This window comes from Neltuma alba, unplaced genomic scaffold (assembly GCF_004799145.2).
Source record: "Neltuma alba isolate B1F8T4 unplaced genomic scaffold, ASM479914v2 tig00011573_pilon, whole genome shotgun sequence".
NCBI classification, from domain to species: Eukaryota; Viridiplantae; Streptophyta; class Magnoliopsida; order Fabales; family Fabaceae; genus Neltuma; species Neltuma alba.
In genome coordinates, this window is record NW_021636227.1 from 430,079 (window position 1) to 502,167 (window position 72,089).

The 72,089-nt window shown below is 33.2% G+C and overlaps 6 protein-coding genes across 10 annotated transcripts in view; 1 reads left to right on the plus strand and 5 right to left on the minus strand.

The window, feature by feature from the left end:
- Positions 1-4,092: 4,092 nt before the first annotated feature.
- On the minus strand, positions 4,093-13,144 carry LOC114715052 (cytochrome b561 and DOMON domain-containing protein At3g07570-like). The gene is made up of 6 exons (XM_028899857.1): positions 12,918-13,144; positions 12,235-12,649; positions 9,126-9,322; positions 8,270-8,687; positions 5,900-6,201; positions 4,093-4,379 (listed from the first exon to the last, which is right to left on the minus strand). Exons 1-6 carry the CDS (start codon positions 13,116-13,118, stop codon positions 4,131-4,133), a joined length of 1,782 nt encoding a protein of 593 aa, XP_028755690.1. The 5' UTR covers positions 13,119-13,144; the 3' UTR covers positions 4,093-4,130.
- Positions 13,145-14,386: 1,242 nt separating this feature from the next.
- LOC114715053 (ribonuclease 2) lies at positions 14,387-21,327 on the minus strand. 4 transcript variants are annotated; one of them, XR_003737514.1, is made up of 10 exons: positions 20,996-21,326; positions 20,509-20,537; positions 20,321-20,394; positions 19,301-19,402; positions 19,189-19,192; positions 18,924-19,015; positions 17,469-17,630; positions 16,881-16,980; positions 16,019-16,127; positions 14,857-14,933 (listed from the first exon to the last, which is right to left on the minus strand). XR_003737514.1 is itself a non-coding variant. In XM_028899860.1 (9 exons), the coding sequence occupies exons 1-9, from the start codon at positions 21,214-21,216 to the stop codon at positions 14,887-14,889; spliced, it is 831 nt and encodes a 276-aa protein (XP_028755693.1). In that variant the 5' UTR covers positions 21,217-21,323; the 3' UTR covers positions 14,387-14,886. The 4 variants fall into 4 exon arrangements, 3 of the variants coding, with proteins under 3 accessions (XP_028755693.1, XP_028755691.1, XP_028755694.1); XM_028899860.1 differs by lacking the exon at positions 16,019-16,127 and having other exon boundaries at positions 14,387-14,933; positions 20,996-21,323; XM_028899858.1 differs by lacking the exons at positions 14,857-14,933; positions 16,019-16,127 and adding an exon at positions 16,134-16,327 and having other exon boundaries at positions 20,996-21,327.
- A 12,029-nt stretch (positions 21,328-33,356) lies between these two features.
- On the minus strand, positions 33,357-36,532 carry LOC114715037 (metal transporter Nramp2-like). Its single transcript, XM_028899843.1, has 4 exons — positions 35,880-36,532; positions 34,997-35,133; positions 34,230-34,882; positions 33,357-33,584 (listed from the first exon to the last, which is right to left on the minus strand). Exons 1-4 carry the CDS (start codon positions 36,530-36,532, stop codon positions 33,357-33,359), a joined length of 1,671 nt encoding a protein of 556 aa, XP_028755676.1.
- A 12,718-nt stretch (positions 36,533-49,250) lies between these two features.
- On the minus strand, positions 49,251-50,636 carry LOC114715049 (serine acetyltransferase 5). Its single transcript, XM_028899855.1, has 2 exons — positions 50,108-50,636; positions 49,251-49,830 (listed from the first exon to the last, which is right to left on the minus strand). Exons 1-2 carry the CDS (start codon positions 50,498-50,500, stop codon positions 49,339-49,341), a joined length of 885 nt encoding a protein of 294 aa, XP_028755688.1. The 5' UTR covers positions 50,501-50,636; the 3' UTR covers positions 49,251-49,338.
- Positions 50,637-51,403: 767 nt separating this feature from the next.
- Positions 51,404-56,282, plus strand: LOC114715038 (uncharacterized). The gene is made up of 4 exons (XM_028899844.1): positions 51,404-51,420; positions 53,999-54,338; positions 54,428-55,144; positions 56,190-56,282. Exons 1-4 carry the CDS (start codon positions 51,404-51,406, stop codon positions 56,280-56,282), a joined length of 1,167 nt encoding a protein of 388 aa, XP_028755677.1.
- A 14,092-nt stretch (positions 56,283-70,374) lies between these two features.
- LOC114715048 (proline-, glutamic acid- and leucine-rich protein 1) overlaps positions 70,375-72,089 on the minus strand; it is a 15,959-nt gene continuing 14,244 nt past the window's right edge. For both annotated transcript variants that reach the window (XM_028899853.1, XM_028899854.1), the window contains one exon: positions 70,375-71,457. In XM_028899853.1, coding sequence (XP_028755686.1) covers positions 70,685-71,457 — 773 coding nt within the window. In that variant the 3' untranslated portion in view covers positions 70,375-70,684. The remainder of the gene's footprint in view (positions 71,458-72,089) is intronic.

The following is a 72,089-nucleotide window of genomic DNA, read 5'->3' on the forward strand; positions in this document are numbered from 1 at the left end:
GGGTTCAGAGATATCCAAAAGGTCATTAAAAGGATCTTGGTTGGCAGGTACACTTAATTTATTTGTGCATCTAAGGAAATTAATTAGGAGTTAAATTCACTTATATTTGGACAAGTTTCCGGTGGGTAAATTCTTTAAATCTGCAGCTCATATCTTTTCCCTTAATTTTTATGTCATATTTTCCTTCTGTCCTTTACTTCTTTCTGCCACAATTTTTTTATTTTATTGGTTAAAAGAACTACATATTTTAAACATGGTCTTAGTTATTTCAAGTTGTTTCCAAGTTCTATTTTTATCTATTTTGGCTACATCGTGAGAATTAGAGTCCTGGTTACTACCCATTCTCCATCAGACCTTTTGAAAGACCTATCAAAAAATAATATTGCAACACTGCTGTGTCCAGCTCACACTTGAATAATTATGACTGGTCTGATTTTAAGGACTAAATTACTATTTCAAGTCATTATGCAATTTCAAATCAAACTTATTCTGAACTAAAAAGACTATATGTTAGATTAACTTTAGTTTTTGAACATCCCAACAGCCTCACAAACGTAAAATGATAAAATTAGGCCTTCAAGCTTCAGAAGTTTGCTGATCAAAGGTATAACTATCATCACTTTCATGCTACATGAGATTATAACCATAATATATGAAGTTATGTAAGTTCTTTTCTACAGCTAGGTTTTATATACACACACTCTCTCACACACACACGCTTGGTGAAGCTTTGTAGTTTCCTTTCCGTGACCAGGTTGAGTTAACATTATTATGCAAACTATTGTTGATTTGATCCCTTGCTTCATACTTGTTTTTCAAGAAAATCTTGATTGAAGTACAAGAACTTCCTAAGACCTAAACTTCCCTTCATGAAGATTTACATTCTTGAGTATCATTTACTGTATGCATACTTGGTTAGATATTAATTATTAAATCTTCAACAAAATCGGGAAGCTAAAAAAATTAATATAAGCAAGGAGTTATCAGATAAGGAATAACTCAGGATAGATTGTGAAGTTAGATTTCAGTAAAAAATCATTCTAGAGATCGCCTTGATATATTATGCAGAGAAAAGCCAAAGCTCTAATTCATTTTATGGAATTTAGATGCCATGTAAAGGCAAACCAAAGCTAGAGGGAAAGGTTGAAACTCTTGAACTATATGAATGGTGCTGCTACAAAGGAAAAGGTTTCATATCTTTAGTTAGAAGGAAAGTTATGCTTTGTGTTCAGTTAAAGGGGCAATGTCATGTTTAAATCTGATATTGGTGATCAGAAAGTTTGGCTAAGAAGCCCTCTTCTTGCAAAATTTAAATACATAATATGTGAATTCCTTTGCCTTGCATCAAGCCTAAGGATAAACTGCACTGCTTATGACTTATAAATTGTTATGACCCAAACTAGAAACGTCTACACCCCTACTGCATTGAGGCCGATTTCAAATAGAAGTAAAAATCAAGAAGCTAAACCCATTACATTCGTAGAACAATACTACTCTGTTACACATTCAGACGCGCAAATAATAGGGATAATGATCACACATACAGATTGATACTCAGCAGAAAACAATAACAAAGACACAAACCACACACACTGATACAACTCTCTAAAACGGAAAAATCTTGCCAAACTTGTGAGAGATTGGCACTCTCCATCCTAAGGGCCAAAACCACACTTATTCTTCTCTGACTGCTCAACCAAAGGAAAGATTTATAGACCCAAAAAAGTGACCCTCACAATTCCCGACTTAACCTTCTTATATTCTTCGACCAGTCACCCTACAGCTACCCTATTTTTCTATTTCTTTCTCCAAAATTGTAAGTCAATGTTCTGGACAACAAACAGTGTCTTTACCTTCTCATGTATTTTCCTAAGCTTTCAACAGTGATCCTAACATAAATATGACTTGTTAGTTTCGATCTTATTGGTAGAAACACTTAACAAAACTGCGGCATAAAAGAAGGTTAAAGAAGCTTAACCAAGGCAGCATGTAAATGTTATAAGTGTCCACAATGGTATAGCCACCAGCATGAAATTGAAGTTACCACGTCTTGCAAGCAGAAAAGAAGGTTGGCTATGCTGGGACATAAGTTGAAGGATATAGGAAAATCAAGTTCTTTTGGTTTTTGCTTCATACGTAAGCACAAGTATTCCAAGGTGAATCAAAATATATGAAGTCATGTAGGTTCCATTCTATAACTAGGTTAACATCATCATGCAAACTATTGTTGATTTGATCCCTTGAGTATTTTCGATTCAACACAAGAACAAGAAAACAAAACTACTTTTCAATCAACCTGCATACTTGCTTTTCAAGAAAATCTTGATTAAAGTGCAAGAACTTCCTAAAACCTAAACTTGCCTTCTCGAAGATTTACATTCTTGAGTATCATATACTATATGCATACTTGGTTAGTTAGTTATTTATTATTAAATCTTCAACAAAATTGAGATGCTAAAAGAATCAATATAAGCAAGGAGTTATCAGATAAGGAATAACTCAGGATAGATTGTGAGGTTATATTTTACCAAAAGTCATTCTAGAGATTGCCTTGATATATTATGCAGAGAAAATCCACCGCTAGAATTTATTTTATAGAATATATATGCCATAGAAAGGCCAAGCAAAGAAAAAGAATCTTCTTTCTAGCCTATACCTTACTATCTGAATGAAGTTACTACAAAGGAAATGCTTGCGTATCTAAATTTATAAGGAAAGGTATGCTTTGTCCCCATCTTAAGAGGCCATGTCCTGTTTAAATCTGATATTGATGATCAAAAAGTTTGGCCAAAAAGCCATCTTCTTACCAAATTTAAGTGCACACCATTGCACGGAGCCTAAGGATAAACTGCACTCTTTATGACTAGTAAATAATATAACTAGTTAGTTTCAATCTAACTGGCAGAAACACTAAGCAAAACTGCAGCATAGTAGAAGGTTAAAGAAGCATGAGAAAGGAAATATGCAAATGTCACGTATAAGTGTCCGGAGTGGAATGGTGTGGCCACAGCATCATGTCTTGTAAGCAGAAAAGAAGATTGGCTAACACTTGAGAATGCTGGGACATAAGTTGAAGGGAATGGGAAAATCAAGTTCTTCTGGGTTTTGCTTCATCGATATCCCAAGGTGAACCAAAATATACTAAAATCTTGTCAATTACTGTTTTTGGGATGTTCTATCAGTTGAGAGTTAATAGTCAAAAGGATTCTAAGAAAGTAAACTAAAGGCAAGATTTGGTATGTTGTTTATGGAGATTGAGAGGCTAGTATAGTAATGTAGGAAAATACTTAAGCAGAAGCTTAAAAGATCAGAAACAGAGAAAGAAAAGCAAGAGTAGCTAAAAGGAATAACAATGAATGATTTGGCATTTAAATTTGAAAATATATCATTTCTCTCGATATTTCAAGGTTCATTCAATAGTTAATGATTTATCAAACGCAAAACTTGAACACTACTAGCCATTTAAGGACCTCCTCATTGATGGATAATTTATACAGATTATATGAATCTGTTTTGAGTAATGAGGTCTGTCTTATCCTTAATAAATTATAACTTTAAATCATAAGCAGAAGAGTCGGAAATTAAAAGAGGCTTAATTTGTACCCTCAGATTCTTTCTTCTGACTAGATCATCTTAGTAGGAGAGAGAAATACACATGTAACGGTTGGTACTACTTTTTTGTCTTCCTCTTGTCTAGAAAGCAAGAGAGAACCCAAATAGGCAAATAGTGAATTTATACTATTATTGAATTGGCAAGATATACATGACATAATCAACCAAAGATGCCGAGTTCATTGGATCAATTTTAGTTGTCAATCAAATCATTTGGTTGGGAAAAAAGGGGGAGAACTTTGATCTATTCCCAATGTTATGCAATTTTAAAGGAAACTTATCTTGAAGAGATTATTCAATAGGCATAGATGTATATCATACAAAGCTTCCTTAATTGTAAAAAGAAAACAAAGCCAACTGTACTAATTTCGAGAACGAATAAATTTGAATTTCCAATTTTCTTATGGTAATAAGCTAATTAACCACAATAAAAATAGAAAATTTTTCAAGGGGGTTACGATGAAAATTAATAAATAAAACAAGAATTACAATTATTACACTCAACAAATAATATTGTTTTAATCATCATCATCATCTTCATCATCACTCCACTTTCTCATCTCAAAAATGAAAGCAATAAAAAGTAAAATGGCAAGAACTATGCCATAACCTATCCTCCAAGCACTTCCTTCATGACCTAAATGGATTCCATAGAAAATGTTTGCTATTGCAATAATGATCAATATTCTGCCTGTATTGTGATGGTACAAATTCCAATACTTTCTTGCTTTTGTGTCCTTGTTTGGCCTCCCCAGAATAGCCATCATCTGCATCAAAACCATAAATCACCATAATTAATTAATTAGGGTTTCGCTTGATTCATTTAAACTAACCACGATTTGAATTATTCGATATGATTACTGAATTCTTGAAGTTTGATAACTTACTATTAGCCCTTGAAGATTTAGAATATAATGTAATTAGATAGATTAGATTTCCCAACTTTCACAATTTAGGAAATAGATTTCTAACTCAATTGATAAGGCATTTTATATCTGATTTATATATCTAAATTGAATATGAAGTCCTTTTTATCTTTGTAATATGTTTTCTCAAAATTCACCAATAAAACTTAACAGACACGTTTGATTCTGCACTCTGCTTTATTAAAATGAAAATTTGAAGATCTAAAACATCCAAATTAATTCAGGATTGTTTTTTTTTTTTTTGAAAATGACTTTTGCCAATTCTAAGTTTCTAACTGCCTGTTTTATTTGAACAATTTAGATTTGTTTCTCTAAAAAAAACTACTCTAAACAAATATGAACAATTTAGATTAACTGTCAATTATATTTTAACTCTAATGGTGATTAACTTTCTGACACAACAAAAGGAAATCCAAATTTATTAAGATTTGGATTTTTTCTGGGACTATTATGAGTTAATCCTGACTGATCAAATGAAGAAATTAACTAAATTCCCTACTTACTTTTCTTGTTCTTTTAAATCAAGTATAAATTTTGCCCCAAAGCCAACAATAAAGTTTTGATGTTGGCGGCGTAGTCTATCCCAACAATAAAGTTACTACATGCAAATTATATTTGATATCAAAAGGGGAAAAAAATACGCCTTTCTTCTTCTAATTTCATATTTAGTTTTAATTTTATTTCTTAATTTTTAAAGGTACATTTTTACTCCTATGTCTAACACAGTCAATATCAAATGATAATTTTTTCCCCTAACAATCATTATTATTTCAAAAATTAAATTGAATAGTCAATATTTCATAATATTTTATCAAATATTTAAATTTTCAATTTCAACGTTTTTTGTTAGTGGCATCAGGATTAAAAGATGAAAAAGACACTTTATAAAACTAAGGACTCAGAATGAAAATTTATGTGATGATGCTAGATTATTATTTCATAGGAATTGGACTTTTGTTCTGATACATACTACTAGGGAACATATCCCCATGACGGATCATTTAGCCAAATCCTTTCATTTGATGGAAAGCAACTTTTATATCCTAGATCAACCACCTTCTATAAGTGAGGAGGAGGTTGAGGAAGGAAATTAGGTTTTTTTTGGACCTTGTTTGTAATGCTTTGAATTCTAGTATTGATTAAAAATAAAAAAAAAGAATGAAAATTTATGTAAGATTAAATGACTAAAAATGCCTTTTTGGTTATAAAAAGAAACTCATAAACTCTAATAGGTCATACTATTCATGAGTCATAAATAATGTATATAAATAATGCAACTCATTTATCAGACTCCATGCAATGTGCAGAAAACCCTAGTAACAAGGAAAAGAACATTAACAAGGCAGGAGTAAAAAAGTTACCTGAAGGCATCCCAAGACGAGAATAGTGATCCCAAGGGCTTTGTGGATTTCAACGTTAGCATGAAGTTGATTGTTCAAGAGAAGCCCAGTAATGACCCCAATGACCCCAAGAATGAAGCCCAATGTTTGAAATGAGACATGAAAGTAAAACCAAAGTGGATCCCATTGCCTGAAGTGGCGAGCAATTATGGCTCCCATTATGATCAGTACTCCCCATCCCAATATGTTCAACAATCCATGTGTTCTTTTTAGGCTCACAATTGCGTTCCCTGATAATGATGATGATGATGATGCACTTGATCCTATTTCAGGTTCAAAAAATGACAAGAACATCATAATCTTAGGGTGAATCTTGTTTCAATCCAATCAATATCAAATTAAAACACATTTTTGCTAGTAAATCTAATACCCCGATATTATTTCATGGTGCTTCGAGCACCCTAATTTTATTTATAATGTATATAACATCTTAGATGGGGTGTTACATGTAACTGAAAAGTAACATTAAAGGGTGTTAGATGCATTGGAAAAATAACATTAAGGTACTAAATGCATCATAAATATGATTAGGGCACTGGATGTGCATGAGAAATAGTATCAATGTGCTGAATACTACTTTATCCTATTTAAAATTGGATGAGTCAGTAAATAGATTAAAATAGTGGTTTAAGAATTAATGATCCCAACATGATTGAATTAAGGGGTACCCAACTAATCAACCCACCAAAAAGTGATGGGGCTGGATTAGCAAATCAGGTGTTCTTCACTTTGAGTTGGGCTTCAAGGCAATGAAAAAATTGGATTAATTATTAAACCAGTTGAACTAGTGATTTAAGAGTTAATGATTGAATCATAATTAAACCGTAAATAACCCATAAATTATGAATAAAATAATATAATTTAATTAAAACATATAAGGATATTTATGCATAACCATAAAAGAGTAATATTTAAATAAAAAGACAATAACAATAAGAGAAGTCACACTTTTAAGAAAATACAAGTTATTACACTAAATAAATAGTAAATAACATATCACATTTTTCAGATTTCGTGTATTAAAAAAATGTTTAAACCGGAAGTCATCAAGTTGATCTGAGAGAGATCTGCATGCGTTGCACATTTCCTTACATTCCTTAAACTTCAAGATATGCGTACTATCCCCTTTTGAAAGTATAACAAAAGGTTTATAAACTTTTGACAAAACACAAAACAAAAAATCCTATAAATAATTAGATTAGACTGCGAAATTATTGAAGCCAAAACTTTTAATAAATTTCACGTGAGGAACACAGTGGGGGTACGTAGGCTTTTCTAGGTCTGGTAAAGGGTCGGTTCTGATCAAACGTTTCAACTTAATATGGAAGAAGCAACCAAATTAGCATGATTGAAGAATCTTCACTCAACAACCTTTAATCTGACTTAGGTTATTAAGTGGGCCTTCAATCTGATCATGACACCACAATAACCAACTAATTTAAAGCTTAATTAACAGTATAACATATGATTCCAACACATAATAGGATAATATACTTTCCTTTATTAACTTTAAAATAATGATTAATGAAACAATTCACCCACTTCTTGTCCAGCTATTTAATCTTTTCTCATATGACATAACAACAAATATGGCATAATGATCTTGCTTGCCTCAATTACCCGTGATGATATGCGAATGACATTAACTTCTTCTTCTTCTTTTTTAATATTAATCATGACATTATATTAAAGTCAACCTTTTAAGATATATGTCAATAGATGTAGCATTTGAAACTAATGTGAATCAATCTCGTTTGTGAGAAATAAATCTATTTAAAATAAATATTAAAAACACAATTTGTTGAAATTTTCATATTATACATAAATATATAGGTAGGCAAAAAATTATTAAGGTACTGAAGTCTGAAAATCAAATCGGTCACTAAACTAGTCAAAATAATAACTTAAGGATCAATGGTCTAATAATTGTGATTAAATTAAACCCCAAGTCAAATCATGAGTAAACTATTATAATTTGATTTAAATATACAAAATTATTCATATATAACCCTAAAAGAGTAATATTTAAATAAACAGCCTTAATTTATAAGTACATGGAGCATTCATATAATCCATATATAATCCAACAAAACAGTTATCAGATGGAGCACAAATATGAGAGATAACTATTTAGCTTTTTTTATTTTATTTTAAATTTAAGATTATGTTATTTCAGTCTCAATGAGAAGAGAACAAAATATAAAATCCAATCTAATTACCTATCTTAACTAAATTAGTCAGGAGACTAGTTCACTAGTGTAACTAACTCGAGTTGAGTTTCAATATCAAGAAAATTATTGATAGGGTCGAGTTGAGTTTGTTTGCACTTGCCTGTTGCAGTAGCGTAATTGAAGGTAGTGGAGGCCTTGTCTTGGTGCTGAGCTAGGGCAAAACTTGGAGCCGAAGGAAAGACACCGGTCGGTCCAACGGCAAAAATGAGCCGGGACAACGGCGGCTGGGCTGTCTGCAACTGAAAGGCCAAGAAGAGACGAGAGGACTGAGAAGTGATTACGGTTGAGTTGGCCACCAATTGCAAGTTTCCTCTGTCAGGGACAACTTGGGATGGTGAAGTACCACCAAGATAATACTGCTTCAAGCCTGCTGCACTAGAACCGGTGGATGGAACCCAACCAACAATGGCGCTGGACCCCACCATGCCTCCGTTGGGAGAGAACCCCATGGCTATGTAGCTGTTCTTGTCTGGTGCTGACACAATGAAGCTCCATACATATGAAGAACTCTGAGAATACTGCATAGTTTTTGAATGCATATGTTCATGGCGATGTTAATTAGAATGTTGATTAATTAAGTAAATAGCTAGTTATGATATATTTTGATTTTAAATGAACACTAGTGTCTGGGTCTTGTGCATTATTGCAATAATTAAGAAAATTAAGAAAAACTATGTAAGTTAAGAAAATTAATGTCTGGATTTTTAAATATAAAACTAGATAACTGATTTATGAATATTAAGAAAATTAGTTTAACTTAGTTATTTGTAATAAATAAGCATTATTTTTCTTAAAATATCAGGACAAATTTGCACCTAAAAAAATTTCTAGTACGTAACACTTCTAAATGAAGAACTTTCAAAGCAAATTTATACCTTAAACCACAAATATTTGAATATGGAAGGATACTAGTGACATAATTTAAAAAAGATAGATGATGAATTGTGAGAGCTTACTCTGAGGATGAAATCTTGAGCATTCCAAACGGGAAAGCAATTTAGATTGGTTGTGTCAAATGGGAAAACACCATTCAAATTCAGCTTATTGCCACAAGAGTCACCTAATTGTGTTGATGAAGAAGAAGGTGATGATGATGAAGATGAAGAAGATGAAGAACCTCCACTTGCTTGTGATTGAGAATTCCCAATGCTTCCTGAACAATATTTACAAGTAATTAATAATTATTAATCAAGTATTCATATGGTTACATCAGATTAGACCTATTAATTAATGCATTATTATTACTTGTTTTCATTTCTATCTTAATTAGTTCATCTAAATATTTAGTGTGCATAGCATATCTGATCTGCTTAATCTTTTAGAAGATAGAAGAATATAAATATATTGATGATTAGATTTTTCTTCTAATAAAAAAGCTATACATAATGTGATATGGACTCAAATAAAGAAAGGGAAGGCCATGGTGCTCTCCAATTCTATCTTCTTGGGTAGCTGTGCGGAAAAAGGGAGACATAAGGGTAGGCGGACCCCACATATACATAAATGCATTAAGTCATGGGAGGAGAATCCAGCATCAAGAATCATATACCCCGGCTGCTAAATATTTTGCTTCCAAAAAAGCGATTGTTTTAATTTATTTTATCTATATTTTTTATTTTTCCTTAAACTAATTTATTTAACTTGAAAATTAATATATAGTACCAGTATAATATTGTTTAAGAATATTTTAGAGAAATCAAGTCAACAGATTTGTTATAATCAACTAATTTATTGATATTTTTAATATATCTAAATTAGTTAATTATGTCTAATAAGAAATGACGTTGTTTCCATATTTTCTACACCATTTTACAAATTTAAAAAAAAAAAGAAAACAAATTAATGAGAGACTCCTTTAATTACCACAACCATTTAAAATCCATAATTGATGAGTCATATGTAGCCAAATGTGCTTTTTTTTTTTTGGAGCTGATGCCAAATGCGCATTTTAAAGAACAACTAAACCTACATTTTTTCTCTTTTTTTTTTTCTTTTTCTTATATTTAGATGAACATATAAGAAAATATTAAACAAAAAGACCAACTTCACAATAAATAATACTCCTCTAGTCCTAAATATAAAACTTATTTTGTAGTGCAATTTGTATTACAAAATATGTCTTATATTTAGGAGAGGAGTAATATCTACATTTAAAAGAAGAAGAAGAAGAAACAGCCTAGATCACAGCATGTATTTTTTTTAGGGTTAATACAAATTTGGTTTTTTAAGTTTACCTTTATTTTGATTTTGGTCCCTCAAGTTTCTTTTTATTTAAAGTATTGGTCTCTATAATCCAATAAAAATTTAAACTATTTAGTTCATTGAAGGACCAAAACATATGATTTGAAATTTAATGGACTAAAAACTAAAATGAGAGCAAATTTAAGGAATTAAAGATTATATTAACCTCTTTTTTTAAAAGCAATTTTGAAAAATATGTTTTCACTTCAGTAGCGAAAACTTTGGAGAGAAAATCCCTATGCCTCTTTCTGTCTTTTAAAGTTTTTCCTTTGCCATCTAAATAATGGAAAAAATTACTTTTTTCCATGTATTTTTTCTCATTGGGTTAGAAATTAAAAAAAAATCCCTATACTAAGTACTTAAAAAAAGAATAAATGATTGCACACTTAGTTATGATGTAAAAGAGGGGAAGAATTAAACTAAGTTTCTATCTCATAGATGTGGTAAAAGAATTAAATCACTTTAAAACTTATGTGATATTTTTTTTTCATTTCCTTTGTATGTGCTTTTGCAGATAAGATCCAAAAGATCTTGGTCTTAACTTTTTTTTTTCCCCTTCAAAAAACTACTAAATTGAGAGAAGGACGTCTGGTTGTCTGACCTTTAGCCTATGTATAATATCTGTACCTTGAAAGGGGGACCTAAAAACTGCTTTTCCATCTTTTTCATGGTCCTATACATTGATTCCTTTGTTCAATGGTTGTGAGAGATATGTTACGTGAAATCTAAGAAATAAACTAAGACTTATATTGTTTGATACAGATTTTTCCCATTTTATAATAACATTATATGACTAACGGCCTTGTAACCTAGCAGCATTAAATATATATTCTCACAAATTTTATTTAAAACTACTTTTGAAGATAGAAGAAAATTTAATATAACTCATGTTATAAGTGACTAATATAAAAGAATCATGTACTTTTTTTTTTTGAGAAAAGCCCCAATTTCCAAGTTTGAAAATAAAAGTTATATCATCTAATAAAAGATTTTAAAAAAATTGTGCAATGTAATGTTTTCCCTGTTTTTTTTTCCCCCGTTTTTCATGATAAAACACCTTACCGACTCTTAACCTCCAAATTTTTGTAGGTGAATGAATAAAATATGAATGCCACAATTCAGCCACAACCACAACCATAATAATGATCTACAATGATGTGTCCTTTGACCCTTAATCACTAAAATTTTGTCGTCACATTAATAAAATATAATTATGCAAAGTAAGAAACCAAGTATAGATGAATTTTGTATTCCTTCATTTCATCACCAATAATCATTTTCTTTTAATTTATTCCTTCTTAATGCTAAAAATCATTGTTATATTGGACTTTCATACATTAATAGCATGGAGTTGATGGATGAGATGCATCATTCATTGTAAACTTTCATTTCTCATATTAATATTCATATTGATTCATAAAAATAATTTCATTTTTTTAATTACTAAATGTCAACTAGAAAAAAAAAAAACCTCCTCAAACGTAGAAGATTTCTTACTTGATGCAAATTGTTTTTTTAAAAGAATAATCAAATACATAATATAATAAATGCTATTTTATTGTTCATATGTAAATAATTCAAATTTTGAAATGAAGGTGAAAATTTTTAATTAAACATGGAAAATTTAAATATTCATTTTCAATAATAAAATATTTAAGAAAAAGAATATTATATTATATTTAAAAAATTTCCATATAGACATATGTATGAATGAATTTTAAAAAGTAACTTGGATTCTAGTTCATAATCATATATTGTGATGTTATCATTAATAATATAAATTTTGAACAAATAAATGCGTCATTTTCGGCAACATATACCAACCTGAAGTGTAGTTGATTCTGATAGACACCTTATCAAGGTGCTTCACAAGTCGATAGCTTGGAGCTGAAGGAAACAAGCCGGTGGGTCCGGTGGCGAATAAGAGAAATGACGACGGCGAAGCGGTGGTGGTGGTTGCCAACTGAAACACCATGTAAACACGACCTGACTCCATTGTTATGAAGCTTGAATTTCCTATCACTTGCAGGTTTCCTTTGTCTGGCACCACCTGGTCTGGTGTTAAACCTCCCAGATAGTACTGCTTTATTCCGCCGCTGCTTCCCTGCGCTGCCACCCACCCCACCATCGCACTAGAACCAGCCATCCCACCGTCCGCCGAGAAACCCATTGCTATGTAGGAGTTGGTGTCTGGTGTTGAGAGGATGAAGCTCCATAAGTTTGAAGACGTCTGAACATACTGTACAGAAATGAGGTTGAGTTGAAATTAGAAGCGATAACACACACACACACTACTACTTCTTCTTTTTTTTTTTTATGGGAACATCTCTCTAAAACGAAGGTTTCAAGTTCTGGTTTCAGTCTCATGTAAAGAGAAGAAAGAGATCAACTTCTGTGTCTATATATATACTTCTTTCTTCATGGGAGACAAGTCAAATCCATATCAGTAACTCATTTAATTATATTGCAATTCAGAAGCAAATAGCTGTTAGAAGAGAAGAACTTACTCTGAGAATGAAACCTTGAGAATCCCAGACAGAAAGACAATGGAGGTTGGAAGTATCAAAAGGGATAGGGACTTGGAGGTTGAGATTGCAAGTGCACGAGTCTGTTTGTTGTGAACTTATTAGATAACAGTGGAGTGTGAAGAAGAAGAAGAAGATAAGCAATAATATTTGCAGAGATATCCTCAATTCATGTCTCTCCATTAGAGTGTGTGTGTGTGATTTTGTGTTTGGGAATTTGATAACAAGTTTCAGATTTATTTTGCATATATGGCTGGGAAGCCGAACGATCCTTATTCAAGAAGAGGGTAACAAGTGGGAAGAAAACAGGGAATGATTGCAGTTTTGTAACTAACCATGGTGTGGGGACTTTTTCGAATTATGACTTATTTAGGCCAACATTTATAATATTTCAATTTAACAAACGAACACAGTGGCTATTTTTTAAAAAAATGTGTTTGTTGTTAATTATGGAGTAGGTATCTATTATTAAATATTGTAAGTTGTCATGAATATAACTTTACTTAAACTCAAAAAATAAAATAATAATATAAAGAGAGAATGTGGTTGCAATGAAGAGGTTTTTGACAGAAGTAGAATACGCCATCAACAAAATCCATGGATTCACTTTCAATTTTTGACCTTACGTTGAACCTCGTTGAAATTGAATGATTGATAATGGGCCAGGATTTAGACCTCATCCCTTGATTTAGTGACTTAATGACATCATTTATTTTCTTAGACTTTAATGTTTGATTCATGATTAACATTGCCATAAACATCGATAAAAAGTCAATATTTTCTTTTATGGGTAAAGCTACATCCCACACCTTCCTCTTATTTTTTTGGGTGTATCTAGTACCCTAATCTCACTTTTAGTGCATCCAATACTATATAGTACTGGATGTAACTTAAAAATAATATTAAAGTGTTGCATGTAAAAAAAAAAAAATCAAAGTACTAATGTATTATAAAATAGATTAGAGTGTTTGATGCAACTTTATTTTTATATATATAATTATTGATATTCAATAGTAATGACTATCAGATTCAGGCATTGTCATAAAGGAAATTAATCATTGTTATCCCACATATTGACCTTTAGGTGATATTACCATATTACATGCCTTCCCTGATCATAAATAAACCAGCAATGAAATTATCCAACTTCTATTTGACAACTTGATTGTAAACTTAAGTACACATAATTTATGAAATTAATTAGTAATTAAACTCATTCAATCCAAAGTTGTTCAATCATTACAAAAAAGAGTATAATATATAACAGGAATATAATGCCAAGTAAAAGATAAAATAATAATGAATCCTTATGAATTATACAATACGTTACACAGTAATAAGTCGTCATATTCTATATCCGCGATGGGATACATAAATTACATGACATTGCAACTATTACAAATGCAGCAAATGAAATTCATGCAAAAATTATGTCTAAAGGCTTGAATTACAAAATATTACATTAATATATTATAGTTACCCTCAAAGATCAAAGGTTACATTTCATCTTAGAGATCAATGTTTTGTGAAAGTTACCATAAAGATCTAGGAAAATTACAAATTCAAGGAATCAATAATAATTTCTCTAAAATTTAACAGTGACTTTCCTAAATTTTCATAGTAATTTCTTAAAAGAAGATAGTAACTTTTGATCATCGAGAGCAAATAGTAATTACAACTTCAAGATTTTAACATAATTTTTGCCAAGTTTAGGTCCTTAAAATGTAATCTTATCCTAGAATAATGCCAAATCATGCATGAATCCCATTTCAATGCAGGATTGACCTGGAGCACAACACAATGCTCAAGGCCATACCTACCCTTCAATTCACAAGCCAAGTTTAGATTGTCCATAACTTTATTCTTGTCCCTCCAAATTATAACATATAGTACAGCATCTCACCAACTGATGAATGTTTAAAGTTATAGACAGAGGTGTCCTACCAGAGCCTTATAGAGCTTCATTATAAGGAAACCAACCTTGAGATCCACCCCTCTCTACAGATACACATGATAATGGTATAAATTTGCAGTGAAGAAATATTCCAATAAAATGCAAGTAGACAATGATGGGTTGGTTATATTCACAACTGGTTCAATGAAAAGGAATCTATCAATCTATCATCTCACCAAAACCTTATCCAAAACCCGTGAAGTTTCATGACTTTGATTAAGTGGAAAATTAATCATTAGTAGTTAAATGAATACAACCACAAACAGCAGCAGAGCACCACCAGAGGGCAGTAAATTAATTCTCCTATATTTGTACATTCAAGAGAGATATATCACATGAAAGAATGTGATTATGTATCAATTTCACATCATATCTTTAAACTCACTTTTTTACTTTCCCTCCTTTTTCATCTCTTCGGAATGTATTATATATATTTATTTTTGTGAATGCAGAGTATTTAAACATCCTGAACTTTAGCACAAGTCATTTTTAACAGGATGAGTCACCTTTGTAATCATTACATCAAACTAATACTTTGATTTGATCTGCTCCCACAGTCTGATTATAGGTGTTTTATGGACCAATCATACATATGTATGTGTGTGCATTTATTCACTCATCTGAACCTTACTTGGTGCTAGTGATATGCATTTCCCATGGCAAGTTCACACACAGTCACAGCGATCAGGTATAGTCACTTATTATTGGATGTTATTAATCAGTTAATGTTGGATAAATAATATGATGAATAAAAGCAATGTCATCTCCATTATGAAATACATATGCAGAGAGGTGACAAACACACACACACACACACAAGCGTCATGCACAGTGATTTCTCTATCTTCCATGGTGAGCACTTATTAACTTTATGAGTGCATGTCGTTGCCTGTTAAAATGGCGACTGGAACCATAAACGCTATCTATCTATGATGTATATATACTACAGATTAGCACAAAATGGATTATTGTTCGATAAAGTGATGACTTGACGATTCACCTGCTTCCAAATTCTAATATACCAATGAGGATATATAAAATGGAAAAAAAGAAAAGCAGGTTTCTAAAATACGGATTTTGGCAAAAAAGAAAGTATGGGTAGGGCATGAAAAATAAGCATAACCTGAACATTTCGAACATGGATCTTGGAAGAATACATATGCAGGCAAAAACAGGTTGCACTGTTACAGAAACCTATACACAGTCCATCTTTGACTCTGAAATTGCAGCAGATAGTGCTGACAGCGAGCAAAGAACAAACTAATTTTTAGAAAGACAAGATCCATCAAGAAATCTGTGAAACCCGGAAAAGTTTTTTCTTTGTTTTAAAAAACTTCTATCCACTGGAGAGGTCCATCAGTTACAGCAAGAAGAAAAACCAGCGCGAACGCGACTAATGCTATATTAATCAGCAAGGGCATATGGAAAAGAGTCTCTCCTGCAATCTCATTTGAATAAAAAGAAATTATATGAAATCACAAGCAAAAATCAGGTATGGACTACATCAAAATGCGAAGCGTGATTTATTTTTAATGCAGAAAAGACTCTCAAATTCTAGAGGGCCAATTCGGTCCAAAAAACTGATTGAGTCTGTCACAGTTAAAACAAAAACCATTTTATATGAACTGAATTGATGCATACACTAAATCAGATCTATGAACAAACACTCAATCAATTACGTTGAACAGGTTGGACACAATGACACACTAGACGTGCAATACATAAGGTTAATCTAAGTTTGATCAATGTGAACCTGACTGACAGAAACACAGATTTGTAATTATGTACAAGAAAATTATGGCAATTCAAACATACGATCCAAAATATTACAATCTAAACGTAGATTTTTCCGCTTATCAATAAGATATCAAGCATGTTTTTACATCTCGCAAACAGAGCATTGCCATTATTGATATCAAATCAATCCAGCAATACACACAGTTAAGCTCCTTGCAACTACTGATATAGAATAGATAAAGCAATAGACTTACCAGATGATACATGCACTGGCAGGCTGACGTATTTGGGACATGACGATCTTGAAGTAACCATGTCAATTTTAATGTCAGATGCAACTCCACAATCTCGTGGCTGTAACCAAATAAGCAATACTCTTTAATAATGACCAAAATGTCATTGTACTCGGACAATGAATGATCACAGGATTAAAATTAATAAACTACATCAGTCCCGACCAACCTTATGCAATATTCAAAACTAATTTTAAAACGTTAGAAGCACAAACTGAAGAATGAGGCTGCAAAGTTCACTTTTATTAAAACAAAGGAAAAGAAAAGCCTGCCTTGTTTGTGAGAAAACAGTTTTAAAAAGCTAAAAATTAATAATATAAGCCCCACTGTTTATCAGAACTTCCAGACTTTCTCACTGTTAATCTCACTGCATTTAGTCATGGATTCATTTTTGGGGAGACAACAATAACAACACTACAAGCCAAACACACTAGATACCACAGAATGAACGTATAGAATTGTCTAACTCCCAAGAACAAACAATACAAATCTTTGCTCAGAATATTCACGTCTTTATATGCTAAAATTATTACAGAGCAGAGTTACAACCTTGAAGTCTTTATAGAAGCATAGACGAATTTCCTCCACTGCACCATGTGAGCAAACTACTTGAGGAGTTGTATGGAAGGCATTCTCAATGGCAGAGACAATGCCTCCAAGGGGGTATTTTTCTCTATTAGAAGGAACATACCCAGCTTCATTTAGAACTCTCTGAGGAAAAAAAAAATGGAAGGACAATGTTCAGACTAACCCTGATGGATATGCACGCAAACTGCAAGCCTTCACATTTTTACAACCAAAGGTTTTGAAAATACAATTAAGAGTGAATCCAGAAAAACAAGCTACAAAATAAAGCATGGACTAGGTTACTTCAAAATACAAGAACAATCAACATTTTAACTAAATGGTAAAGAACTTGCAGTCTGATTATCAATGCCCTATAATATGCAGCAATCCATGTACCTCACATCAATATAATAATCAAGAACATGTACAGCATTTAATTCCTCTCCAAATCATTTCTGGAAATGAACATGCTAGTTTGCATTCTCATCACTTCTTACATCTCACTTTCATAATGAAATGTCTCTAAATGACTTTATTTAACGCTATTAAGTAAAAATCTCAAACAGTTTGTTACAAAATATATTTCTAGCAACTGGGTGGGTGTGCACAAGCACGTGACTACTGACTACCGGTCATTCTGTAATAAGAGTAAGAAGTGAGTAGATGGAGAGAGTGGGCTGAATCCAAATACTGGGAATGTATTAGCATCTTCTATAGCTAGCGGGTTATCTTTTCCTACACCCCCCTAGTCAAAGAAATTGTCCCATACCGCTAGCACATATTCTGTGATTGCTGTTCTAAATCCCATAAAAATTCTATATCTCTCTACTCTACTGATAGGTGGGACAGGAGGAATATTTCAGCAATCCTCTTCAGCCCTCTGTTGCCCATCAAAACCATATTCATGTTTACATTTAACTTCATTAAGTACCATGCTGTCGTTCTACACAGTACATCTACAGATCAAAATAGATATGATTCTCAGCAATTCACCTTCCATACCTAAATTCAACAATGACAAAATGATCCAGGGTCCACCAAAAGCAAAATGAAACCCAATAAAAGGATGCTCAAAGTACTTGCAACAGGGCAATGAAGAACATGGATCAATAGATTTCCTTTCACCTAACACACCACCATAAATAGCGCACTAGTTGAGACAAAATCAACCATCTTGCTCTCCCTGAATTATCTATAAAAGATTGAATAACGATAGCAAATAAAGGTCTTCAGCTCCATAAAACCAAACTCTCAAATCATCCAAACATGTAAGAATTTTCCTTCATATCCAACCACTCATGGCTAACAGCAACACCAAGCAAAATAAAGAAATAGTCCCTTCCAAAACAACCACCTAGCCAAAATAAGGTGAGCTTATCTTCTATTGAAACAAGTAAGAAACTCAGAGATCCAAAAACTCTTTTTCTATGAACTTACAGTCACATTGTATTTGAAATAGACATTCAGTGCTGTCAAGAAATAATTGTATTCATCTCGAATCACAGGAAATGAGCATGTGCCATGCGTCTCTGCAGGTAAAATAAAAAGACTCAGAATACTACACTGTTAATGAAAGCATCCAACATTTACATCACAGAGCGTTCTGTGACTTATTCAAATCAATCATGCAATTCAAGCATACCCTATACTGAAATGATCAGTAGTTAAATCATGTAAGAGAAAAATTTATAAAGATTCTTACCCCACTGTCAATGTGTTCCCATGTGGCAGCCCCAGAAACAAAGATGAAAAAATCATTTAGCTTCATATTAATATATAGAATAAATTAAAGGTAGGAAATTTCCAATGATCACCTCGTGAGCCCAAAATGACCCTCTTGTACCATGACATGTTGATGGTGAGCCACAACTTAATGATGGCCAATATTGCTCTAAAGCATTGGTCAATGTTGATATCTATAATGAAGATGGAGCAATAACACTTAGAAGAGAAGAAAATGAGGAAGTTGATATTTAAAAGTATATAGAACAGTTTCAGTTCCAAATGCGTAACAGTTAAAGTAACCCATGCATAATTTGAAATAAGAAAGCCAAGTGGGTGTGTGTGTTCTCCTCAGTTAATAACAATCCTGTAGAAGCAACAAATAGAACATGGTGGTAGAATTACAGGTTCATTGAATTTCATTCTGTCTGAATTTGTTTATAAAATTTATCAATATTGATTAATTGATTTATCTAAAGTGAGGAAAAAATTTGCATGAGCAAATGATTTACAAATTATAGTTACAGAAAACATGCCTGACACAGGCCACAATTAGACATAAATACCATCCAAACTAAGCGAAACAAACAAACTTTGGAAAAATCCTGTGAAACTAAGTTCACTTTTAAAAAAGTCCTGCTAAACCAAGGTTACAATTTGACATGACTAAATACTTGACCGCTGGACCCAACAACAAACCACAGGAATTTAATTTAATTATAATCAGCTTTCAAAGAGAACATGAATAGCTAGATTTAAAAAAAAAAATTCAGCTGCTCAGATTTTCTTTCAAAGAGAAAATAAGAATAGCTAGCTTTCAAGAAACCCCCACCGCTAAGGCGTATGATGCTCAGGGCGTATTGTAATGCACGTTCCGGTACTCATATTGACATCTTCCCCAGTTTCGTTGATTAACCCCTGGACCTAACTCTATTAGCTGACATCATTAAACATTCATCCACACCAAACCCCTCGTCACTTAATGAGTTTGACCAAGAATGTATAACCTCATGAGCCCCAACATCTGTGGGTAGCAAGGTAACGTTCATACACCTTGAAGACCATTAAAAAATATCAGGAAGTGCTGAAGCACAGAAATACTTCCACAGTACCTCCTTTTCGTCAAAACTAGTTCGGGAGCAACAGGATGGCCAACTTCCATCATTATAATCAGGCCAGAGTCCATCTGTCGTCATACAATTAGATAAGATGATTTAGTTAATATATTTCTTCAGGAATCATATACAAAGAAGGAAGATATAAAATAATGGCACTAATAAATTTGCAGCCTCATACTCACGAATGGTAAATTCTGTTGGAGCATTAGAGCTGAAAAGGAAGGTAACACGAAAAAGTGCAACTCTGTTAGTGTTGCTTCTTAGATTTCCTATACAAGTTACATCATAATATTGACATACTAAAATCAGCCACAAGGAAGCAACTTAAAAGAGATGCAATGGCCGTAGAGTAGTGATCACACCATCAGCAAACCGGCTAAATTAGTCTATATATACCTTCATTTGGGCCAAATAGACTTATACAACAAGATGTATGACAAACTTCACTAAACCAAAAATGGAAGCCTCCCAAAAACAAATATGCTAATAAAGAATTCCCAGTGCTTGTTTAATTCATGGTAAAACAACATCCATGGTTTCTGTATCCAAAGCTCCCCCAATAGCCCAGTTCCATTCTTGTTTAACCGGTATAACAAGTTATAATCATATAAAGAATGTTTCAAGGCGGAAAAAGTGACAAAATTGAAAAAGGTTTTAATTTTACTTTACCCTCTGCAGCAAGCATTGGAGGAGCAACAATGGCGAGTGCGGCGGCAGTAGGTGGCAGGCCATTGCAGAGCCAACGCGAAGTAATCAAACTCTCTTTGATTCGCTTCTTCGATGCTTCCATTCACCTCCTTTCTCGCACATAATGAACCCCCAATGATTGCGAGCAATAGCCATGGAAGAGCGATAATGCGGGTTTGACTTTGACCAGAGAAAGAAGCCATTGTTAGGAGCTTCAAAATCTGCAAGGTAGTTGCAATAAACAAGACAGTTAGGTACGATGCGTGTTCGTTTATGAAAGATCAAACTAGACGGATCTTTCGGTATGGGTCACATTATCGGGTAGCAAATTAATAATGGGAAAATGACATTGAGGTCCCACACAAGCAAGTATACAGCAAAAAAGTCCCTTCAAATCTAATAATTCTTTTGAAGTCCCAAAGGGACCTTAATGCAATTCAGTAAAGCGTGGAAAGACGTTTCTACCCTGGAAAGAAGCAAAAAGTAAGAGGGAAACAAACACAAACTTCATCGGCGCTTCTTCCCCATTCAAAGCTAAAAATCTCACCCACTCTACTTACATCAACCATTAGCAAAAATCGACTAAAACTTGTGGCCTTTTTGTTCCCATTTCCTTCCAATTTCTGCTTCGAAAGCTATCAGTGAAAGTGGTGCTCGTCGATGTCATCGTGACCTGTTGTTGAAGGGGTTGGTGGTCGGCGTCCAATTTTTGGTGTGATGCTAACTTTTTCTTTTTGTTAACTTGATACCTTGTTGCCTTTTGTGTTCCATTTATGCGATTTGTCCATTTGGGTGGCTATCATCTATTATAATGGGTAGCTGAAGGATGAGAAAGACAAGTTTGTGTGTGTCGGTTTTAGCTTGTGACCAAGAAAGAAAGATGAGAATGCATATTACCTGAGGAGGTAGTCTCTATTTTGGATTTAGATTGCAATACTGTTGGTAGCGATCCTGTCGTTACCTGATGAGGTTTCCTTTTTATAAAAAAAAAAAAAAGTAGACACTCGTCCTTCCTTCATCTTTCCTATGCTTTCATTTAATTATGATTAATTATAATTGCAATTCTTAAACCAATTAATTAATTAGGTGATTTCTTTTTCATGCATATATAAATAGTTGTTAATCTTTCATGTCCCCTTTTCCTTGCTAGTTGTCTTCTTCCTCCTTTGTCATAAACTATTTAGATTACTATTAAGTAAAGAGGCAGAAAGTTCAATGGGATGACCCATAAAGCAAATATAGGCAAAGAGACCGTCAATAATTTCTTTTGGTTTTTATTGATAAAGTATTGTGTTTGATATTGTATAATCGATTGTCAGAGCTATGCAGTGGAAGGAAAAAATTTGATTAAGGTAGTTATGTGAAAATTGCTTGACAAAACTCGTGAAAACCATGACTTAAGACTACTGAATCATCTAGATATGCATGCTACTCATGAAGACAATATAAGTATTAAGTGGATATGGATAATTGATACCAAAATGTTTTTTTTTCATATTTATTTTGATAATAGATAGGATAAAATCACTCCCTGCTTTTAATAGTATGTTTCTTTATAATATATACGTCTTTTGCTTAATTTAAGGTGTTCAATACTCACTTTTACCTCATGGCTTATTACAATAGCTCCAAGTTTTAGGTTTAATATATATTATTTATTGCTTTTGCTGGAGTTCAAAATAGTATAGTTACTAGATCAGTAATTGAACTAATTAAATCTAATATTGTTGTAAATGCGATCTGCAAGCTCTATATCTCTTATCTGCACATACACATATGAACTGGGCAGATGTATTGGCAAGCGGAAGAAAAGTAACGTTCTTTGCATAGGAATCAAAAGAAAAGAGAGAAAAAAGAAAATAAAGGACAAGATACCGAGGAATGAATGAGAGGGGAAAGAAGGGAAAGAAAAGAGATATGACTTAATAGAGAATAAATAAACATACCTGCAGGAGTAGTGGACATGTGATATTTATATATCAATATATCATTTGTTGTTATGGGTACTAATTTCATTGAACTTGTCTAACTATTATAAGCATCAGGTTATTTCAGTTGGTGTAACTTATTTGTTTTGTGTATTCAATATCAATTACATTGAATGAGATTGCATCAATGTTTTAAAATGAGGATAGTAAGTCATTCTGTTTTCTCATTTATTTATATTTTATTTCTTCCTGGTGGTTTAGTTCCTCTTGAAGTATGATGATTATGCTCACTTCCTGGGGCTTGACTGAGTAATTGAATGTGCATAGATATCTCTATGGTTGTTCTATGAGAGCCAATATTGATGATAGAGTAAATATTAGATCCAGTTTAGTGTCACTGAAATTTTATATATATTTCTGATAGTTTTTTGGTTTGCCAAGTTCTATTCTTTTATGATAGGAATTAGAGAAAACCTTAGACAAGACTCCACGTTTTGACTTGCCTTCTATATCATGCAGAAATAGTCATAGTTTTTCCTTTTTTTTTTTTACAGGTTAAGAAGATGGGGAAGGATGAAAGTAATAAAGTGGACAAAGGAGCTCTAATTTTTCTAGCTTTTCCTTGTTCACAAAGAATTTCTATAAGAAAAACTCAGAAAAGTACAAATCACTTGACTCAGGGAATCCATATGTGAGAAAAGCTTGATATAATTACTTGAGAAGCAAAGAGAGGAATATTGTAGAAGGGCTAAGGAATATTGGCTATTTGTGGTGGTTGGTTACCCATCCAAATAATGAATATGGGGATGAAGTGATGTTGATGCTATCGGATTACAACAAGAGCAAGAAGAGGAGATAGAGTAGTCAATTAACTTTTTGTTCTATTAGGCCATGATATGTGTTGTAAGATAATTGGTAACTAAGGGTGTTAGCAATGAGTAGTAATAGCTTAATGGTCAACAGGTCATTTTGTAACAAACTGATCAAATTATACTTATAATATTATTACCTTTGTCATCACATGTTATAATACCAAATTTCTTAGGGTTTTATTACATGTTTATTTTTATTGTTTTATATCTTTATTGATATTAACAAATTTATGTAATATTAATATTGTAGGGATTATGTTACCAAATTTAGGTGTTGTTTATTTATAATGTTCAATTAAGTAATATAATCAAATTAAAATATAGTTAGATTAAAATATAATTATTAAAAAGAAGTTGTTGATCACATTTATGTTAAATTGACAAAGGAGAATGCCATCATTAACAGGTCATAGTACTACTATTGACGAGTCACAGTGCCACTATTGACAAGGGACGGTGCCAACATTGACAAGTCGCATTGCCACCATTGACAAGAGACGGTGCCACCATTGACAAGGGACGGTGCCAACATTGACAAGTCGCATTGCCAACATTGACAAGTCACATTGCCACCATTGACAAGAGACGGTGCCACCATTGACAAGTCACAGTGCCACCATTAACAAGGGACGATGCCACCATTGACAAGTCACAGTATCACCATTGACAAGAGACGGTGCGGTTGATGACAAGTGTATTTGCATTTTGTTGATCTTTGTTTAAAAGTAGTTAACAAATCTCACATTAGTCTAGATGATATATCAATAGTAAATGATATTATATAACTTTAAATCACAAGTGATATTTTCACTATTAGTATAGTTATTGACAGTTCATTAATAATGATTATATATAACAATATAACCAAAATATAATATGTCATAGTGATTGAAAATATCATATGATATCAAAACAGGTTATGTAACTTGAATTCATATTGTTGATAACTTACATTAGTAAATTAATTGACAAGTCATACTGCAATGATTGACAACTCATTATAGGTCTAATGACAATGTAGGGTGTAGATAATTACAACTGAAATGATAGTAGAATTTAACATGTCAGTTTATAGCTAACTTTTATTTATACCTTTATATACATAAAACTACACTTATTTCACAACCCATTCCAAAAAAACATAGGGGTTACATGCAATTAACAAACTAACTATTGATGTGTATCTATTTACAAAATGAAATTTAGGTGGCGACATAGACAATCCATCAAACAAGGTAGGTGGTGGCTCTCCAATCTGATCAAGCATCTTGCACATCTTGATGGTGGCTCTCCAATCTCATCAAACAAGATAGGTGGAGACACAAACAATCCATTGACATCTCCAAATAATTGATCAATCCTGCAAGAAATAACAAGTCAGGGTGCATGGATTGACAAGTTGGTAGAAAGACAGTAACAACTGACATACCGAGAAATGATAATAACATATTTGTTAAATTAAACTTACATATCTTGCTCCTCTATTATATTATCTCTTGTTGTTTCTATATGGTCCTTATTTCCATTCTCTTCTACATACACATGACCACTTCTTTCATTGAACTTTATCAAATGTTCTACCCTATCATCATCTACCAACTCCACAAATATTTCTTTTTTATCAAACATAAGTAAAAATTTCAAAAGAAATGAGTTACTTTCTTTTCTAATAATTGATTATATAATTTCCTTCAATTCTTCATAACTTGTGCCCTTCTTTATACTTGTTGTCTTACACTATCTCCCATATATCTCATATCATCTTTTCTATCATTTATAAACTTTCCCCTATATGAACAAAGCAAAATAGATGCTTTCCTGACGTACTCGCAATTAATAATATACACTTGCATCAAGAATCACGCAACTATAAAAAAAAGGGAGTGATTTTATCCTATCTATTATCAAAATAAATATGAAAAAAACATTTTGGTATCAATTATCCAAATCCACGTAATAATTATATCGTCTTCATGAGTAGCATGCATATCTAGATGATTCAGTAGTCTTAAGTAATGGTTTTCATGAGTTTTGTCAAGCAATTTTCACATAACCACCTTAATTAAATCTTTTCCTTCCACTTCATCACTGTGACAATCAATTATATAATATCAAACACAATACTTTAGCAATAAAAACTAAGAGAAATTATTGACGGTCTCTTTGCCTATATTTGCTTTATGGGTCATCCCATTGAACTTCCTGCCTCTTTACTTAATGGTAATCTAAATAGTTTATGACAAAGGAGGAAGAAGACAACTAGCAAGAAAAAGGGGACATGAAAGATTAACAACTATTTATATATGCATGAAAAAAGAAACCACCTAGTTAATTAATTGGTTTAAGAATTGCAATCATAATTAATCGTAATAATACGAAAGCACTTTGGTGATAATAGGAATGATGAAGGAAGGACGAGTGTCTACTTTTTTTTTTTTTTTATAATAAAAGGAAACCTCATCAGGTAACTACAGGATCGCTACCAACAGTATTGCAATCAAAATCCAAAATAGAAACTACCTCCTCAGGTAATCTGCATTCTCATCTTTCTTCCTTGGTCACAAGCTGAAACCGACACACACAAACTTGTCTTTCTCATCCTTCGGCTACCCATTATAATAGATGATAGCTACCCAAATGGACAAATCGCATAAATGGAACACAAAAGGCAACAAGGTATCAAGTTAACAAAAAGAAAAAGTTAGCATCACACCAGAAATTGGACGCTGACCACCAATCCCTTCAACAACAGGTCACGATGACACCGACGAGCACCACTTTCATTGATAGCTTTCGAAGCAGAAATTGGAAGGAAATGGGGAACAAAAAGGCCACAAGTTTTAGTAGATTTTTGCTAATGGTTGATGCAAGTAGAGTGGGTGAGATTTTCAGCTCTAAATGGGCAAGAAGCGCCGATGAAGTTTGTGTTTGTTTCCCTCTTACTTTCTACTTCTTTCCAGGGTAAAAACGTCTTTCCACGCTTTACTGAATTGCATTAAGGTCCCTTTGGGACTTCAAAAGAATTATCAGATTTGAAGGGACTTTTTTGTTGTATACTTGCTTGTGTGGGACCTCAGTGTCATTTTCCCATTAATAATTGTACAGATCTCTGTTCGTCGATCTCCTAAGCATATTCTTTTACAATGGAATCACGGAATCAATATTCTTTAAACAAACTGAGAATTGGATCAATTCTTATTATAAAAAATCTCTAATCATTTCACTTAAATGAGTCAAGTAGCTGGCAAAAAAAGTTAGTTAAAGTTATTAATTTTATCCAAAAATAAACTAAAGTATTAAGACTAAAATATATATTTGATCCTTTAACTTTATATAAAGTTTCAGTTTGATCCCTTAACTTTAAAAAATATACTTTTGATCCTTTAGCTCCAAAATTATTAGTCTTAAGTGATATTTTTGCAAGCATGGTTGTTTTGAATACTAAACTTAATATGTTAGCATTTAGTAATGTTTTATCAGTATTCAAGAGTTTAACATCATCATTTTTTGTTAACAGTTTTAAGGTTAGAGAACTAAAAATTTATTTTTTAAAGTTAAAAGACTAAAATGAAACCTTGTGTAAAGTTAAAGGACTAAAATTATACTTTAACCAAATATTAATAAGAACTATTAATCTCTATAAAATAAGGACAAAAGGAAATATAAATATGTATAATAAAAGGAAAAAACGCGCAAAATCTAGACATAGATTTTCTTACTTTAGTAATTTATAAACACTTGTTAGTTAGATCAACGTTTTTCATTTTGGACAGAATTAATTAAATGAATTTATTTCTTGCTAATAATTTTGGTTTTATTACAATATTTTCATGCTAATGAATGTAGTAAGTACTCTTCTGGTTCTATTTATAAGATAGAGAAAGAAGGGTTTTTTTAGTTCTATTTATAAGTCACTTTATTAAATTTGTAATGTGAATATACTATTTCGGGGGTGTTTGGGTGATTGTCCAAACCATGGTTTGGGAAAAAATTACCCAAACACCTATCAATTTTTCAAAACCATGGTTTTATCATAAAACCATGGTTTGCTTTTCAAAACCAAGGTTTTGTAATAAGCAAAAAAATTTTGCTTTTTGATTGGTTCTCCCCCCACCCCCTACGATATTTTTTTTTTGGTTGAAAACAATTATTTAGTTTTCTAAAAACATAATCTTATATTTTATAATTACATATACATATTAACAATTACCACATCCTGTTTTTAATATAAGACCTCATTTGATTTTTATTTGGTCCTAAATATAAAACTTCAATCTATTTTATTTTTGATATTTGTCTATCGTTTTTTAAGTTATAACCAATAAACTTGATTAATAGGGATATTGTAGGAAAGGCAACACCTGTTTATTACAAATAACTAACTTAACTTATTTTTTTAATCTATTCAAATTAGTCAATTAACTTTTACATTTAGAATTGGATATAATAATTAATATATGTTTTTATACATTGTTTATTATGTTGGCAAAAAAAATTAATAAATTTATTATTTCGGTCTTTAATATAGGACCTAATTCGAGAGTTAATATTGGTCTTAGATGTAAGATTATTATTCCAGTTATTAATGTAAAACCTAATTAGAGAGTTAATATGTAGACAAGGTCTTAATACCTTCATCAATAGAATCTTCATCTCACATGGCTTGGTTTCGTGACTCCATAAGAGATCAAATTATTCACTATATACAAGAATAGTCATGCCCTTTTTATTTTCTTTTTTTTTTTTTTCAGATAATGTAATGTGTTGTTAAAAAAACTATTTAAACAAATATATTTCGTTGCAACCTCTATTATTAAGACAATTAATATGAAATTTTTTTGTGTGGTTATTTAATTTTGTGAAAAAAAATATGGGATTTCATCTTTAAAATTTTTAAGAAATAATAATTTTTTTTGGCAAAGTAAATTAAATCATTTTCCTAAAAACATATTTAATTATTTTATTAATATATATACACATTAATTTTTTTATTAATTATATTATTTATGTCTTATTTATTATGTTGCCAAAATATATATTATTAATAAATTTATTACTTCAAATAAACATATATTATGAAATATATCTTACATGTAATTATCATTTAAACTTATGTCCTTTTTAGTAATTTCTACATACCAAAAAGCACTTTTAACAATAATTATCCAAACACTCTCACTTTATCAAAATCACTTTTTCAGAAAATCCATTCTTTCAAAATTTATTCTCTCCAGAATCTATTCTCCAGAAGCTATTCTTCGAACCATAGTTTTGCCTCATCCAAACACCCTTTCGTCTTTTATTTATTATAATATAGAGAGAAGGGTTTTTTTAGTTCATTAAATTTGTAGTTATCTTTTTTTTAAAATGAATATGTTAAATAGAGATAAAATTAGAAATTTATTACATTTTAATTAATACATTTTAAAGTTTTTCTTAATATTTGTGAAATATGTCAGAAGTGTCTAATAAGTATATCTTTAAAAGAAACATTTTAATGCGCCTACGAAGGAAAAAGAGGCATTTCCTGATGCGTCATAAATTGATGATAAATTTTTACACACTCTTTCCCTAACTTTATTATTTTCTCGATTTCGCCATATATATATTTATTATTTTTCAAAAATTATAAAGTATGTAATAAAATTACTCCTTCCGTTGGCCAAAAAAAAAAATACTCCTGTTATGACGCATCCGTATTATTAACGCCAACACGATTAATATATTAATTATTGTGCATGATGCATAAGAATATAAACTGCTTTAACATTGTACAATAATTTTACGGGAAAACTAATTTGGAGGTCCTTATAGTTTTCCTCAATTTTAAATCAGGTTCTTGAGCTTTTTTTTCCTTTTTATTAGGTCCTTTAACTTTTTACTTTTAGGTCTATTGGTCCTTGCTGTTAAATAGAGCAAACACTGTTAAAAATTACCGTTACACCTTCAACGTCCTGCGATCTCATCGTTGCTTCCCAGTTCTTCTATGACATCAGATCTCTTGAAAAGCAAGAAGGCTCACTACTCTAACGATGAAACAAGTTTGTTCATCAAACCCACGTGAAAAAGAGACAACACAATGAATCAGTAGAGAAAGACGAGAGAGATGGACTTTCATGGCCTCCAAGGAGCTCGACGGTGAGAACAAAATGAGCATGAAGAGAGCCAATCCAAGAGCCCTCATGTCCCAAATCCATTTGAGAAACTAGAGTTTGAATCAAACTAATGATATTGTTGAAGATGATGATGAGTCTAGTAGTGAAAGTCATGATTAGTTTGATGTGGTCTTATCAAACTCTCCATGCTTTCTGATTCTACGAAGGAAAGTGGAGGAGAGAAGCTGAAGAGGCCCAACTTGGAAGTGGCGGGAAGGATATGGATGCCAGAGATGTGAGTTAGATGGAGCTATGAATGAATGGATTGATTGCTTGGTTTTTGATGCTCCTTTGGTTTTGAGCAGGAACCGTGAGTTCAGGCACGGCAGAGAAGAAAGATGTAACGGTGTTTGCTTCTTTAACGGCAAGGACTCATAAATTTAATGATAAAAAGTTAAAGAACCTAATAAAAAGACAAAAAACCTCAAGGACCTGATTCAAAATTAAGGGAAACTATAAGGACCTCCAAATTAATTTTCCCTAATTTTACCCATTTCTTATTTATTTAGTAGCACAATTTTATTATAAACTCTATACTTTGTGAAAAAAAATAATGAATATAGAAGACCATTGAGATTGGAATTTTATATGAGAAAAAACATTTCCACCTCTTTCGTAAAAGCTTTTTTTTTTTTAATAGAAAGTGACAAGTCCAACTAACCTAAAACTCTTCTATAAACTCTTGTGCCCAAAGCAACCTCATGTAATACTATCTCTGGTCCTTAATATAAGACCCTGTTTGACTTTTATTTTGGTTCTAAATATAAAACCTCAATCCACTTTGTCTCTCATATTTATGCATTTTTTTCCAAGGTAGTCCTTCTAATAACTATAGTTCTAACCAATATAGTTGATTAGTAAGGATATTTTAAGAAAGACAACACCTATTTATTACAAATAACTAACTTAACTTCTTTCCTTAATCTCCTCAAATTAGTCAACTGGGTCTTATAATTAGGACCGGAGGTAGTATATCTAAAATCTCAGTTGGTACCAACGGAGGTTAGATTTAGTAAAAAGAGTTAGTCCCCCACAAAGTAATAAACTAAGATTTGAATTTCTATTGGCAGATGTGGTCACATTTAATACCTAACAGTATTTCAAATAGAATCGCATTCAATAAAAAAAATATTCGCACCTAGCCCCAAAGGAAAAAAAAAACTGAATTGGTGGTTGGTTCCAAAAATTTTTTTCGCCACCTGTTGCTTTTAACTTATGTCAGCAAGTCTATCTGCACATCTATGCTCTTCTCTATACATATGCTTGATTTCTACTTCCCATTCATTCTTTAGGATCTCTCTGATTCTACTCGTGATATCGAAATTGCCGTCAATATATCTTTCACTATTAACGACTCCGTGACTTGTTTAGCATCACATTCTACAATCACTTTCCTAATAAAGCCCATATTCCAACATATCCACAAAGGAAAATTACAATCAAGTCCCATAAAAGAGAAATAATTACCAAAAAATCCAAATAACAACCTCAACAGCCTATAATGACAAGTCCTACAGTCGAAATGACAATCTCTGATGCTTATTTTTCAATTGTTTTTCTTACTTGGGACTTCATTGTAATTCTCCGTATCCGCAATCTTTCTAGCAGGCTTCATGCTTCAGCATTGATTGGATTTTGGAATCCTAGTATAATTTGGAAAACCTCCAAGCCACTCTCTAGTATCGCCTCTGAGAACTCCCCCACATCCTACCCTTACGTTCCTTTTTTGCATCCCATCCGTATTCAGCTTGCACCATCCTTGTTGGGGTTTCTGCCATGCAATTCTTCTTATTTGGACTATGCTTGTTCAAGTCTCTTCTTGACTTTGTAGTTTTCGAACTGGCTTATCACTACCACTTCATGGTAACACAAAATCAGTATCATGAACTATTTAATTCCTCAATTGCCATATTTGCCTGTAAATAGTTGAGCAATTTTCCTGGGCTAAAAAATCATAAGATTTTGGAAGTAATAATGAATAAATTGTGCCATTGTGTTGGATATTATAGGTCACTTGTATCCCAAATGTTTGTTCCTAAATATAAGTTACTTGTGCATGATTAATGATCTTTTTTCAATTTTATCCCTGTTGACTTAATAAAAAATTAATTATCAAGTAAGAGAAAACATAAAGCACATTATAAATAAGGGCAAATGTAAGAAAAAAATTATCAAATTAATGGATTTCTTGTTTTACAAGTTTAGGGCATAAGTAACTTATAATAAATAACAGCATAAACTGAAATTGTCCACATGGTGAACAACTTCATTTTTTTGATGTGACAATCATGAAACTCATTCTTGGAGTCAAGGAGTTGTGTATAAATTTGAAGTTATTCTTCTTATGGACCAGCTTGGGGTGTTGTATCTTGGGAAATAATTCTCACCATACAGCGTTTGGGTATTTACTTTACTGTTCATAAGTAAAAAGGCCGTATCAGTGAGCATCATCTTCACGCGTATCTATATATATCTTCAACAAAATTAATGGCATGACTCACTCTATACATATAATGTGACTCGCTCCTTAGATTTTAATTTGGAGTGGAAACGTTTCTTGATAAAAATAACAAGAAAGAGCAACTAAAAATTTGTAAAATAACACAAAACTTTAAGTATAAATAAACTTTTGGTTAAAGTGCACTTTTGATTCTTTAACTTCGTGTAAGATTTTACACTTTTATCTTTTTGTCCCTTAAATTTTATGATGTCTTTTGAGCCTGGTAACTCTAATATCGTTAGTCTCATTAATATAAAATGTTGACATATAAATTTTGGATGTTAAAAATAATTCTCAAGTACTAACATATTATATTAAATTTATAAAATTAACAATAATAAGTAACACAAAAAATCAATATTTGAGATTAACTGTGTTAAAGCTAAGTTAGATAACTGAAAAAAATATTTTATAAAATTAAGAGTTCAAATAGAAGCCTTATATAGGATGAAAAGTCTACTCTCATCCTAAATTGCTAAACTACATAACAGAGGGACTTTGGCTTCTAAAAAACACTTTTTACTTCAAAACCTTGGTTCGGGGATACCACCATCCAAACACATGAATATTTTACAAAATCAATTTTTGATTAAAAACCATGGTTTTAGGGTGGAAAACCATGATTTTCCAAAAGTGAAACCCTACTCATTCTTCACGGAGACAATAACTTATCCAAATGCCTTGCAACTACAATCTAACTACAATTCCTTTTCCGGGTTAAGATCAGACATTAATTTAACGATCAGATAATTCTAGCTAAAAAAAAAATGCTAACTGATTGAATATAATGACCTTGCTGCAAAATTTCCATGCCATATAAATTAATTACATGATTATATACATAGTTGGTATACAAGATTTGGTAAGTAGCTAGCTAGCTAGGTTATATTAATGGGCAGAAAGAGAGGAGAAGCCACGGGAATGAGGAGAAGTGTGGAGGAAAGAAGAAAAGGCACCACTGTGTTGGACCAAATAAGCTATAAAGGATAACCAAGCAGCCGCACAAAGGAACACCACAAAACCATACACAATTCCCTTCACTTCTGATAGGAAGAAGTCCAGCAACATGTATCCATATACCAGAATTACCAGCACTGCCACTGTCCATGCCACTTTCTGCATCATTAATAACCCACTAATTAAATTCATGGAAATAAAAGATATTAAGGATTAATTATATATATACTCTCTTCATGTATGTCACAACATATATACAATGGTAAATATTAACCAGTGGTTCTATCTCTCTTTTTCTCTCTACCACTACAACATCATCATGTATATGTGATAATGCAAGAAGAGAAATAGACACATGGAATTGGTGGATCCCACAGATGTCAGGTGGGAATCACCCATCTTTATGTGTACATCTCTTTCCTTTTGCAGCATGATATTACTCTGCAGCTAGCAAAGAATCAATTAAGGTTCTTAGGAAAGTAGATGGAATTGAAAACAAACAAGTTTGTCATCTTTTTTTAATTCCAAGAAAGATTAAGAAAGTGATAATTGTAAGATAAGTGAACAAATTGACCAAATAGTTGGATGAATATGGATTAGTTTCACCTCCACGATATGCTATTTCTCTATTCCAGCAGCAGGATACTACAAAGAGAACACACACACACACACACACACACACTATTGCCACAGCTGAGATTACTCAACGAAAATGATAAAACTATAACGACCAAGTAGTTTAAATCAAAGTGTATGTGTCTATATAAATGCAGATGCGTGCGTGTGTGTGCGCGCGCGTCTCACCTCCACGACGGGTCCAATTCTGAATGTGCCCATGACCTCCTCTTTAGACACCAAAGTAAGAAGAGGGATGAGAGCAAAAGGAATCTGAATGGACTGAACCACATTGAGCCACTCATTCAAAGTATCCAAAGACCCTTCAGAAGTATTAAACACAACAGCAACAATCATGGTAGGAACAATGGCCAGACTTCTAGTGATCAGAGCCCTTAACCATTTCTTTAAACGCAGTTTCAGAAACCCTTCTGTAATAAACTGTCCAGCATACGTACCGGTAATAGTACTGCTTTGTCCTGCAGCCAACAACCCTATTCCCCAAATATACAGTATGGGGAAGAACCCTCCGCCATATTTCTCTTGCAGATACTGGCCGGCGTTTACGAGTCCGATGGCGTCGTCTTGTTCTGTGTCGTAGAAAACCCTAGCAAAGACCGTCATGACCGAGAGGTTGATGAAGAAGGCGATGATAAGTGCAAGTGTGGATTCGATTGTGTAGTAGTTTAGAGCCTCTTGGACTTGGCCTTTGTTTTTTATGTCTATGTTTCTGGATTGAACTAGGGCTGAGTGGAGAAATACGTTGTGTGGAGTTATAACACAGCCTATAAGTTCCACAGCTTGACGAAGCGTTTTTGAGCTCACTTTTGGGACTAAAATACCTTCAAGAACAAGTACCATAATGTTACATTTATACATCAAGTGTGTACGCGTGTGTGTATATGTATGGATATTGAAGGATTCATGTGTTTACATAGATTTGGGCATGTATGTACCTATAAGAAGTTGTTTAGGACTAGGCTTTGTATCAAAGAACATCCAAGCAAACGAAAGGGCCATGGTCCCTACGAAAATTGCGAAAACACCTTCCAGCTTTCTTACTCCATAGTTCTCAAGAAACAGGAACACAAAGCTGTTCAACAAGAGACAATTTTGAATGATATAAGTAAGGTTAATTTTCTCAAGAAAAGGGAGTCTAAGTAAGTTATGTACGAAAAATCACTCGAATAGCATAGATCAGGTTCAAAAGCTTACGAAAATATTTAATTACTTACATAAACGCTTGTAGGATTATATATCAAGAAGATCCCACATTAAAAGTGAGATTAAAACTTTTTAGTTTTGTTATGAACTAAGTTATTACCAAATAAATTAATATTCCATCTAATCATAAAGGTAACAGTTAGATAACTACTTTATAGAACAAATATTAAGAAAATTAGTTAGATTGGTTATTTATAATAAATGTATGTTGATTTTCTTAAAATACTATTTTAATCTTTTGTGTTGGAAATTACCTTTGTTGATGAAAACTCATTTTACTATGCGCCACCAATAGGATTGTTTGGGAAAAGAATGATAAATTTATGAAAAAAAGTATATTGGAATAGTACATTTACAACCAGTGAAAATTTTCTAACTAACTCTTACATTTAGGGTTGAATGCAATATTTTTTTTCTTAATGGTTATGGGAATTGAAATTATATACTTAAGGAGTTTATAATATTTTTTCAATGATATTTCGTAATAATGGAATTCACATTTTCAATGGCTCTTTTTACAAGCATTATGTAGATATATAGACACAAAAATGACAAACATTTAAGGAACTTAATTATCACTTAGAAACCAAAAAAAGAAGTCATATATGTACATACCTATCCAGGGCTGTAATTACGACTCCTGCCCAAATAGGGAAAACGCCATGACTTAAAATCTTGATGGCTATGGCACTACCAATAACCTCTTGAATATCTGCAGCTATCAATGCCATTTCCGCCATCACATACAGTACCAACCTCGCCCACCTTGTGTACTCTTCCCGGCAGAGCTCCGCCAAGTGCCTCCCGCTCGCCACCCCGAGCCTCGCCGACAACAGCTGTATCAGCAGCCCCATGACGGTGGTCCACATCAAAAGCCACAACAATGAGTACCCTCCAATGGCTCCTGCCTGCAAATCACCCTCCAAATTCCCAGGGTCCAAAAACGCCACGCTCATCAGCAGCCCCGGCCCCGTGAACAGCCACAGCTTGCGCCACGAGAATGGCGGCACAGCCACGGTGGAGGTGGAGTTAGAGGAAGTCTCCAAGTCAAATATCTGCACTTTCACCTTATCTGCATACACAACTTCTTCCTCGTTGTTGTCCTCCTCCACAAAATGGGAGGGCCACGGCGGCTCCGAGAACCCATATGGCGGCGGCGATGACAACGGAATTGTCTCGCTTTGATGAAACAGTACGTTATCTTCTGCTTCTTCTTCATCTTTGCGTTTATTATCATATTTGAGTTTCTGCAAGTTATTAGAGCTCATTGTACGTTACGATACACCATGGAAAATAGTAATAATATTGCAGGTTTTGATTCTGAGTTTGATATTTTAAGATTTTTTGACTCAGAGAAGAAGATGGATAATATGGATATGTAAGGGAAAGAGAGAATCCAGGGGGTGTACGAGAATTTAGACCTCATGCTATTTTTGAGCTGGCTAGGGCATTATGTTTATACACCAAAATTAGTAGATTTTAGATGAAGCTATATAAACGAATTTGGTGGGATTTCCTTGGTTGGTGTGGGATCACTTTTGGCTTTACAGTAATTTAAGCTAATGAATTGGAACAATTAATATAACTATATAAGGCATCAACATCTGGCTTTATGGTGACCCCAATAAACATGTGATCAAAATTCAGGGTAAAAAGATACATGTGCTTAATGAAACAATTTAAGAAAAGTCACTGAGTTCAGTCTAAATGATGGAATATGCAATCCCCAAAAATGTCTCATAATAAGTGAATTGCTGACTTGTTCTCGTTTCATACATCGGAGCTTTAATTTTCATGATATGTTGTTCACTTGTTGAGCGAGTACTTTTTAATAATAATTACATTCATTTCTTGAAATCTTGTGGTAATTTTTCTTAAAATTTAAGGATAACTAATCCATTTACGATACCCCCGCCTGTCCTATTTACAAGTTTTAAATTTGAAGAGAGGTGTAATTTATTTTATAAGTTTCAACTTGGGGTTTGTCCAAACATTTAATGTATTTTTTTTAATTTTACCCTTAATTATTTATTCTCTCTCATTTATCATACTCTCTTACTACATTTTATCATATATTCTCTATCATCCTTTTTTTTTTCCATTTATTATAAGTGCATATTTGAAAACAAAACTATGTTTCTAACCTATTTATTATTTTTAACTAATTTTAACTAATTATTTATTATTTGTAAATTAGTTATTAAAACTTATAGTAAAGACTGGATAGAGTAGTTTTTAGTGTGAAGTTTCACAAATTGCAGCACCGTAAAGCCCTTCTTGCCATTTGGGAGCCAATGGCATGTGGCTGGAGGTTGAGAGTTCGATGGAGGGGTAATCTTCTCAACGTCAAAGTTTTTTTTTTGCCAGACAACGTCCAAAGACTACACATACAAGATTACCAACTTCTTTGATTGAATTAATTGGAATTTCTATACATTTTGATTTAATTTTTTATAGCCTCGGTTCAAACCAAGCCTTGGGTTTTCCCCCGTATGTGCTAAGATTTTTTTTTTGTTGAAAAAATTATGACAAAATTTAATTAATAGTATTTCACTGTAATTTTAAAATTATTCTTTCCATATAAAATTATAAATTGTAAACACAGCTTTATTAACTTGAAGTCATCAACAATGAATTTGTATTGTCTAAGTTTTAAATAATTACATTTGTATTTTTTATCTTCTTAATCTACTTTTTGTTTCGTTAAAAACTATTCTAATTTATCAAAGCCGGGATTAATAATAGAGCCTCGGAATTTTTATTGGCTTCAATAAAGTCTCGGAATATTTGGTTGAAAACAAAGAGATTTGAAAAGATATTTTTAAAGCTAAAGGATTAGAAAGAAATCCACGAAAGTTGAATAATTAAATTGAAGTTTAGCGTAAATTAAAGAGTTAAAAGTAACTTTTGAGGACTAAGGTTCTTAATAATGTATTTGTTTAAAAAAATTCAAGTGTATTGAGATCATTTTCCGATAGATATAAGTATCAATAGAATTTTATTTGTCATTCTATTGATGAAACGCTTTTATACGTGTGTCCACATATATACACATGAGATGGTATTCAACATAAATACAATGATTATATAAAAAGGCTGGTCCATCGTAGTTGGTCGATTTGAGTGAAGCCCAAAGGAGCTAAAGGAGAAGGCCCACCTAAAACCTGAAAATAACAAACCAAGCAACAGCAACAAAACAGAGGGGGGTTTGACTCGCTAAAAATTCTTCCTGGTGTGGGAAGATCACGTGGAATTATGGCAGTTTGGCGACGCGACTATATTCGACTTTCCTTGCTAGAAGAAAATAGACAGTTTCTCCATTTTGACTGTGAAATAGTGGGTCGACCTTCCTTTGTTCTTACAGCGGCTTATGCGGTCCCCCACTCTAATTTACGGCAGGTTCTATGGGCAAAACTTAACCCCATCTCCTTAACGATCTCGAAACCTTGGGTAGTTATTGGAGATTTTAACAACATCCTCTCCCCATCGGAAAGAACTGGAGGTACGGCATGTAATCTGTCAAGGATCAACTGGTTCAACGATAAAGTTCGAGAATGTGGTCTCTCTGATGTGGGGTTTCAAGGACCTTGATTCACTTGGAAGGGGCCTCGATTGCAAGGATGTAGAAGACTATTCGAAAGATTAGATAGAGCTTTAGCCAATCCCTCGTTTCTATCAGTAATGGTTGACTTCTTTGTTAACGTACTGCCTAGAGCTCAATTCTCGAACCAAAACCCACTGATGCTTCTTTTTCAACCTTCTGGTGGGAATGTTGGGATGATTAAACCTTTTAGATTTGAAGCCATGTGGCTCTCCCATGAGGAATTTAAAGAATTTTTAAAGAATTGTTGATCTGTTTCTTCTTCAGGCTTATCTAGTTCTTTCAAACACTGCAGTAATGCTCTGGTTGATTGGAATAGAAATGTCTTTGGTTTTGTTGAAAAGAAAAAAAGGTCCATTCTAGCACGCTTGAATGGAATCCAACGTTCCCCTGTTTATCCTGGCTCACATTTTCTCTGCTCTCTTGAGAAAAAGTTGCAAGCGGAGCCTGACGAAGTCCTGAAATTTGAAGAAATTAAGTGGTTTCAAAAGTCCAGAGCTATTTGGATTACATAAGGAGATCGTAATAATAAGGTGTCATCGTTAAAAGATGAGTCAGGGGAATGGGTGGAGGACGAGATAGTTTTGAAGAATATGGTACTGAAGTATTTCCATGATCTTTTCAAGGCCAACGCCAGTGAAGCCGTCTCCCTTGACACTATTGCTCACTTCCCCAGATTGAGTAGAGATAAACGGGACTGTCTCTCCAGACTCCCTATTGATGAAGAAATAAAAAATGCACTATTCTCAATGGGACCCTGTAAGGCTCCTGGTATAGATGGCTTTCCCCTGGTGTTCTATCAGTCCAACTGGAATATTGTAAGTGGCACTCTTTGTTCCTTTGTTAAGGATGTTTTTGAAAGGAAGGGAGCTTTATCTGAAGCTAACAGAATGCTCATTACTCTTGTTCCAAAACAGAACAATCCTGAATTTGTAAGTCACTTCAGACCTATCTCGTTGTGTTTTGTGCACTACAAATGTGTTACAAAAGTTATCACCGGTCGTTTAAGGATGCTAATGGATGATGTAGTGTCTCCTTTCCAATCTAGCTTTATTAAAGGAAGACATATTCAAGATAACATTATAATGGGTCGGGAAATTATGCATATAATGAAAAAAGCAAAAGGCAAAAAAGGTTTACTAGCAATGAAAACTGATTTGGAAAAAGCCTATGATAGAATTTGATGGGATTTCCTAAGACAGGTTTTTATTGATTTGGGCTTAGATTTGAGCTTCACGGACTTAATCATGGATTGCGTTTCCTCAGTCTCTTATAATGTTCTTTAGAATGGTTCTCAAACTGAATTCTTCTACCCGGAGAGGGGTTTGAGGCAAGGTGACCCTATTTGTCCTTTGCTTTTTGTCTTATGTATGGATAGACTTTGTCATGTGATTAGTGATGCTGCAAAAGAGGGTTCTTGGAAGCCTATTATGATGACCAAAAGTGGACCTGCGATTTCACATCTTATGTTTGTAGATGATTTATTCCTCTTTGGTGAGGCAACAGAGAGGCAAGCAAAACACATGATTACTTGCCTTGAGAAATTCTGTCTTGCTTCGGGGGCAAAAATAAGTAAACCAAAATCCTCTATCTTTTTCTCCCCAAGAATGCCTGAGGCGGTTAAGAAGAGGATTAGTGCAATCATTAGAACGACGGTTTCTACAGAAATTGGGAGGTACTTGGGTTTTCCTTTATCCAGAAAGAGGAAACCTACAGAAACTTTCCATTATATTGTTGATAGAGCCAGAAATAAATTAACTTCTTGGAAGGAAAAATGTCTGTCAACTGTTGGTCACATAACCTTAGCAAAATCAGTTCTAAGTGCAATACCGCTTTACCCCATGCAGGTAGCAAAAATCCCCAGCTCCATTTGCCAAGAAGTAGAACGTTTACAAAGGAACTTTATATGTGGCCATAGTGATAGTGCGCATAGCTTCCATCCAATGGGGTGGAACTAACTTGCTCTTCCTAAACAGGTGGGCGGCCTCGGGTTCAAGAAGTTGACTTCTTTTAATAATGCTTGTGGTGCAAAGCTTGCATGGAAATTAATCTCAGGTACTGAAGCATTATGGGCTGAGGTTTTACTTAAAAAATATATGGTGAGAAGTGAAAGCGAGCTTTTGAATGGAGATTCCAGCCTGTGGAAGTTCATTATTTAACAAAAGCAGCTGGTGGAGAGAGGGTCTAAGTGGAACATTAGAAATGGCCAGGTGGTTAATTTCTTCACTGATCATTGGCTATTCCCTAATAGGTCTCAAAAATATGAGTCTACGTCCGTTGTCCATTGAGGAAGAAAATAGTAAGGTTGCTGATTGGACTTCCTATGGCTCTTGGGATTTTTTTAGATTAGCAACGGTGCTTCCTTCTACTGTGACTCAAGCTGATAGCGATCCTCCCCCCTGTGGCTACTGCTGGAAATGACATTTTATCTTGGAACGCAACAAATGATGGCAAGTTCACTATTAAAAGTGCCTACTTTATGCTTGAGGAACCTCCTGGAAATGCTTTTAGTCCTGTTTTTTAAACTTATTTGGAATCGGAAAGGAGTTGAAAGAGTGAGAGTTTTCATGTGGATAGCCTTTAATAATCGCTTGCCTACAAATGCTTGGATGAGCACTTAGTCTACAGCCTCTCCTTTTTGCTCTTATCGCAATAAAGAGTATGAGGATGTTCTTCAGATATTAAGAGACTGTGATTATGCAAAACAATTATGGCTTCAACTAATTAACCCGAGATTTCTTTCTCAGTTTTTCACCCCCAGGCTTCGGGACTGGTTTGCTCTCAATCTCAAAAGAGACTTGGGAGTTTTGGAGGATGGCAGCTGAAGTCAAGTATGGGGAATTACAATATGGAAATTAAGTTTAATTTTGACATAGATTTTGAAAAACCTGCTGATCCTAGCTATAGTATCATGAATTCTTAGAGGAGATATGTCCAAGTCCAGGAGGAAGATTATACTTTATTGGGGAATAGATCTATCCCAACAGTATGGGAACCACCACCGATGGATTGGATTAAGCTAAATGTTGATGGTGCTGTATCTTCTTATAACCGAGCTGGGTGTGGGGGTGTTTTACGGAACAGTCGTGGTCACGGGATAACGGGATTCACTTATTTCTTGCGACATTGCACGGTTTTTGAAGCAGAGGAATGGGCAGTATTTAAAGGTCTACAGCTTGCTTGGAACCTTGGTTTTAGGAAGATCATAATGGAGTCTGACGCAAAGAATCTAGTGGATACAATCAACACTGTATTCACCAATGACCGAAGCAATCTGTTGATGACACAAATCAGAGACTTCCTGAAGCATCCTTGGGAGCTGAAAATCACACATATTTCACGGCTACAAAACAGAGTTGTTGATGCTTTAGCAAAGAAAGGTCTGTCTAAAACTACTAGCCTTGAGGCTTGCCCGAGGAACCTGAAGAGATTAGTGCTTAATGAGAGCTGGGGATTCAGTCCCCACTAGTTTTTCTATTTATGTTTAGGCTCTAAGCCTTCTTTTGTATGCCCAAAAAAAAAAAAAAAACAGTAACAAAGCAAAAAATAAAAAAAAATAAAAACACCTGCAACAACACATGCTACAGTATCATCATCATGATGTAAGGTCAGCAAGAAAAACTCAAATCAAAGTACGAGCTAAAGCTCACGTCAACTATCGTGACACTTCAGATAGTTTAGTGGTAAGAATTCCACAATGTCGACTTTTTATTAATTGATATATTAATATATAATATAAAATTCAGGGAGAAAGACATAAAAACATATCAAAATCTGCAAGTCTCAATTCAAGATCCTTAATGGCATAATCGCTGGGAAATTCTAGGAACTAGTTTGGAATTAAATTTTGTAACAAAATTACCAAGCTAAATGCCTTTAATTTAAAATATGAAAAACGAGAAAAAATTAAAATGACAACAACAATTTAATAAGTAACAACTTTAACTTATCAGATGACAATAACTACTAAAGCATTAACAATTTCACTGAATGCAATCATGTCATTTCACCCAAAAAAAAAAAAAGAAGTGAAGAAAATGGATTTTTTTAACAGATGACAATAACTACTAAAGCATTAATAATACATTTTTGTACAAATTTTTTATTTGGAATTTAGTAATTTCAAACTTTTTTTTATTCTGTCAAAATTTTATTATAATAAAACCATGTCAAGATATCATCTTGGGATTCTTCTTGAAATTTAAAGTAATTTCGTAGCATGCGAATTTCTTCCCATTTTTACCTCCTCTTATTAAAGAAATTTAAAGTGCATGTTTGGATCCACGTTTAAATGGCGTATAAGCAACTTTTAAGGGTTAAAAACATGTTTGGCATATTTGGTTATATTTGGATTAGCTTAAAATAGATTAAGCCAAGAGCAAAAAATTGATGCTTGTGACGCTGGAAAAGTGAAGAGAGAAGGAAAAAAAATCCGGGTTCCACATGTACTACCATATAGAGAGAAGTTAAACCGTGAACAGAGAAGAAATTAAATGATCCCCTCTGGTCCTATTTACAGGGTGAGGAGAAAAAAAAAAATTTTGGTCACATTTATAGGTTAGAGAAAGAAATTTTTTATATATGAATATACAATTTTATCCTTCATTTATTATTTTGTTGATTTTGTTCTCACAAGGTATAATTTATATTAAGTAAGGATAAAGTTAAAAAATTATTAAATTTTAGATTAAAATTACTAAAGTTTAAAGTTTTTCATGATTTGGGTGAAATATTTTGAAAGTAACTTATAACTAAGACCTGATGAGTACTCTTTCTAATCCATAGTATAAGATGTTAGTTAAACTTTTTCACAAAACAAAAAATGTTGGTTAAATCATTAAATGTACTTTAATTTTTTTTATCTGCATGATTTACTTATTTGATGCTTACATTTTGAACTAGATAGAGTATTATTTAATGAAATTCATACTTTTTTTTAGTTATTTTACAACTAAACTTATTTTTTCAATAATAATAATTTTATTTTACAAGCTGATTTATTTATAAAGGTTAATTCAAATATAAATCATATTATCTAATTTAACTTTCATCTAATTTTAAGTTTTAAAAGTCAAATTAAAACTAATACACTTTTTCAAACGTGCCCTAATCCAAATTTGCTTCTCCCAACTTGCCTAGTTGTTAATTGATGCATTGAATTTGTTGTCTGCTTTGATGGCCCAAAGCAAAAAAGAAAAGAAAAGAAAAGCTGCTAATTAGTGCCATTCTCCTTCAAGTAGCATTTTTTTATGTGATCATCACCAACCCCATGCTTTGAACTTGCTTAGAGGGTCGGATACCATTACTCAAGGATATATTATTATTTTGGGAAAATTGGGATAAATCTCTCCTTGAAAATTTATTTGGCAAATAGGACCAAATGACTTTGTGTAACTTAACTTCTATTGTGTGCAACTTAACTTCGTTTGTATGCAATTTATCTTCCCTTATATGTAATAATCTTCCTTTCTATGATGTGTAACTTAATTTCCTTTTGTGTTATTAAAATTCTCTTATATGCAAGTCATCTTCTCCATGTGCAAACTAATCCCTTATATTCAAATAGTTTTGTGCAAACCATCTTCCTTTTATGCAATTTACCCTCTTTTGTATGCAACTAATCTTTCCCTGTGTAATTAATCAGTCTAGGGACCATTTACTAATTAAAATTTTAATGAAGAATTTATCCCCAATTTTTCTCTATTATTTTACCTAATCATATCTTGGCTGCTAATTTATTAAATTAAACAATTTTAATTTTCTCTGTCCCAAAAAAGGGAAAAAATTATTTAATTAAAGGCTTGTGGGGTCCTCAATATTCCCACATGTTATCTCAAGTCTTTCTTTGCATTATTGCATTTAGGGGTGTTCATGGGACGGATCGGGACCGGGACAGGCCCGTCCCGGTTCCGTCCCGGTGAACAGTAACGGGACAAATTTTCTGTCCCGTGTCCCGGTCCGTCCCGGGGTTGTCCCGGTCCCGGTCGGGACGGGACGGGACCGGGACGTCCCGAAATATATTTTTTTAATTTTTTTTAATTTTTTAATATTTTTTTATTTTTTTTTATTTTTTTTAAAAAAATTTGATTTTTTTAATTATATTTTTTTGAGCTTAAATCTTATAAAAACATCTTTTTTATTTTTTTGAGCACTCTTAAACAAAAGCTCAAAATATTACATATAATAGTTACTAAAAACTCTAAACAAAAGCTTTTAACACAATAAAAACTTGCTAAAAATTCTAATAATCAATAATCTCAAATCATTAACAAATATAAAAACTCTAAATAAATATATCCATAGTTCCATACAATAGTCTCAAATCTTAAAAAAATATGAAAAAAATGATATTATATAAAAAATTAAAAAAATTAAATTTTTTTTTTAAAAAAAGGGACCGGGACGGGACGACCCCGTCCCGTGTCCGGTCCCTTTTTTGTCCCGTCCCGGTTTGTCCCGTCCCGAAATTTTTCGGGACGGATCCGTCTCGTCCCAATAAGACCGGGACCGAAACGGGCCAACCGGGACGGGCCGGCCTTGAGCACCCCTAATTGCATTCCAAGGGAATCTGGATGATCAACTTTCCCCCGGCATCCTGCAGCTCTATGGGAATATCTCCTTCCACCTGCCTTCAGTCCTAATTATAAAATATATATATATAACTTTTTGAATTTGACCCCTTTTACTAAAATTAATGGCTACAATGAAGTGCCTTATTATAATTAGAAGCATATCAATTTTCATGAAAAATAATGAAAGTAGCATCAAACGAACGAGGAGTAAGATTGAATAATATATAAACACACATAAAACTCTATATCTTTCCACTCTGCACGCTCAATTCACTAAGACTTTTATCCCAGCTCGGCGGGTGGGTCTTGTAAGCTCCGTTCTGCCTTTACGCTTGAGGGCCGATCTAAGACCATCCCTTGCTTTGTATTACATTTGGATCAAGCTGTCATGCTTAATAATTAGGATCAGATAAAATATTATCCTTATTTTTTTAGTCTTAAAAAAATGATAGAAAATCGTTTGAAATTATTTGGTCACATTAAAAAAGGCTTTGAAATGCGTCATGTGAAGAGGATACAGTATTGAGTCCTAAAAAAAGGGTAAAAGAAGACTAAAGAGATCTTTTGATTAATTAACAATTTTTTCAAAAATTTAACCGTTAATAGAGTTCAAAAATTTAATAGAGTTCAATAATATCATGCAATTCATGTAACTGACTCCACTTAGTGTGCTAAGGTTATGCTGTTGCTGTATTCTTTTATTCTTATATAATTTCACTAAAATATCACTGTTTGGAGAATTTTTCAATCAAGGACTAAATTTCGAAATATTTTTGTAAGATTAAGAGATTTTAAATTAAAATTAAGTTCTATTAGTTAACTAACAAAATAATTTCACTTAGTTATACTACCTCCGGTCCTAATTATAAGAGTCAGTTGACTAATTTGAGGAGATTAAGGAAGTAAGTTGGGTTATTTATTTGTCCTAAATAAGTGTTGTCTTTTCCAAAATATCCTTACTAATCAAGTATTAACTAGAACTATCATTATTAGAAGGGCTACTTTGAAAAAAAATGTATAAATATGAGTGACAAAGTAGATTGGGATCTTATATTTAGGATCAAAATAAAAGTCAAATATAGTATTATATTAAGGACCGGAGGTAGTATTTTTTTAAAAGGTTCTATCCATCCACCACTGTAGCCAATGCAACCATGAGCAACCACAAAAATGCTTCAATTCGTCAGAGTATGGCTTAAACTCATGATTCCTTAATTCATCACAAAATATTTGTGCTTCTCGAGATACTAATGCATTTTGATTATATGATAAAAAATAGCGTTAATATTATTTTGAGTCCATGAAATTTGAATTTATTTATTTTTTATTCCTGAAATTTAAAACTAGTGATTTTGGTTCCTAAAACAAGGTCCGGAGACTAAAAACACAATACAGGGACAAAAAATCTTTAGACTGATCAAAATGAAATCAAATTTCAAAAATCAAAAACTACTAATTTTAAATTTTAATAACTAAAATCAAAATAAAGTTAAATATTATATGTGTGCTTATTAAACACAATTTCCAAGCCATTAAAAAAAGTTGTGAATATCATAAGCATAATTTTCAGTTTCCCCTAATGAAACTGTCAAATTCCATGGGATATTTGTACACATCAACGTGAATTTATTATTATTAATTTGAAATTGAATTGTTTTTTTGAAATGTGATAATTGAAAAATTATTTTTATTTTAAATTTTGCACCTATTACCTGATAAAATATTAGACATATAATATGTGAGACAGGATGTTCACCGAAATCAGTTTGAAAATATTAGGAAATTAGTTGAAAATCTTAAAAACTTTGTTATCAATATAGAAAGATTTGTAAATCAATTATAAATTATGAATCGAATTCAAATACTTAACAAATTGATTTGTAACTTATCCTTTTGAGATTTATGGTTGAACTTCTAATATTTAGAACCAATCCATAATTTTCAATTGTTTTGGTACTAATCTTCCTGTATTAAAGTTTCAAAATTTACAATTGAATTTTTAAGATTTAGAAAATTTTCACAATTTATAGCTGCTTTTCAGGATTTAGAACATGATCAAATGAATTTACATACTATTTGCCAAGTATGTAAAGGCTTTTTCGTCCACTTTTTTTTCCCCATAAAAGACAAAAGATTGCTTGTTCTTAATCTTAATTCCATATATTTGAGGTAAGATAATTAATTTTCCTGCATTATCTTTATGTAAGATTCTCCTAACAGAAACAAACAATTTGCATTATAAGGCTTGTCTGGTCCTCACTCCTCAATACTCCTCCATGATCCTTTTGCGTCATTCTACCAACAACATCCACATAAAAATAAATAAATAAATAAATAATATAAGGCTTGTGGGGTCCTCAATATTCCCACCATGTTGTCTGAAGTCGTTTGGTTCATTATTGCATTCAAAGGGAATATGAATCGGCTTACTTGAGGCATGGATTATATGAGAATATGTCCTTCCATGGTATTCACTCACGTACATTAAAATACTTAAAATTAATTAAAAACAATAAGTGTGTAAAAGATGTCATTTTGTTTTTAAGTATATCCTTATTTATAAAGAGGACGAATGAAGGAGAATAAGTGAAAGAGATGAAAAAAAGTGAGTAGGTAAAAACAATGAGAGACATTTGCGGGTAAAAATGAAAGAAAATGCATTAAATTTTTAGATAAATACAAGATACTACCTACGATCTTTAATATAAGAACTGAATGATTAATTTGAGAAGATTTTTTTGGGTCATATATTTAAGAAAATTAAAAAAAATTAGTTAAAGTTAATTATTTATAACAAATATGTGTTTGCTTCTTTAAATTACTCTTATACAATTATATACATTGTACTACATTTGGATGAAAATACCTTACAATTAACAGAGATATTTTTTAGAATATCTTATAAATTTGAGGGACACAGTAAATTAAAATCTTATATTTAGGATCACCAACTAGCTTTAATATTTAATACCAGAGGTTTTGATTCAGAAAGAGTATTATGTCTTCTCTTTGGACAGATCAATACCAAGTTCATTGAATGTATTTTCCGAACATATATCAAGCACTAGTATTCATAATAGCTGAGTTTTTGGCCATTACTAGGTCACAATAACACGGTTACAAGGACATTTACATCCAGCTAAAATGGCCACTGTGCATTTGCAAGACAAGCCTACAGTTTTTTTTTTCCCCAGATAACCAGCTGACATTATGCAAATTTGACATTCATATTTATCATTGATTCCTGACATACCTAAGAAAAACCTGACATCCAAAAGATGCAAACAATTTCTTTGTGTGCAACAAACAAAATGCCACAGAAAATAGAGGGGATCTCATTGCACTCTAAACCAAAAGCTAACTTTTCCCTCCATATAGAGAGCTGCATAGGGAGAGAAGTGTGAGAGATCAGAGATCTGAGACAATTATTACCATTGCCATTACAGTGACAAGCAACCATAGCAGTTTCTTTCTTCAGCAACCACAGGTAACAGCAAGCAAGAGTTATCTAACTGTGATTAAAGACTTCTAAGATGCCTTCCAAGATGAACTCAAAACAATTTTATTTATTCATGCATTTGGATAACCTCAACAGAGACCCACCTCTCTATTTTTACGCCCATCATTTAAAATGGCTCATGTAATGTCATTTTCTGGGCAGTAAGATAACAATCTGATTATAAACACCTGAAAATGTAATGCTTGTAAATCAGATGACGAACCTAAAGTATCTTACATAAATAGCAAACAATGTGGATATGTAGAGTCCAACATGTTGTACATCATATTCTGGAGTTCCCAACTCTTAAAATCAAAAATCCACAGCAACAGGCTGGAGAGACGGGGACATGCTCCAAAATTATCATCCACTAGTGATGTTTTGATTCAAAAAGCTTTCAAATTATATGACATAATCTGACCACTCAGAGATGAAGGAAGTGTGATCCATGGATTCCCCAGGCACATCCTCATGCTTGGCCGGCTTCTCCTTTCCACCCACCAGCCTCGCCGGATTCCCAACCGCTGTAGTCCGGGGCGGCACATCGATCAAGACAACAGACCCAGCACCGATTTTTGCACCTTCTCCAATCTTGATATTCCCTAGAATGGTTGCTCCGGCTCCAATAAGAACTCCATCTCCAATCTTTGGATGCCGATCCCCACTAACTTTCCCTGTCCCTCCCAGAGTCACATGATGCAGAATCGACACATTATTCCCGATCACCGCCGTCTCACCCACTACCACGCCCGTAGCATGATCCAACAATATCCCTTTCCCAATCTTCGCCGCAGGGTGTATATCCACCGCAAACACATCCGCAATACGAGAGTGCAGTGCCAGAGCTAATGGCCTCCGAGATTGCTGCCACAACCTGTTCGCCACACGCTGTGCCTGCAAAGTAAAAATTTCCCTTCAGGTGAAAAGGAACAAAAAAGGAAGAAAATCCAAAAAAAAAAAAAAAAACAGAGAAATCCGATGCGCAAAGCGTTAGCTCGATTAATTAAGAAGAGACGATGCAAATGAAACACCCTAACATTTAATTGATAACAGCAGAGCAATACGAGAAGGTACAAATCCTCCCGGGAAAATAATCCAGACAAAATGCGCGATACACACACGCGCCTCACGAGGATAACGACAACAAATCGAAGATGAGAAATTGAAATACCTGGACGGCAAGGTAACCTTTGTAGTTGAGGAGGCAGTGGGAGTAGGAAACACAAGCAGGATCGCGTTCGCGGGCAGCGCGAAGGTCGGCGACAGCGGCGGCACGGAGAGAAGGGTCGGAAGCGAAGGCGTGGATGAAGAGATCGTAAAGGAGGGTGGAGAGAAGCGTGGAAGAGCAGAGCTTGTTGCCCAAGTGGAAGGAGAGGGAGCGTTCGAGGGAAGGGTGAGAAAGGATGGTGGAGTAGAGATAGCTAGCTAAGGCCGGCTCTGACTCGGCGTCGCGGCGGGCCTCCGCCTTGATTTGAGCCCAGACCCAGGCCTCATCTTCGTAGGCGGAGGAGGCGTCCATCGGGGATGGTGGCGGTGAGGCGTAGCGGATTTCACCGGCGGGCATTGGGATTGCTCGAGATAGCACGAATTGTATGGTGCGGAGCTACTGAATTATGATCGCCCGTCTCTTCAGTTTAAATGGACTTCCCCACGAACGGAAAATTCAAGATTTTATGAAGTGTGCTCTTTGACAGTATGATTTCTCATTTCCGCGATTCGACTGGAAAAGTTCGTGTCTTTCTAATACTGGTATTTTTTTTAAGGAAAAATTGAGGTTAAATCCGGTAACAAGAAATTAATTAGGAAATATTTTTTTAAGAATTTTATGCCACTTAACTTTTATTTTATTTTGTACATCTTAACTTTTCTTATAAAATTGATAAACTTGGCATCATGATGCTGCACTCCTTTTGGGGAAGTTTTATGCATTTGATCAAATGAACATTGGAGGCAGAGAGCACAGATTTAATGAAAGTGAATCTTATAGCTTGGGAAAGGAGCACCTATGATTTGCCTATAGATTGTAGATTCATCTTTTCCAGAATCAACCCACGTACCAAGCTATTTTCCAAAACACTCAGAAAAACAAATCCTATCACCAAAAAAAAAAAAAACAAAACAAAAGAAAAACCAATAATGAATTTTCTATTTAGTTTCCCCTTGATGTCATTTGGAACATTAGGAGAGACAAGCATGGAAGATTTATCCATAATGATTTTTTATCCAGACCAAAGGCAGTAAGTATTAAGAAACTAATCCACTTCATCAATATTGAATTTATTACATTCAAAGAAGATTATAGAATCATCAACATACAACAAGCTGGAAACAGAAAAGCATCCTTTCATACTTCAATACCATGAAGAACACCTTGGTTTCGTGATGAATGATTAGAAACTAAAAAATGTTGGCTGTTAAAATAAAGTGATATGGCAACAGAGGATCCCTTGTCTAATACCACTACTGGATGAAAAAATCGGCTAGGTGAGTCTCCAGTTGGACGGAATATTATATTGAATTGTACAGACATATTGCACAAGTTAGATCCATTTTAGAGGAAAACGCATTCTGGTCAAAATTGCTTCAATAAAAGTCCAAAAAAGTTTGTCAAAAGCTTTTGACAAGTCCAGTTTCAATGCAAGTTTCTTCTATCCTTTCCTAGCAATGTGTATTTGGTGAACAAGGTCTGTCGCTAACAAGATGCTAGAGATCAATCTACCTTTAAGGAATGTGCTTTGGAAAGGAGAGACAAGTTTAGGGAGAAGAGTCCTCAGCCTATTACAAAACCTAATAGGCACGAGATCCTTAAAAGATTGAGGGTGAGTCCCTTTTGAAATTAGAGTAACGAAAGTTTTATTCAATATTTTAAGCCAAAAAAAAAAACATATTACTAGAAAGATAAAATTAAAGCAATGATATTTTTGAGACATTGTCAAACACTAAGGGCTTGTTTGGCAATATGATGAAACTATGGTTTTGGGATCCAAACCAAGTTTGACAAACAGAGGGAGAAATTAACAAACCGCAGTTTTGAGCCAAAATCATGGTTTTTGGCTCAAAATCATAGTTTCAGATGAAATAAATCCATTTTGCTTCTGATTCAAATTAGAGAACATAATTGTATCTGTTAGAGTAGATTTCAACGATAATATGACTTTAACACCTCTCAATTATTTTTTTATAAACATATTTAATCTTATGTTTTATAAATATATATACACATATTAATTATTTATTAATTACATTATCTTATATATTATTAATTATGTTGATGAAAAATATATTATTAACAATTTTATTACTTCAAATTAAAATATATTATAAAATCTATCTTTTATGTAATTATCATATTAACTTATGTCTTTTTTAGTAATTTATACATATAAAAAGTGCTTTTGATAACAACTATCTAAATACTCTCACTTTATTAGAATCATTTTTTCATAAAATCTATTCTTCACAAAATCTATTCTCCTAAAACTCTATTTTTCAGAAGATATTCTAACTAGGGTTTGGTTTTATCCAAACACCCCTTAAATATGGACACTTATCTCAACAGGGGTTTGAATATTGATTCGTCATATTGTGAGGAACTAACCACCTCTATTAGACTCAAACCTTGCTACTGGCATTTTCTAATCTATTCAACAAATCTTCCTTAAGACTAATTTCTCTATTAATCATGAGTATTAAAATTTGTAGTTGATGCTCAAGCTTAGAAATAGAGGAAGATAGATTACCAATTCGATTCATGATCCAAGATAATAGAGTTTAAAATGAGAGTCAACTTCTTACGTAGCACAAAACCTAGTGAACCCAAAAGATCTTGATTCCAATTTTCAGAATTGATTATAATGAACTTTATTACAAGCCATATTGTTTAGAAATAATAAATAATATGTTTGAATATATACTTATTGTAATATTTTACAATTAGTTAACGCCCTCGAGATTTTATGTCACAAAAGTCACGGTTAATTAACATTAAATTGGAAACAAATCTGACACCTATTGCTTTGCGATCCATGTTTTCTTCCTGGGATAATTAATTTAATAGGAAAATCCCCATAGTTTTATCTGATTTTTAATAAGGATTTTGGAGTTTCTTAATTTTTTATTCTATAAATTCTAATCATATTATTTATAATTGATAATATTCTATAAGAAATAAATTATTGTCATAATTTTATTTTAATAGTCGTTTAAAATTTTGAACTAAACATAAATTTACGTTATTTATTTTATAATTATAGTTTTTATTTGCTTTTGGGGATAATTAATTTTCAGGTCCTTATAGTTTCATGTGATTTTTAATTAGGTCCCTATAAAATTTTTTCTTTTTATCAAGTCTTTTTACTTTCACGTGTTTTTAATTAGGCCTCTCTATTTTTTCTTTTTATCAGATCCTTATAGTTTCACTTATTTTCTAATTAGGTCCTTTATAGTTTTTAAAAAATTATTTATTAACTTTATTCTCCAAAATTAATTTTATTTTTAAATTAATAATTATATAATTGGACAAAATAATTAATATAACAATTTAGTAATTAATAAATCAAAATAATCAATTATACTTAACTATAAATTATTTATAATTATATTCTAATTTAGAAAATTTTATTATTGTATTTGAATTTTATAATTATAAAAATTAGAATTGAAAAATAAATAATATATGTGTTTAACTAAAAATTTAAAAGAATATTAACATAACATTGTTGTAATAATTTATTATTTATAGAATATTATTATTTATGGAATAAAAAATAAAAAATACAAGGACCTAATTAAAAATAAAGTAAAACAATAAGGATCTGATAAAAAAAAAATTATAAAGACATAATTAAAAACATGTGAAAATATAGGGACCTGATAAAAAGAAAAAAATTATAGGGACTTAATTAAAAACTGCTTAAAACTATAAAGATTTACACATTAATTACCCCCTTGTTTTTATAATTGTAAAATTCGAATGATAATAATCAAACTTTCTAACAACAGAATACAATTGTTTAATTTATAATGATTATTCGGATTAATTAAAACCATGGTTATGTGAAAGGTTGAAGGAAACTGATGACAAAACGGTTGCTGAATGGGCCTCCATTGGTAATAGATTTGAGCGTGTGTTCATTGCATACGGTGCATGTGTTGAGGGTTTTTTGAACGGTGCAAGGCCTATATTATATGTTGATGGTACTCATTTAAGTGGTCCATATAAGGGGACATTACTGTCAGCTTCGGCATATGATACGGATGATGCGATGTTGCCGTTTGCAATAGCAGTGGTGAAGGGAGAGAATCTTGATGACTGGACGTGGTTTTTTCACAAGATTAAACAAATAGTTGGTTCAATGCAACTGACTATTGTGTCAGATAGACATAATTCTATAATTGGTGCTGTGCAAGCAATATTTGGGGGTGAAAGGCATGCATACTGTTATAGGCATGTGAAGGAGAACTTTAGCTCTGAATATATGAAATTAAACAGAGGTCGGGAAGGACAAGTGAAAATTCAAAGAAAGATGCATTGAAGGTACTGGATAAAGTGACTTATGCAAGACTTGCGGATGAGTTTGATCATGCGGTGGATGATCTTAGAACCATGTCTCATGAGTTATATGAGTGGGTTATCAATCAAGGTGATGTGGATAGGTGGGCATTGAGCAAGTTCCCATATAGAAGGTGGGACAACATAACAACTAATTTAGCTGAATCTTTTAATGCTTGGATGGTAAGGGAGAGGAAGCATAACGTGGCCCAAATGATCCATGAGCACCGGGAGAAAGTAGCAAGAAAGACGCATGCATCATATGCAGCAATGACTAAGTGGAGTAATTGCGTTAGGCCAAAAATAGAGGCAAAAGTATTGGAGCATGTGTATTTCGGTAGGTACATGCATTGTGAGAATTATGGAAGGGGAAGAATATGTGTGCACACATCACGTGGAGACCAAAGAGTGGACCTTAGCCTACACCAACGTAGCTGTGGAACTTGGCAAATGTTAGGGATTCCATGCTCACATGCTTGTGCAGCCATTAAGACCATAGGGGGAAACGTTTATGATTATGTTGAAGAGTGTTACAAACGTTCATCCCAAGAAAAAATCTATGCCCGGAGCATGGCTCCAGTGGTGATAATTGATATGCCTCACCTGAATGACTATACGTTTGAGAATCTTACTGCTCAACCCTTGCTTTTACCCCTAGTAACTGCTAGGCCTTCTGGAAGACCAAGAAGAAATAGAAAGGAATCACAATTCCACAACAAAAAAATATATCATTACACTAGATGTCTTCATCCTGGACATACAAAGAGGACATGCAAAAATCCTAACCCAAGTTGACTTCCACTTACAAATGGGACAACTAATTTTTTTAGCACATATAGGGTTCATCCTTCTTAATTTTTTGTAGATGTGCACATATATTTTGGTAGATGTGCACATATATTTTTTGTTACTTCTATGTTTGGGACAAAGGGACATTAAGTGGAAGATGCAAGTTAATGTGCACTTGTCATTGAATGTTGTAAAGAACTTGTTCCTGTGAAAGAAATCAGAACTTGTCACTTCTTGTTATTTTGCATAGTTAAGTTGTCATTTGCTTTTGTGCACTTGTAATTTCATGTTCATCAGAAGTGGTTGCTGTCAGAAATGTGCAAAGTGTAATTCCATGTTTATCAGAAGTGGTTGCTGTCAGAAAATGAAATGTGTCAAAACCTTATAGAAACTTGTCATGTGGCATAGTAAAGTTGTCATTTGGCAATATCAAGTTGTCATTTCGTGTTTATCAGAAGTGGTTGCTGTCAGAAATGTGCAAAGTGTAATTCCATGTTTATCAGAAGTGGTTGCTGTCAGAAAACGAAATGTGTCAAAACCTTATAGAAACTTGTCATGTGGCATAGTAAAGTTGTCATTTGGCAATATCAAGTTGTCATTTCGTGTTTATCAGAAGTGGTTGCTGTCAGAAATGTGCAAAGTGTAATTCCATGTTTATCAGAAGTGGTTGCTGTCAGAAAATGAAATGTGTCAAAACCTTATAGAAACTTGTCATGTGGCATAGTAAAGTTGTCATTTGGCAATATCAAGTTGTCATTTCGTGTTTATCAGTAGTGGTTGCTCTTGGAAATGTGCAATGTAATCACTGTCTTCAAAAGTATGAAAATGTATTAAAACCTTATGGGAAATTGTCATTTTCCATAGTAAACTTGTCATTTCCCTTTCTGAAGTTGTAACTTTGTGTTCACCATAGTGGAAATCCAGTCGTTTCATGAAAACATTATTCGAACTTGTACTTTTCGGTAGTGAACTTGTCACTTTCGTTTGTGAACTTGTCATTCTATGATTATTGTAAGTGGGAATCTACTAATGTCAACAAAGAATCTTGGTTTCATGAAAACTTTATCGGAACTTGTAAATTTCCCAAGTCAACTTGTCAATTTCCTTAGTGAACTTGTCATTCCGTGATTATCACAAGTGGGAATCCACTCATCTTAACAGACAATCTCGGTTTCATGAAAACTTTATCGGAACTTGTAACTTTCTCAAGTCAACTTGTTAATTTCCTTAGTGAACTTGTCATTCCGTGATTATCACAAGTGGGAATCCACTCATCTCAACAGACAATCTCGGTTTCATGAAAACTTTATCGGAACTTGTAACTTTCTCAAGTCAACTTGTCAATTTCCTTAGTGAACTTGTCATTCCGTGATTATCATAAGTGGAAATCCACTCATCTCAACAGACAATCTCGGTTTTATGAAAACCTTATCGGAACTTGTAAGTTTCGCTAGTCAAACTTGTCAATTTCCTTAGTGAACCTATCATTCATCATAAGTGGAATTTCACTAATTGGAACAAAAATTTTCCTTTGCATGAAAACATCTTGGGAACTAGTGATTTGGCATTGTCAGCTTGTCATTTTCCTTTGTCAACCTCTCATTCCGTGAATCAATGTGCAAATTTAGCCACCTTTAATATAGAATCACAAATTTGTATGAAAACCTTTTCACAAGTTGTCATTGGCCATAATGAACTTGTCGTTGCCTATACTAAACTTGTCATTGGCCTGACTAAAGGGAAATTTGTCATTCCAAATATAAGTGCTGTTATACCATCAATCCAACTATATCATAACCATTACAATAATTGGCATACAATTTCAACAAATGAATCCATTGACAAAGTTAGTAAAAGTCACACAGCCTAATTTAAATGCTCTCTATAAAGACGTTCTCCTCTTCTTGGTCATTCGGTCCTTCTCTGGTTGTGAGATAAGATCATACACATTCTGATGGCATTCATTGTCATCATGGTTCACTAGCCACCACATCAGCTCGCGCCGAAAAGAGGACACATCAGCCTGCACAGTAAGTTTACCACCAAACAAGTCACATGTGGTCACTCTTGATTGCACAATAAATAAGGTAATGTCAATACCTCGGTATATTCAAGGGGAACATTAGGCTCCCATTTCCTGAGCCATATGAGCACATGCACACCACAGTCCCTCCTGCCCACAACACCACCTTAACAGTTTCAGCTCCTCAAACCAACACAGCCAAATAACATATCACATGAGTAGGGTATAGACACTCACAAATTATTGCCAAATAACATATCACATGAGTAGGGTGTAGACACTCACAAATTATTCTGCTGTGGTACATCAGGCCAGACAATTTCCAAGTTATCACTAAAATATGGTTTGACCATGTGAAGTATGTCTTCAAACCGATCCCTCTGCACATATGCCATATTCATCAAAAGGATAATAATATAAAACTGTCATTTCCCTATCTAACATGCACAGGTCAGTAACATCTTACACATCCGGTGATGGCCATTTCTTGGGGGTCATATGTGGCTGCCTTCTTCTGCTTGGAGGTGGGTCTTCTTACACTGTAAACTTCCTTGCATAGAATCAAGGACATTGAACTTCTGGGTCTTTAGTTCGAATGCAAAACAGAACTAATACTCCCCAACTAGAGCAGGACCCAAAATCACGTCACAGTCACCTATGTTGTAGCCAACATAATGCGGAAGTATTTGTCGTGCATGCTAGTTAGGATCCCAACGAGCTGGATCACGGGTCATTATGGCCTGTGAAATGCAGAAAACCAAGTTGTTATTCACTGTAACACACTTTATTCTGTCATTTTCATTTCCAATCTTGTCAATCAACAAAGCCTATTAGTAATACAGAAACCTCACCATGAAGTCTGTATCAAATATATGCCTCCTAACTCAGCCTTCAACTGCCTGCTGCTCTTGCACCAAAACCTTACAGACCAACGACATCACTCGGTTACTCACCTTGTTATTTCCACCAAGCGAATGCAGCAATCGTCGGGGGATGTCTTCATCGAACATTCTGATCAAAGGACTGAAACATATTCAAGTGAGTTACTATATGTGTTATGTTAACATATAGTCAACAAATAACATCACATAAGCAAAGATTTTCACTTACATCTCACCCTCATCACCTTTGATAGCTCAGCTGATTAAGTTGAAAAAAATATCCTCGGGCTCCATAGGCCTCTTCACTCTTGATTGTGCCTTCAACTCCAACATATTCAACAATGGCCAGGGGGGATACCTCTATCGGTGAGTGACCTTCTGCCTCATCACCTTTAATGGTGGGTGACACTTCCCTAGGGGGACTGGTTGCAGGTATGTCACCCTCTGCATCATCACCTACAATATTGCCTGCCACTTCCATAGGGGAACTAGTTGTGGGTATTGCACTCCCCATCACAAGTGGTTGCTTGTCATCACCCTCCCCATCACCCTTGTGTTTCCTCTCCCCTTCGCTCCTGTCATCACCATCCCCTTGACCCTCTTCCTCCATCTCTTTATTGTCGCTGTCATTCTCTGTGTCACCCTTTCCATGACTGTCTCCATCTTCACTGCTTACTTCATCCTTCTCCTTTTCCTCAGTTGTGTCATCATTGTTGCGCCTTTCCTCCTTATCATCTTCAGAGTCACTTATATTTGTAGGAACTATCTCAACCGAGCCTTTCCTCTTGATTTACCCTTCCTACCATCTCCCTGTCTTGGGATTTGCACCTTCACCAACTCCTCATCCACCATTTTCATTAGCATCTTTTGCCCTTCCTCTATCCTCTTCATTAGGCGCTCACGTAACTTCTTCAGCTCCTGCATGTAAAAGACATTAATCAAGTAAGTATATACAACAACAAGTTCACTATGGGAAATGACACCTCCACTATGACATATTGACAAGTTCAGTAAACCAGATTACAATTCAGGTATGGCAGATCACAAGTTCATTATACAGAATTACAAGTTCAGTAAACAAAATCACAACTTAGGTATGGCAGATCACAAGTTTATTATACCGAATGACAATCTCAATAAACCAAATTACAATTCAGGTATGGCAGATCACAAGTTCATTATACAAAATTACAAGTTTAGTAAACAAAATCATAACTTAGGTATGACAGATGACAAGTTCAGTAAATAAAATCACAACTCACGTATGACAGATGACAAGTTCATTAAACCGAATGACAAGTTCAGTAAACCATATCACAACTCGCGTATGGCAGATGACAAGTTCATTATACCGAATGACAACTTCAGTAAACCAAATTACAATTCAGGTATGGTAGATCACAAGTTCATTATAGAGAATTACAAGTTCAGTAAACAAAATCACAACTTAGGTATGATAGATGACAAGTTCATTATACCGAATGACAAGTTCAATAAACAAAATCATAACTCACGTATGGCAGATGACAAGTTCATTATACCAAATAACAAGTTCAGTAAACAAAATCACAACTTAGGTATGGCAGATGACAAGTTCATTATACCGAATGACAACTTCAGTAAACGAAATTACAATTCAGGTATGGTAGATCACAAGTTCATTATACAGAATTACAAGTTCAGTAAACAAAATCACAACTTAGGTATGACAGATGATAAGTTCATTATACCGAATGACAAGTTCAGTAAACAAAATCACAACTCACGTATGGCAGATGACAAGTTCATTATACCGAATGACAAGTTCAGTAAACCATATCACAACTCGCATATGGCAGATGACAAGTTCATTATACTGAATGACAACTTCAGTAAACCAAATTACAATTCAGGTATGGTAGATCACAAGTTCATTATACAGAATGACAAGTTCAGTAAATAAAATCACAACTCACGTATGGCAGATGACAAGTTCATTATACCAAATGACAAGTTCAGTAAACAAAATCACAACTCAAGTATGGCAGATGACAAGTTCATTATACCGAATGACAAGTTCAGTAAACTATATCACAACTCGCGTATGGCAGATGACAAGTTCATTATACCGAATGACAACTTCAGTAAACCAAATTACAATTTAGGTATGGTAGATCACAAGTTCATTATACAGAATTACAAGTTCAGTAAACCATATCACAACTCACGTATGATAGATGACAAGTTCATTATACCGAATGACAAGTTCAATATACAAAATCACAAGTCAGTCTACCCATTGATAAGTTCAATATGGCCAATCACAGCATAAGTATTGCGAATAACAACTTAAGTTTGCCAAATTACAACTTAACAATGACAAAGCTCTATGTCACTATAGCAAATCAGAACTTAAGTATAGGAAATGACAAAATACTACGATAGATAACAAGTTCAGGTTACGAAATAAAAACTTCAGTTTACCAATTATACCACATACCGGGTCCAAAAACTCTACAATTATCCTCTCTTCTTTTCCTGTCACAGTTTTACTGCCTTTTCCTCAATACATAATTCCCCTAACACTTCCTCTCCTTGCTGGCCAATTCTTTTATCTTCTCATCAGTCCAGTATTCAATTGCAGTAGTGGACTCTCGACCAACAGGCGTGTTGAGGTTAAAATTCTCACAAAAAAAAAGCTGCAAGCCAGGCATATATATACAACATTAACGTTATGCACATCGGTAATCAAATGCAAACACAATGACAAACAAAATAGTAATACCAAAAGTAAGTATATGTAGCCACCAACAGTGCTGCACCCCTGCCCTTTATTAACTCGCCTGTACCCTTTGACACAGTCTCCCATTTCTTTCCAGAGGTCCTTTATAATATAGGTAGCCCAATCATAATTTCCAAAGTCATCCATTGTGCAGCGCATGACTCTAACCAACTTCTCACCCACTGTGACGAATTCCTAGCAGTTGCTCAACATCTTCTGCTCCTATTTCCTCTGATTTTCCCCTGATTGTAAATTGATGCATTGGCGGGTCATATGATCTCAGGATGGTTACAATGAGATCACGGGGTAGTCTCTTTAATCCAACCTTCAACAGCCTCCCAAAACCCATCCTCTCAACCCTCTCCTTTAAGTCTTCATTATTGTTCACAAAGTGCAGTAATTTTCTTAATCCCTTTAGGGACACCCGGGTTAGAAATGATGAGACATGTTTCTTTTTCTCCTCTTCTCCCTTTTATGGCCTTCTTTTCTTCACCTTCTCGGTGTACCTCATCTTCTCTTTAGCGGCCAGAGCTTTCCATGCATTTGACGTAGCATCTCTTTTTTGTTTGGCTGTCATGTCAGGGTCAGCTATTGTGGCCATAAACTCACTTCTGAATAACAACCAATCGTTGTATGCCTTTTTTGATCCAGAGGCTCCTTCTAATGCCATCTTCCTCTTCCTGCAAAATATTCAACATACAATCCTTCACAACCACATTTACTAACTATCACCTCTGTTAACAACCTATTCTGTAACCAACAGCCTTCTTACATCACCACCATTGACTTCTTATTTCGAAACATGAACGTGTAATTTCATATAGGCAAGTTGTCAATTTCTCAAAGTAAACTTGTTATTCTCAACTACTTCTCATGCTTGTTATTTCTCATCATTAACTTGTCATTTACAATTATCAACTAGTTTTTTTACATTATAAAGTTCTCCATTTCTCATAGTCGCCTTTCTTATTCCCAACTTCTTATTGTCATTTTTAAACTTGTCATTTTCTATTGTTAACTTGTTAGGAACCCATGGCAACTTTCTTATTCCCAACTGCTCAATAACTTGTTATTCATTATATTCAACTTGTTATTTCCTATTACCAACTTGTCAATTACACATTCTTATTTTGCATTATCAACTTGTCAATCCCCCTACTTCAATTTTGTCATTTTAAACGACACTATCACTTTAACATCTCTTCAGATCAATTAACAGTTACCCAATTCAATTTGCACTTTACCCATTCAAGTGTCGTTATTTCCCAAACTAATCTTGTCATCCTCCTAACTGATCTTCTCATTCCCTTCCCACCCAAACCCATTCGCCCATCTTCTTCCACAGATAACCATTTTTTGCCAATCAGTCATAGCATATTCAACAGAAAAACATATATATACGTTCCTGCCCTAAACGCATTCCCTTCCCTCTCGTTAATGTATCACACAGGCAGCAACGAAAACAAATAAACCAAAGCTTGAAACTTACCACCAGATTTTGTTGCCAAATGCCGCTGTTAACTTTGATAGCCACACACAACTGTCACAATATCTCTACCTCCTCCCTTGCCTTTGATAATGCCGATAGATCACTACTCCAGCATGACTCCATTCTCCTCTCCCACAGCAAATACACTCTTCTCTCACACAATACTCCTCTCGCCGCAAAATGGAAACAAACTCCTGCGCACAAATGGACAGAGCAGACTGCAAAGAATGGCTGGGGGGTACAGAGGAAGTTATCGCGTGTTTTGGGGGGGGGAGAAGAGCGCAGACAGGTTTTTTTCTCTTTTCAAATGAGTGAGGGGCATTTCAGCCATTTAACACACATTTTATAATTGCAAATTGGGACAGGGTCCTCTGCAGCAATTTCTCAAATTCAGGGTCCCTAATTGCCATTTTATATATTGGGGGATCTTTATTTGCAAATTTCCCCCAGTTTTACCTATATTAAATGAAGTGGTGAAGAACAAAGAAAAAATTACAAGAAATCACACTTAAGCATTAATTACAAATACAAAATTAATATATAAAAATTAATTACTCTCCAAATGACTTATATAGTATATAAAAAAATTTCTACAAGTAATTTATGCTGTTCACAAGAAAATAACAAACTAAACAATTGAAACTTTGTTTTTTGGGGGAAAAAATGACCATGTGATAAAGAACAATGGCCTCAATTCAAGGTGAAATTTGGCCGCATGCCATCACTTTCTTTCTCCCTCGCTGTCAGACTTAGACTTCCCTGTCCGCAAGATTCTCCGGCGCCGACTTTAATTAATTACATCGCTCTGAGGGATGCTGTCGTCATTGTCATTAACAGGCGTCAGTCCGGTTAATAAAAACTTAACTTATAATTTATAAAGTGATGAATTTAAATTCTATTATTAATATAATAATTTTATTGATAGACAATTTATAAGTATTTTTTTAAGTGAAAAATTTATAAGTATTTTTGTTAGTATTTTCATGTCTTGATTTTAATAAGTTTTCAGAAGTCAAAACCAAACTTATTTTATTTTTATTATTATTATTAGGAAACCTAACTCATATAAACTTTATGGGATGGAAAAAAAAAATTATATGACGAATGTAAAATTTCATTGAAATTAAAAACAGGCAGTCACTTTGTCCTCAAATTTTCGTGTTATGTATAGAGACTTTTTTTTTTTTGGAAAGTTAGGGTCTGGTTTAATTGGAGGAAGAGAAGCGAAAGGATTTTAATGAAAGAGAAAGGAGGTGAGAGAAGAGGAAAAATTTTAATATTACCTTACGTGGATTAATTAAAAAGGAGAGGAGGGGAGAGATTTTAATGTTATCTTATTTAGTTCAAAAGAGTATAGGAGGAAAAATATTTGGTTTAACATAAAAAATATCTTTCAAGTTTGCTCTCACTTTGATTTTGGTGTTTCGAGTTTAAATCATGGGTTTTAGTTTCTAAATAGGCAAAATGATCTATATTTTATTGAATTATAGGGACTATTATTTTAAATAAAAAAACTTGAAGAACCAAAATATAGTATAAAACTTGATGAACCAAAATCAAAGGACGACAAACTTGAGGGACTAAAAATTTTATTAACCCAAAATATTTTTGTATAAACAAATTTGTCCCTTATTTTATTTAAGTTGTTTTTTTTCCCTTCACTTTATAAAATTATACTTAATGTATATCTCCAAAATTATAGTTTATAATTATACTAAGAATATATACACCATAATAATTATAAATAATTATAATACTATAATTATAATGCATACACACACCCAGGATAATAAATAAACTTATTATGTTAATATAATGCTCGAACCCATTCCATGTTACAATGCATGGCGGATCCAACGGACTAGATTTCAATCCTTATTTTTGGGAAAAAATTGGAGCACGAGATGTTCACTCTCCCTGGTTGCAGCAATCCATCATCTTCAGTCGCATGGTTACCGCAACGAAGAGGGGAGGAAGAAGCTCCATCGATCATTGTTTGGAGGGAGGGTAAAACGGAAACAATTTTTGTTGGACAACTGGGAAACATTTTTACATGAATATACTGCTCAAACCCATTCCATATGCTTGGTGCATTTTGTTGGATAATTTTTTGGAAAACAATTCCCTTTTTTTGATGGGAACTCATTTTCTAGCATAGGTAAACAAATGCGAAAGACATATCTGCCCCTAAAAACATACGTTATCGTTCTCTTCGTCTTCGTCTTCTCCCACTGTTTATTCTTTTATTCTCATATTTCTTTCTTTCCATCTCATTTTCTTCATCTTCATATCCATCACCTCTTCTTGCTCTTCATGACAAACAAAACGTTATATTCGTTAAAAAAGAAAAAAAATTTATGTTGTAAAGATTGACCCATTATTCTCAATAGATAAACAAAATATTTCTGTCATTGAAAACCAAAGACATCTTCAACAGGTACACATATACACCTAGAAGTACATTAATAAAAGTGGGAAAATGGACTTACATTTGAAGTGAAAATTGTTATATATAAAAATAGACTGGATATGATTTTTCAAATCTGATTCAAAATCTAGTGAGAAAAATATTTCTAACTCTTGCTTATTATTTTGATCATAACTTTAAAATTACAAAGTATTTTTGAATGGGTATTGTTGCATTAAAAAACTAAACTCAGAAAGCTTTTCAATGATAGGTTATTTACATAATTTGAATTTAAATTGAAAAAGTTATATCTAAATGAAAGTTATTCTATTTAGTGCATCTAAAATAGAGTATAACATAGTATTCAAGTAAGACGTGATGAAATTCAAATTTTGTACGAAAATTGGAATATATCGTGTATAAATTGAAATTTCTTGATATAAATTCCAATTTACATTAAATTCCAGTAGTTAGGCTTTAAGTTGCGATAAGGAAATAAGCAAAATCAAATTTAATGCAAGAAAATTCAATATCTCACAAACTATAAATACTTTTAAAGTGAAAATTATTTAATATAAATATAGACTCGATCAACTTTTCAATGACATCTATCTCAATTATTTAATTATACAACATTATTTTGTTTCTTGAAAACATTTGTGACATTTTGTCACTGTCTTAAAAATAAATTTGAAAATACAAAGAGATTTTTTTTGCCAACAAAAATACAAAAAGTTTTTGAATGGGTTCTGTTACACTAGAAATTAAATTTAGAAAGGCTTTTAATAATAGGTCATTTTTTCGATTTAAATTTAAATTAAGAAATGCATGTCTACGAAAAATTCACATTTTAATTGACTTTATTCATATCCATTTGGATTTATAATTGCTCAATCATACTTTATTCCTTTTTCGCTTATAGATGTATCTTAACTCCTTGTTCAAACATCTCTATTCTATACTATTCTATTTTATTTTATTATTTTTATTCATTTATATAATTTTAATATTTATATTGAATATTCATATTTATTTATATTATAGTATATTTTTATTCATTTATTTTTTGAATTATTCAATTTTTTACTGATAATATTATTCTATAAGGTTGAAAATTATTTTTATTTAATGATATTATATTATTTCATTAAGGGTAATATGGTAAAACTGCACAATTTTTCAACCTATTTTTATTCAACCAAACATAAAATTTTTTATCAATATATTTTTCATTCCAGTGTTTACCAAATAGACCTCTAGTCAGAAATTTTCCATTCTATTTCATTCATTTTCTTTCCATCCTAACCATATTTTTTTTTTTACCAAATGGGCCCTAAACTCCCTCATTTCATTTATAAGCAATCAAGCCTTTTGTTCCTATACTTTGATCTACCTTTTCATTCACTTATGGTAATGTGATTTAAAGGAATTGAAAGAAAGAGAAAAGAACAAGTGCTTGTTTGAATTGATTGTTGAGAATTGATTTTATGTTAAACAACAACAAACCGAATATATGACTAGAATTTTGTCTGCTAAAGCATAAAAGTATTTTTTTTAAAGTTCCCTCAAAGTGGCAATAAGTGTCCAATTTTAATTCTTTCATGTTTAGTTTATAATCAATCTTATTAAAGATAGTATGATAAATTACTATGACTTCGTTTTAAATCCTATCACATTTACATTATACCAAACGTAGTAACGAAAAAACATTGTCATCTTCTTTCAGCCACATCAAACGATGTGATAATGGCATGTATTCCCATTCTCATTCCTATTTCTATTCCCATTCTTTTATTATTCATTCCATCATACAAAAATATGCTGTTAATTTTATATATAGACTATTTTTTAAAAGAAAACAATTGGTACTTTAAATTCTTATAACAAAGTAACTTACATTTTGAGTCAGGATCTGCTTGTAATTAGAACTCTCAACCTTTCTTCTCTCGTTTTCTCAATTTATGTTGGTCCTATCAAGAAATGGTAATATGGGTTAAATTCGTAAATTTAACCTACAAAAAAGTGGTAGGTTGAATTGAGAAGATATTAACTAGTTTTGATCTAGGCTACTTGCCAACTTGAAAGCCATTCGAGCTAGTTTGCCAACTGTAACATCCTAATTTTCATATATCTAATATTTAAACAAATTTTTATAGAATAGATAGAGGTTAAATATACATATATGTAATTAAAATGATTCTGATTTTGTGTGTGTGTGTATGAGAAAATGAATAAAATAACGACGTTAAGAAGTCCCACATTGATTAAATGATAGGAAGTAGATAAAATAGCAACGTTAAGAAGTCCCACATCGACTAGTCTTTAGAGTGAAGGAGTTTGAGGAGCCTATATATAGGAGATAGTGAGTAAATAATTTTCGCACATATCTGAGGTAGTCTCAGAAAAGTGCTCGTTCTGAGTTTATTGACCGTAGGATCGGACTGAAATTTGGTCAACCCATTTGGGACATCCAAATCGTTAATTTCAATGGTTGGATCATTATTTTGATCTCCGAGTTACAATTTATTAGGTACGTTTTTAACTTATATCTTTTGGATTTAGCAAATAGAGTTCTAAATAGTAAATTAGCATTTTAAAGTTCATTCACCGTTAGATTGAGCTATAATTTGGAGGATAGTATCATGATAGATAGGAAATTAAATTCAACGGTTAGATTAAGGGTTTAACTTCTGTAGTGAGAATAACCTGGTTCATACTAAGTCTATTTGTCTAAGCTCTTCGAAGATGGAATATAAGTTATAAATTTATAGTTTGTCTTTTTGCATTATGAATTTGATGATTCTAATAATATAATCTAATAATTAAAGGATATTTAAGTAAGGAAAATTCAGGAATCGAGTCTAAATCAGATATATATATATATATGTTCTCATTTCAAACCTTAGAGAAATGTCTTTTAGGCTAGAGTTCTGAGTAAAATTAAAGCTTTTAGAGGAGGAGTTAGAGGCTAGAATTTTGTGAGTAGCCTACTCTAATACTATAGAGATAATATTTTAATTTTGTTTGTAGATATAAACCCTATTGTGGCATTTTCGAGGTTGGACTCTGGTTGTAATTGACTGTTAGCTAGGAGACCAGGTAACTAAATTTCTATCTGTTACATGCATTGGTATGAGGTTGGTGAGTAATTTTATAACCAAGTTTCGTATACATATATTATGTTTTGTATGAACTGTCTGGTGGGATACTGTTTTGAAAATGATTGAAATCGTTTGTATTGTTAGAAATTAATGATTATGACTATGAGGTCTTATTCTGGAATTCGGTTGATTATGTATATAAATGTGTTATTTTGAACCCTGTGCATCTAGTTTGGGTGGGGGAAGGAGATGATTGGAGTTACTGAGATTCATATACTTACCACGTGGTATTAGCCTCCATACGGAGCTCTATGGTTGGCTGCTATTATTGTCCCACTAATTCTTCGAGGGACTGCGACACCCCACTAGTTCTTCGAGGGGGGACCCATGGTCCACCGAGTGCTCTGTGGTCTTTGGCCGGTCCACATCATTCGTGTGGTGAGCTTGTCAGAGTTGCCAGTCAAATGGAAAGAACTTAGCCCATGGGTCCAGTCGGCGGAAATAAGGAGGATATAAGGATGGATTTGGGTTCAGGAATTGCATATGACATGGGATATTCATTGATATTTATATCTTTTAAATAAATGACAAGCATGTTATCTCTTTTGAAATGTATCAATTGCATGAGAGTGGTGGAAATATTTGTCTTATATGATTATTGTGAGTTTAAATATTAAATAAATGTTTATCAATTATTATTAACTCTGTGTATCCCACCTGACACCTCGCTAGCCCATGCTAGTGTGTGTGATAGGTAGGGATTTAGTTACTGAGACGTTGTCTCATCCCTATTGTTTAACATTTTTTCAGGTGAAAGCTTTAAAGGGGGGACGTCAGGGAAGGCTTACGAGGAGTAAAGCTACATTAGCAACTTGTAGCGTCTCCTCGGTTTATGAGCTATGTTGTATCCTGTATATTGCCACCTTAGGACAAATTGGTTTTAATTGATTCATGCATTATTATTTCTTATGTCCTTTGAGTGTACTATTGTGGTATGTGTGCTGATAGGCGGCCAGAGGCCTAGGATCGCATATTCGCATGTGATTTATTTATGAATCTATTATAAAGTATGAGTTAAGATTTAATTCTTAACATTTTGACTTATGAGCTATATTGTATGTTGTATTATAACTATATTAGATAAGATTAATCCTTTCTTATATAGTTTGTATTTGAATGAGTTAAGAAAAATTCTTTTATCCGTGATAGGATGTATGATTGGGTGCTGCTCTTTTCTATCACGGATAACAATATTATATAATTAGTTAGTGTAGATGATTGTGATATAATTTGAGTTTGTATTTAGCATAGTTTGGTTATAAAATGTTATTTCTTAAAGTTACTATGAAAAAGTTAAGTTTATTTGTTTATTTAGGAAGGTTGTTTCACCAACCCACGGGTAAGCCCACTTTTTTTACGGGTAAGCCCACTTTTTTTTTAATTTATTTAATATATAGTTTCTATTCTAGTTTTAATAATAGAAGATTGTATTATTTTTGCTCAATTTAAATATAAATTTGTATTTTGTGGAAGACTTTGATTCTAAATTTGATTTCTCACATTTTATTGTTTCATCATTTTTATATTAATAAAATAACTATTAAAAATATATTATATGTTTATAGTTGCAATATAATTATTATATAAAAATATAAAAATAAGTAGACTTTATTCTATAAAAATATGTAATTTAATTTGAAGATTTAAAAATATAGATGAAAAATGTAAAAAAATTTAAATGAAAGGTCATTCTTGACAGGCTCAGATTGGCTGCTCCTACATTACTGGTATCTTTGTTTAGAGTCGGTAAAATGGCCTGATAGTGTGGATATAGGCCAGCCTACACAGATGCAGGCTGAAGTAACCCACACGTTGGGCTGACAAAGCCTACCCGTCAACGCCCACCTAAATAATTTTTTTTTAATAAAAAGCTATTATTATTTATATAAATTAGGTTTATTTTGAAACATTAATAAGTTGTAATAAAATAACATGAGCATTAATTTATAATTTAAGAAGATATTTTTTTTAAAAAAACTAACATTTTGTATGATTAATTAATTTAACTAGTTTCCTCATCCAATTAAGTAGATCTCCTATATCCGTTTTTATGTTTTTCCTTTTGTTTTCATTGGACTCCCATAGCCTTGAAGGGTTTTCAGGTGAAGGAGTCCATTGATTTGTGGATCATTTTACTTATTTTCAATAAAATTTTCTTCTCAACCGACTAGAGCAAGTTACGTTCTGGTTTTTCAAAGGACCATGGGGGTAGACATTAAAAGTGATAGTGCAAATAAATGGGAAAGAGTGAATAATGAACCATTGGTAAAAACTTGCCTGCCCATCTTCCTCTGGACAAGGCGTTTCTCTTCAAACTTTTTTGTCTCACTATATCTTTTACTTTGGCATTTTTCAGTAAATATTAAAAAACAATAATTGAGACCACATGAAAATATATAAATCCAACCATATCCAAATAACAATTCAAAATTCCGACAATTTCTACCCAACTTTTTGGATATTAACCGCACTTTAAGATTATATGTCTTAAACGCCTGGCACTGCCTGGTAGAAATTTGCTGTCACTAAACTGTGCCTTGGGCTATGGTGATTTATATGTCCCCATTTCCTACCTGTTTAAGAAATTTAGAGCCATGTTTGTTTAAGAAGAGGGGAAAAACAAAAAGAATGACTCTAAGCTACACTACGTCTTCCTCACGAAACTTTGGATTCATGGCAGATTTCCCTAGCTGGAATCAGAATCTGGGTCTGCATCCACAATATCAGGTAAATCATCATCATCGTCAGATGAACCATCATGATCCAATTTCGATGCAAATCCCTGATCCTTGTTCAAATCTGAGGTCCTTGGCATTTTGTCGCTTAGGTAAGCTGATTCACTGTCTTTGCCGATGGAGGCTTCTTGGCTTGATTCCATTTTACTGCCTGTACGAGGCACTGTGCTATCTGCAACAATCTTCTCAGGAACTGACTCAACAACTACAGATCTACAAGAAGCTTCAGCATGAGAAATGCTTGTGCAAGGTATGGGGTGAAATTGCATGGCAGATTCACCAGGACGATCTGATTTGTTGACATTTTCATCCTCAACAGTTGTCATTTCAATATCTGCACAAGTGGCAGTCTCGGACATCTTGCTCCTCTCAGGCTCTTTGGTGCTGGATGGGTCCTTATCTCTAGACATCCCAAAAGGCTCTTCAGGTTGCTTTGCCCCCTCGGCCAATGGCACGTCTGCCTCTGTGCCATCCTCCAGCCACTTTTGACACAAATCATCATCTGATTCAGGAGTATCGTATCCCACTTGCTGAGACCTAAAAGGGTTACTTATGTTCTGGCCACTAGCGCAGCCACCTCCAAAATTACTGTGAGCTTCACCAAAAGAATTACGACTTACAGAATAGTCTACCAATGGAAGTGCCCTTGGATGTATGAGCACTTCCAATGCTAGAAGTGCATAGGCACAAAACTCAGAAAGTTTCGTTCCAATTAGTTGTTTTCCTGCACAAATAGATTCCATGCAGTTAGTAACGGTTTTGTATTAAAGTTTCAAGAAAAAGCAGATATGAACTGTTCTCATAAAAAACTTAAAAGCCACCACATCTACTTTCATATTCACGAAGTGTAAACAGTGTCTGGTTAGCATGCAATTTTCATGATCCATAGTGACTGGAATTAGTCAGTTGATGGTCATCAAATTGCTGCAGAGACAAAATTTGAAACTAGAAACTACTTTAAATTGAAAATTTTGGACATAAGACCAAGGGTGACAATCTATAAAGGCTTAAGAATGGATTTCATGACTCTTATATCATGCTAACAGTGGCAAAAAATGCGCAGATAATACTGAAAAAGTATCGAGTTTACCATTAACACGAATGGGTACTAAGCTAATATTGGTGGTATGAGGCAGTATTCACCAAAATAACAGGAGGGCCAGAGCGGTACTCCAGAGACGAAATTTGAGTTACCTCCCTTGTTATCAGGGACCACCATAAGCTGTCCTAGATGGAATTAAGTTCAAATACTATATACAGTAGATTGGGGAATAATTCAATTTTTTTTGGCTTGACTCTCAAATGCTTTACAAAAAAGCCCAAGTGACAAAGCAAAAATTAGAAGACAAAACGTTG

Coding starts and splice junctions, on each gene's coding strand:
- LOC114715053 (XM_028899858.1), bottom strand. CDS start 21,216: ATGGCTTCTTTCTCTGGTCAAAGTCAAACCCGCATTATCGCTCTTCCA. Junction 20,395..20,508: donor TCCAACAGAATTTACCATTC/GTGAGTATGAGG, acceptor GTATGACGACAG/ATGGACTCTGGCCTGATTAT. Junction 19,403..20,320: donor CTAGTTTTGACGAAAAGGAG/GTACTGTGGAAG, acceptor TCTTCATTATAG/ATATCAACATTGACCAATGC.
- LOC114715052 (XM_028899857.1), bottom strand. CDS start 13,118: ATGGAGAGACATGAATTGAGGATATCTCTGCAAATATTATTGCTTATC. Junction 8,688..9,125: donor CTCAAGATTTCATCCTCAGA/GTAAGCTCTCAC, acceptor AAAACTATGCAG/TATTCTCAGAGTTCTTCATA. Junction 6,202..8,269: donor CAATTACGCTACTGCAACAG/GCAAGTGCAAAC, acceptor AACCTGAAATAG/GATCAAGTGCATCATCATCA.
- LOC114715038 (XM_028899844.1), top strand. Junction 54,339..54,427: donor ATAATTCTATAATTGGTGCT/GTGCAAGCAATA, acceptor GAAATTAAACAG/AGGTCGGGAAGGACAAGTGA. Junction 55,145..56,189: donor AACCCTTGCTTTTACCCCTA/GTAACTGCTAGG, acceptor TGTTCACCATAG/TGGAAATCCAGTCGTTTCAT.
- LOC114715037 (XM_028899843.1), bottom strand. CDS start 36,532: ATGAGCTCTAATAACTTGCAGAAACTCAAATATGATAATAAACGCAAA. Junction 35,134..35,879: donor GTAATTACAGCCCTGGATAG/GTATGTACATAT, acceptor CTTGTTGAACAG/CTTTGTGTTCCTGTTTCTTG. Junction 34,883..34,996: donor TCCTAAACAACTTCTTATAG/GTACATACATGC, acceptor TTGTTCTTGAAG/GTATTTTAGTCCCAAAAGTG.
- LOC114715049 (XM_028899855.1), bottom strand. CDS start 50,500: ATGCCCGCCGGTGAAATCCGCTACGCCTCACCGCCACCATCCCCGATG. Junction 49,831..50,107: donor AAGGTTACCTTGCCGTCCAG/GTATTTCAATTT, acceptor TTTACTTTGCAG/GCACAGCGTGTGGCGAACAG.